Source organism: Diospyros lotus, chromosome 14, assembly GCF_014633365.1.
Source record: "Diospyros lotus cultivar Yz01 chromosome 14, ASM1463336v1, whole genome shotgun sequence".
Classification (NCBI taxonomy): Eukaryota; Viridiplantae; Streptophyta; class Magnoliopsida; order Ericales; family Ebenaceae; genus Diospyros; species Diospyros lotus.
This window is the reverse complement of record NC_068351.1, coordinates 18,106,926-18,179,014: the sequence shown is the minus strand read 5'-3', so window position 1 is coordinate 18,179,014 and position 72,089 is coordinate 18,106,926. Positions and strand designations below refer to the sequence as shown.

General features: G+C 37.4%; 1 protein-coding gene and 1 long non-coding RNA gene across 4 annotated transcripts; one reads left to right on the top strand and one right to left on the bottom strand.

The window, feature by feature from the left end:
• Nucleotides 1-7,936: 7,936 nt before the first annotated feature.
• On the bottom strand, nucleotides 7,937-16,433 carry LOC127790514 (uncharacterized). 2 transcript variants are annotated; one of them, XR_008020790.1, is made up of 3 exons: nucleotides 15,807-16,433; nucleotides 8,321-8,414; nucleotides 7,937-7,951 (listed from the first exon to the last, which is right to left on the bottom strand). It is a non-coding gene; the product is annotated as an uncharacterized LOC127790514 (long non-coding RNA). The 2 variants fall into 2 exon arrangements; XR_008020789.1 differs by lacking the exon at nucleotides 15,807-16,433 and adding an exon at nucleotides 8,702-9,126.
• A 9,319-nt stretch (nucleotides 16,434-25,752) lies between these two features.
• LOC127789989 (heat shock 70 kDa protein 15-like) lies at nucleotides 25,753-66,385 on the top strand. 2 transcript variants are annotated; one of them, XM_052319175.1, is made up of 10 exons: nucleotides 25,753-25,899; nucleotides 26,777-28,040; nucleotides 53,307-53,531; nucleotides 53,634-53,732; nucleotides 53,827-54,039; nucleotides 64,718-64,912; nucleotides 64,989-65,138; nucleotides 65,214-65,363; nucleotides 65,476-65,609; nucleotides 65,736-66,385. In XM_052319175.1, exons 2-10 carry the CDS (start codon nucleotides 26,871-26,873, stop codon nucleotides 65,968-65,970), a joined length of 2,571 nt encoding a protein of 856 aa, XP_052175135.1. In that variant the 5' UTR covers nucleotides 25,753-25,899; nucleotides 26,777-26,870; the 3' UTR covers nucleotides 65,971-66,385. The 2 variants fall into 2 exon arrangements, with proteins under 2 accessions (XP_052175135.1, XP_052175137.1); XM_052319177.1 differs by having other exon boundaries at nucleotides 25,869-25,997.
• Nucleotides 66,386-72,089: the final 5,704 nt, after the last annotated feature.

The following is a 72,089-nucleotide window of genomic DNA, read 5'->3' as shown; positions in this document are numbered from 1 at the left end:
TACTTTTAAATGTTCTAACTTGCATGAAATATTTTCATCCTACTGAGAGAGACATAAATAGAAAGATACCCTAACTAATTTTTTGTCTTGAGCATGTGAAATATTGAATGATATGGTGTATTTTAGGCACCACATGAAATGATAAATGATTATGATCTGTGCTCTAAGTAGGGTATCATTTGCATTATTATTAGAGGATTATCTAGTAGATTCCCTAGTGACTCACAGTAGGAAAAGATCATGGTACTGTGAGGCTTGGCATGCCGAGGCCATGAGAGACACGGATAGTATGTTTCAGCACAACTATCACGTAGACTATGATGGTATTATAGTGTGGTGATGATGTATGTGTCGGTATATGTACTTGTGTGCAAGTGTGTATAGGCGTCAGGCTAGTTTTTACTGGTGTGTCCTCAGATTCAGTACATGCATTGCATAGAAAAAGTATAGGAGATTTAAGTGGTTAGAAGAATAAGTTATGGGGGTTGTCTCTGTTAGAACGGGAGATGCTATGGCACACACCAAGAGGGGGGTGAATTGGTATAATTAAAAGCTTGGTAGAAACTTGAAAACTTTTTGACCCAATTGAGGTTTTAGTGACTTAAAACATAGAACATATGAGATGATAAATGTAAAGCAAGAAGAATAAAAGACACAAAGGATTTATAGTGGTTCGGCTTAAACCAAGCCTAATCCACTACCTTAGCTCCCACTAAGGATTTTAAACCAATTCACTAAAACCTCCTACTTACACAAGTAGGCCCTTTAGCTACACGAGCTAGGAAATACAACCTCCCAATTTAATGGGCCCTCTAGCTACTGCTAGGAAAAATACAACCTCCCAATTTAATAGGCCCTCTAGCTATTGCTAGGAAAAAATATAAACAATCGAATAGAGAATCTAAGAGTACAACTCTTAGTTATAATGATCTCTCAAAAATGATACAAGGCTTGAAGTAAATAATTACAAGTGAAAATCGAAGCCTTGAAGAGAGAAAATTAAAGCACAGACGATTTTAAATACAAATGAGAATAACAGTAAGCTCAAATAATTTCATTCCCGTCCATTAGCCTTCTCTTGATCATCTATGACATGTATATATAAGTGTCCCACAAAGTTGAAGAGAAATATAGTCGTTTGGAGCCGTTGGGATTTGAAAAAATAGCCGTTGGAGCTTTCTGCAAAAAGAAATAGTCGACAGAAGAAATGCATAGTTGACTATTTTTACAAGTAAAGCAAGAAATAGTCGACAGACAAAACGAATAGTCGACTATTTTATAACACAAATTTTCAATAGTCGACAGACACATTCCAATAGTCGACAGATGCAAAAATGTGAAGAAAATTTTGAAACTTATGAACAAAAATAGTCGACAGACCAAAAGGCATAGTCGACTATCCTTACTCGATAGTCGACAGATGGCAAAAATAGTCGACAGATGCCTTGAATAGTCGACAGAACAACCAAAATAGTCGACTATTTTGAGGCATAGTCAACAGAATGAAAAAATAGTCGACTATCCTTTTGAAAAGATTGAAAATTAATCAAATCTTGATTTGATTCTTTTAAATCCTCATTTTGATTATTTTGAAAGCAAATTGAGATCATCAAAAGTATATTTTGAAACAAATCACTCTCAACAAGCAAGTTTTTCAAATCACTCTCAACCATACTCAATATTTCTTCTATAAGTTTTCATATCTTGCTTCAAAACTTATATACTAAAAATTCATTTTCTCATTCATATAATCCACATAGTAGAAATTGATTTTCATATAGTCATTTATCAAAACCATTCATTACCAAGAGATATTAGATATCAAAATACTAGGAGATAGTTTTCTAAAATGAACACTTTCTAAAATGAACACACTTTCAAAAACATGTTCTAGTTGGTCTTTTGCCTTAGAATTATTTTGACCAACGATTTCAAGGAGATTCTTTTTAGATCTTAAAACTTGTTTATGCTAATCTCCAAATAATATAAAAGATCATAGATCAAAGCACTTTGAAATTGATTTTTGTTTCCAAACCATATGCTTTGATTGAGAAAAAAAAACATTTGAAATTTTTCATCATCAAAACTAAACACAAGAGTAAAATATCAATCTCCCCCTTTTTGATGATGATAAAACTTAAAATCAATTTCAACATATATCTCTCCCACTTTTTGTCATAAATCAAAAAGGTAAGTCTTTTGAAAAAAAAAAAAATGGACTCTTCCTGGAATCAAAAGATAATCTCTCTCCCCCTTCTAAACTCTCCCCCAACGATTGTTTGAAAAAATTCATATTTAAATAAAAATATTTCAAACGATTTCACAAATCTTAAAATAAATAATCTCCCCCTTAAACCAAAATCTTTTCAATAGAATTGAATCATAATCAAGTAAAGATAGTTTTAAAAACTAGAGATAGCTCCCCCTTAAGATGACATTATTAATATCAAACATAATTTTTGAGCACGTCATAAACTTTTTCATGAGATGCAAAAAAAAAAAATTTACCATTTTGGGAACTCATGATCATATCAGAGCCAATCTATATCTTTCAAAGTAATCACTCATATTTAAACAATCAAAGCACTAGATCAAATGCATAGCCATTCATCATATAAGAGGCATATACATTAAATGATCAATATAGGAGTGAAATAGATCATTTCAAGCAAATAGAAAGACTCTTTTTGAAAAAGACTCCCCTTTAAACTTATACGGGAGGTTTTAAGATATAGAGACATTTTTCATATAAAAATAGAATAGCAATTTGTCTCAATTCAAATGATTTTCGCAAGAGTAAAATATGACAATGATCATAAATTTGAGGAATGAACCACATGCACTCATATATATATATTCAAAGAATAAGTGGTCATCCAAAAACATAAATCTAAACGAGTTATGGCAGATTTCATGCAAGAGACATTAAAGATGGGCCTTAAAAACATACATTTGTCTTTTGATAATCTTAGCCATACTTGTAATCACATAGGATCATTACATATAGATAATTTCAAGAAGCAACATGATCCTTTAGCAAATAAAGCATGATTTCATACTCAAGTATTCATTTGTCACACAAAGATAATCAAGCTATTTCATACAATAAAAATAGCATTATAAATGATTCAAGACATGAATACTATATGCCGTTAATAAACTTTTTAAAACATCTAAGAGCTTGATGGCATAGTCCTTTGATTTAACCAATGATAGATATGAGAGACATGAAGGATCTAAACTTCTTTATACAAAAGCACTTGAACTCAACGATTAACTGGGATTTATCTAGATTTTGATTATCAATGATACCAATTGATATTTTCTTTTTGAGCAAGATCCCTTATGAATAGATGATTAATTTTCATATGCTGAGTCATGAAATCTAGAATTTTTGATAAGGCTATAGCATTTGTATTTGCACATTTGATTTGGAATATTGTGGGGATTTATGCCATAGTCTTTTTGTTCCATCCATAAGATTTGAGCAACTACATATTCACCTTTAGTGAAAGAGAATAAAATGGAAATTCACTTTCTTCTAAACAAAGACACTAGGAATTTTCTTAAAACTTGATATGGATCACTAGTGTTCTTTTTAGCTATTTTGCCTCCAAGATGGAATTCATTAGGATTGGATTGAAGTCTAGCTCATAGGTAAACATTAAACATGATGTTCATCCTAGTAGCTATCAAATGTAGCAATGGTCCAATCATATATCTATATAGCTCATTTTCCACCATTTGGCTTTTCTATAAATGTCTAGGCTTGATGAACTGCTCTTTTGAGAGGCTGGAAATATTAAATTTCTTAAGAAGATGTATTTTGCTTAGACATGAGGATTATATTCATCTCAAGTTCCCTTTGCATTAGATTGGCAAATTTATTCCATAGGAATTTATTTGAAGATGCTGCATAAATCATTTGTAAATTCATAAAATGTCCTTATTATGAGGCTTAGAAACAATGTTATATCTATTTGAGCTCTTTTAAGGTTTTCTTCTAGAACAAACTTACTAGGACTTCCATACCATGACTTAGGGGCTTGTTTTAAACAATATACTTCCTTTGAAAATTTGAACATATGATCCTTTCATTGAGAATTCTCAAAACCAAGAGAATTTATCTACATATACTTCCTCATTTTTAACCATTCAAAAATGCACTTTCAATATTCATTTGAAATAGCTTAAACTTCTTATGACATGCACATGCCAATAATATTCTCAATGCTTCTAACTTAGCTACGAGGGCATAAGACTCATTTTTGAATATTTATCCAGCAGATCTTCTAGTATGATATCAGACCCTCTTTTGACTCCTGATGTGATATAAGATGCTCTGTGGAGACATACACGTACTGTTGAGTCTGATCTTTTGTCTTTTATTTTTGTGGCACATAATTGTGCCAAGGGCCCAAGATATGGGACTGTATTCGTATTTATGACAACAGTGTGATGGACATTCTTATTTTTGTACAGCTACTGTATATGGAATATTGAAATGTTAGTATAGAAGGTGAAATGGTATTTTACTCCATGATCTATATTTTGTCAATAGTATTAATGTTTTTATCAAATCGAGCTAGAGAAGAGGCTTACTAGTCTACTGTGGAGCCGCTGGGCCTAGGGATTAGTGCCAATCATGACTTATCAAATTTCGGGTCATGACAGAGTCACAAGACTTAGCAAGTGTATATATAAAAACAACAGGGCTGATAGATGACTGGCCCATAAATATACTCACACAAGATAGGGATTGTATATCAAGTCATGCCATGTACCACGATGCCAAATCATAACGTAAATGCACCAATGCACACAAATAGACCTTGGGGCCCACATAAGACAAGTCACACACGGGCACCCAAGTCCCGCACACAAACCTGTTGTAACCCAATATAGGCTACCATAGACTTCCGAGGTATACACCAGATCATTCCCTGAAGTCTAAAAGTACACCCGTGGAGTATACACCAGATCATTCCGCACCGGGCCCAGACAACTTCCACATCCAAAGACTCTCGAGGTATAGACTAGATCATTCCCCAGAGTGCCATATCCTTAACATGCAATGCAACAAATAAAGAAATGCACCGCTTGTGCAGCATAAACGTGATGTCAAGGCCCCCATAAGCCAAGCATCAGGACATGCTATGCCCAAATAAGAACTCACACATACGAGTGCTCCATGCATCTATACACATCTTCAATACACAAGTCGGAACTCACAAGCCAACCGTGCCATGCCAATGCTCACGCCTCCATTGAATACAAAGCATGATCCCAGATGTATGCAACCTATAACTCAAAGTCCTAATGCATCACCATGCAATGTGTAATAGCAAATAAATTGAAATACAACACCACCCCAAATAGAAACCATATGGACCCTATCACTCAAGGGTATAACATCATTCCACAAAGAAACGTAGGAAGATCAAGCCCTACTCGGCCATTACAAACAAGACACGTCAAGAAATGCCAAATAAGACCCTTCCAACCATCTAGCAAATCACAACTAGAATCATCACCACTAAGCCCTCAATGACCCTTATCATATCCCAAAGAAAGATATTTATTCCATAAAATCGGTGCAAGGCAAATCGCCAACATTAGAAAATTTTCAATATCTAGATAGAGTTTAATAGGGCTGCTATGGACTCAACTCATGCCCAAATTACTCAATTAGCTTATTAAAACCTAATCTGTAACATCTAGATTAGGACACCAAAGATGGATTTCAATTTGGCTATCACTACAAGTAGTTATGCCCCAAGCACCAACGATTGTTGGATTGGAAAATAAAAATTTAGATTTCTAGTTGCTAGTCCATAGGGCTTCAACTCATCCAATTGTTGTCAAAATATCCCAAATTATATATCAAATCGAAGCTTATCGAGTCTAGTTTACAACACTTCAAACGGTTCATCAATCGGATTCTACACAAAAAGTTATGGCCGAAATACTATAGGGTGCGCAGTGTAGAGTTGACTTATAGATAGTTGACTAATGGAAGCTCATTAGTCGACTGGACTGAGCTTAACTTCTGAAACCCAATAAATAGTCGACTTTTGACTACCAATAGTCGACTAATGAACCCAAAAACGCACAGAACCATCCGAACACACCCCAAAATCATCTCAAGACCTTTCCAAACCCTCCAATACTTCATCCTAACTCTAAATACATCAAATCTTTACATGTTATGAAGTAAAACAACCTCAATCCCACAATCCAATTGAAACCAACAAAAATAAACCAAAGAGGAGGTAGATTTACATTACTTTTTACATAGGCACCAACATGACTTTTTCTCCAAAAAATGTAAGATTTCCAAACTCTAACCTGATGTTCTACCCTTGTGTTTAGTTTTGATGATGAAAAATAATACCCTGTTTTATCCCTAAGTCATGAGTCAAGTCTATGGTTTTCAACAAAAATCAATTTCAAGTGCTTTGTTAAAATGAAAACCAAAAAGATTTATGATTTTCTATATTAGTTGGAGATTTGTAAAGTCAAGTATTTAGTCTTAAAAGAATCTCTTAAAATGATTTTCAAATTAGCTTTGAAGTCGTTGGTCAACATAGAGCTAAAATTGTTCTAAGGCAAAAGATCAACTTGAACATAAATGTGTTTGATGAAAATTCAAATCGTAAGTATGAAAAATCATTTATGTTAATCTCATACTTCAAAATAAGCTTTCATATTTTGAAACGCGCATAAAAGGTTTTGGCTTGAAACTTAATCGTATGAAAAATCCTTTAGTTCATGCATCATGTCTTGAAACTCATTTTGATAACGTTTTAATATTTTTTTTTAAGTCTGGGAGACTAGCACCTTATAAGGAGACATATATGAAAATGTTTTCTTTTTAGAAAACTAACTCCCGGTAATTCAATAGCTAATATTCATTAGTGATAAAATGATTTTTAACGAATTTTTCAAGAAATAGAAAGTGTATATCTTGGAGGTGGTAAAATCGCAAAATCCTAAGTTTCTACTAAAATCCAAATTCTACTTTTTTATTCTTATGGATTTTGATTTTTTTGATATTTTTATTGAATCCAAATGAGGGGTACTTTCTTATTTACATTTATGTATTAAAGTAAATGGAAGGTAAAATATAAATTAAACAAAATGGAAGGTAAATATGTGGTGATGTTTTGTATTAATCAAGTGTGTTTCTACATGTTATCTGTTAAGTTTCCAGATTTTCCAAGAAGATAGTCGACTATGTTGTTTAGTGCTGTCGACTATATATGGCATATGTCGACTATGTTTCACTCTGTCGACTATTGTGTAAGGATAGTCGACTATGCTATTTCATCTGTCGACTATGTTTGTTCATGATATTCAAAATTTTCTTTGTAATTTTTGATCTGTCGACTATGTAAAAGGATCTGTCGACTATGACAAGTTTTGGTTGAGCAAATAGTCGACTATGTTTTTCTGTCTGTTGACTATGGCTAGTTTTATTTGATAAAATAGTCGACTAACCTATTTTCTTTGCCGACTATGTGTTTCACAGAAAACTTCCAACGGCTAGTTTTTCAATCCCAACGGTCACAAACGGCTACATTTCTCTTCAATCTCTTGGGAAGCTTATAAATACAAGTCATGGATGATCAAGAGAAGGCTAATTGTAACGCCCCAACCCCAAGATAGTATATAAGGTACTATAATATTTACACGGGCGTTAAGGAAATCCCATATACTACAGTAAGGATCGTAACCTGAAATGTTGGGACTTCCATAAAATAAACATTCACACACACAATTTATCAAGATAGCAGGGAAAGTAGACTTCATTCTCCACGAGACAAAATATTGTCAAAGTTAAGAGTACAAATCTTGTAACATACTACAACATCATAAGAGACGCCTAAACAAGATAACTACACTCGCGCCGCCTCTGGGCCTTCTCCCTTTGAGCCCGAGCCTGACAGATCTGGAACATTTGAATATTCCAGGGGTATGAACACCCGGGTTAGATCGTTAAATCTAAGTGAGGGTTAAAATAACTTCATGCGTGCAAATGCAAAATGCAGAGATGCATGCTCCAGGTGGATGTGACGCCAGGGTGTTGCAATCACCCCTGCCAACCTTATCATGTAACACAGCCTAACAACACGGCCAAGTGAAGACTCCCTTCACCCATGATATTCACAACTAGTCACAAGCCACACGTAGTGATGCATGAACAAATGGAAAGAAACATGCGTATCAAACGAAATAACATGATATGCACATGTAATCACCGCCATCATGCTCAATAATATGCACAACATGTAAGAAATACAGTTTAGAAACCACTCACCGAAGCTTCCCACTTCTTGGTTGCACAAATTCACGGCCAAACGTCGCTCCAAGTGGACTGTTCTATAAAAACCGAGACCTTTTTGTATCCAAACCTAAAATAAGTTTATATATATAAGTATCTACTAAAATTAGGAGTTTTCATGAGAAATTTCAAGCCAAGAAGACCTATAACGCGCCCACACGCGCTCCCACAATGTCGGCCACGCGCCTGGACGCGCAGCTCTGTTGGGCGCGTGCGGCTCACGCGCCAGACGGACTTTCGACCCTGAAAATTAAAACGGGCATAACTCTCTCATTTTAACTCCGATTCGAGTGCCGTTTGAACCTACGGACTCCTCTTTCAACCCTCTACGTGGTTACAGAAAGAAGATGAGCTTACCTTGCAGTTTTGGTTACTGTTTTGCACGGATTTCAAGGGGCTCGTGCCTTCCAACGGCTTGCTTTCGGCTCCTACTCGGGCAGGGTTTCCTTCCCTTCTTTACAGCAGAGTTTCCCCTCCTTTATAAGCAACTTACCCCCTTAATTTGGTGGCCAAAAACCCAACCCAAGGCATTCTTATATAGTGCCCTTAAATCCATAGGATTGTGACACTTGGCTTTCTAAGATGGTGACACTTGGCACTTGAGATTTACACCCTAATTATTGCTTTCTTCCCATGGTGACAAGTGGCTCTTGAGATATGAGCCTTATCATGACATTTTTAACCCTTTAACGAATGAATTTTCGCCACATGTTATGGAGATTTGAGCCGTAATGATTGCTTTCATCCTACGGCGCCACGTGTCCTCGAGATATGAGCTTTCATTATTACTTTCTTCCTACTACGACATGTGTCCCTCAAGATGTGAGCCTCCATCATTGCTTCCATCCTACGGTGCCACGTGTCCCTCGAGATTGGTGTTTAATTATTACTTTTAATTTTCCATCCAAATTACGTCACGTGTCCATGTAATCATTTCTACCCATGTGTCTCCATCCATATGGTGACATGTGTCCATTAATTGAATTTAATTCGGGTTTGAAATCCACAGCCACTTTTGATATCGTTTTGGAATCCAAAGTTAGGTTTAAATGAACTTTGAAGTCCATTGCCCTTAAGTCCCCTAAAGATCCTTGAATCTCACAAATTCCCAAGTCTTTGAGAACCTAAAGAAAATCGGGAAATCGTTTAATTTATTAAATAGAAATAGCTTACAAGTTTTAGGGTATTACATTCACCCCTCCTTAAAAGAAAATTTCGTCCTCGAAATTTATTCCATATTCTCTAATACATCAAAAAGATAAGGGTATTTCTGGCGCATCTCTTGTTCTCTTTCCCATGTGATGTCTTCAAGGTTGTGATGTCTCCATAACACTTTTACCAGCGGTATTGCTTTATTCCTCAGCACTTGCTCCTTTCGATCAAGAATTTCCACAGGTTCCTCTATAAATGACAAATTGTCTTGCAGCTCGACTACTTCTGCAGATGTCTGTTGAGATGGATCTGGCTCGAATTTCCTCAATTGAGATACATGAAAAACGTTGTGAATGTTAGATAGTGCTGGGGGTAAGGCCAATCTATATGCGACTGGTCCAACCCGTTCTAAAACTTCATATGGCCCGATGTACCGCGGGCTCAATTTTCCTTGCTTCTTTCCTCTGGAGATCATACGGAAAGGCGAAACCTTTAAGTATACATTATCCCCCATCTTGAACTCCAAATCTCTCCTTCGGTTATCCGCATAGGATTTTTGTCTACTTTGGGCAATCTTCATTCGTTCTTGAATCATTTTGATCTTTTCACTGGTCCTTTGTACCAATTCGGGACCCAAAAGTTGTCTCTCACCCACTTCCGTCCAGCAAAGCGGTGTCCTGCACTTCCTCCCATAGAGGGCTTCATAAGGCGCCATCCCGATGCTACTGTGATAGCTATTATTATATGCAAATTCAACCAATGGTAAGTGCTCTTCCCAACTCCTCGAAAAGTCAATTACACAAGCCCGTAGCATGTCTTCCAATGTTTGAATTGTTCTTTCCGACTGTCCGTCAGTTTGGGGATGATAAGCAGTGCTCAAACGTAACTGTGTTCCCAAACTTTGCTGCAAACTTTCCCAAAATCGAGAAGTAAATCTCGGGTCTCTATCGGAGACTATGCTGACCGGCGTCCCATGCAATCGAATTATCTCCTTAATGTAGAGTTGAGCCAATTTGCTTACTGAATGCCCAACCTTCATGGGTAAGAAGTGCGCAGATTTAGTTAGCCTGTCTACTATTACCCATATGGCATCATTTCCAGTGGGTGTTTTTGGCAATCCTATTACGAAATCCATGGTCACATGCTCCCATTTCCATTCGGGGATTTCTAGCGGTTGAAGTTTTCCAGCAGGTTTCTGATGCTCAGCTTTTATTCGTTGACAGGTATCACATTGAGCTACGTATCGAGCAACACTTTTCTTCATTCCTGGCCACCAGTACAAATCCCTCAAGTCTTTATACATCTTGGTAGCTCCGGGATGAATAGTATATTTAGCCCGATGTGCTTCTTCCAGAATTGCTTGCCTCAAATCCTTATCTCTGGGCACGTAGACTCGATTTTGGAATCGAAGCACTCCATTCGAGAAATCAAAATCAGGATTCTTAACTCGCCCTTGGTCATCCACCCAAGACTTTATCCTCGAATCCTCAGAAGTAGCTTGCCGAATCTGTTCTAGAAGATGAGAGTGAATTGTTAGGCTAGCGACGTAAACAGACATTTCTTTAGGCATCACATTCACTGTCAACTGGCTAAAAGCCTCCACCAGTTCCCATTCCTGAGACATCAAACTGGCCATCAACATAGGCCCTTTCCTACTTAGTGCATCAGCCACTAAGTTTGCCTTCCCAGGATGGTACTGGATTGTACAGTCGTAATCCTTAAAAAATTCCATCCATCGCCGCTGCCTCATATTCAAGTCTTTCTGAGAGAACAGATACTTCAAGCTTTTATGATCCGTGAAGACCTCAAATTTCTCACCATACAAATAGTGCCGCCAGAGCTTCAAGGCAAACACCACCGCAGCTAATTCTAAATCATGCGTGGGATAATTTCGTTCATGTGGCTTTAACTGTCTAGATCCGTAAGCTATCACTTTCCCATATTGCATAAGGACACATCCCAATCCGTTTTTTGATGCATCAGTATATATCATGAATCCTCCTGACCCATTGGGCATTGACAAGATGGGTGCAGAAATCAACCTCCTTTTCAACTCATTGAAACTTTGCTCACAAGCTTCACTCCATTCGAATTTAACCCCCTTTTGGGTGAGTCGTGTGAGGGGCATAGCTATACGGGAAAATCCTTCCACAAATTTCCTATAGTAACCCGCTAGCCCTAAAAAGCTTTTTATTTCAGTCACCGTCTTAGGCGACCCCCAGCTTTTTATTGACTCGACTTTAGTGGGGTCCACTGCTATTCCATCCTCCGATATGACATGACCCAAGAAAGCTACCTTTCTCATCCAAAATTCGCATTTCGAAAATTTAGCATAAAGCTTATGTTTCTGAAGAGTCTCCAAAACAATCCTTAAATGTTGCTCATGTTCTTCCTCACTCTTTGAGTAAATCAAGATATCATCAATAAATACAATCACAAACTGATCCAGGTAAGATTTAAACACCCTATTCATTAGATCCATAAAAGCAGCAGGTGCATTGGTTAGCCCAAATGGCATTACCAAATACTCGTAGTGTCCATACCGTGATCTGAAAGCAGTTTTTGGAATGTCCTCTGCCCTAATTCTCAGTTGATAATATCCCGACCTCAAATCAATTTTAGAGAACACCCTCGCCCCTTGTAGCTGATCAAAGAGTTCATCAATCCTTGGCAACGGATACTTATTTTTGATGGTAACTTTGTTTAATTGGCGGTAATCTATACACATCCTTAAGCTCCCATCTTTCTTCTTTACAAATAATACTGGGGCTCCCCAAGGTGACACACTTGGCTGAATAAAACCCTTGTCTAAAAGGTCTTGGAGCTGAGTTCTTAGCTCTTTTAGCTCTGCTGGGGCCATCCTATAAGGTGGTATAGATATCGGGTTTACCCCAGGTACAACTTTTATAGCAAATTCAATTTCCCGATGAGGGGGTAATCCTGGTAGGTCCTCTGGAAAAACTTGAGGAAATTCCTTTACCACAGGTATGTCACCTAATTCCCATTTCTTATTCTCAACCCCTTCGACACAAGCTAGATACCCATAAGCACCATTTTCCATCATTCTAATGGCCTTAAGCACAGTTATTCGCTTGATTTCCCCAATACTATCCTGACCTCGAAATTTCACCCAAGTTCCACACTCGTCTTGTAAGCTTACTACCTTTCTACGACAATCCACTTTGGCATTATATTTAGATAGGAAATCCATCCCTAAGATTAGATCAAAATCTTGTATGTCCAGGGATATAAGCTCAATTGCCCACTCACCATTTCCAAATGAAATCTTCCCATCCTTATAACCCAAACGGGTTTCCATCTCTTTATTTAAAGGAGTGGCTATCACCATGGGGTAACTAAGTTCTTCCAACTCCAATTCTAAGCATCGTGTCAATGCATGAGATATGAATGAATGCGTGGATCCAGGATCTACCAGTACTTGTACCGAGGTATTAAGAAAGATCATCGTACCTTGAATTACTGCTGGATTTAAGGTCACATCTTCCTTTGACAGGTTGAATACGCGACCTTGGCGAAATCCTTGGCTCCCTTTATTTGCTCCCTGCTGACCTGGTCCCTTCCCTTGCGGACAATCCTTGGAAACATGGCCGGGTCGTTGACAATTGTAGCACACCCGTCCCTTCGTACATTCACGGATCATGTGGTCATTAGCTCCGCAATTATAGCACTTTGGGGTCTCTATCTTGCATGGCTTCCCTGAATGTGACTTCTGACATTTAGGGCAATTCTCTTTTTTCTTGAAATTTTTCCCTCGAGGTCCTAAGTTAGACCCTCTATCAAACTTCCTGTCTGTTGGGTTTTGGGATTCATTTCTCAAGGAGTTCATCCTCTCATGATTACTCTCCACAGTCTGGGCTTGAAAGACTACTTCTGCATACGTGCGTGGCCCGACAGAACTCAAGGCTTGTTGAATTTCCATTTTCAATCCTCCCAGGAATTTTTGAGCCTTGGCCTCCTCGTCCAAATTATAGATAGGCATATACTTAATGAGACGTGTGAACCTATCTTCATACTGGGCAACTGACATGCCCTCGGTCTGTCGCAGGTTCATGAACTCTCGGCTTTTCTCCATCTTCTTGCACAGAGGGAAGTACTTAGCATTGAAAAGTTCCTTAAATCGTGCCCACGAAACATTTGGCTCACCTTGCCCTTCAGGACTTCGTAAGGCCCTCTGCATCGTCTTCCACCATTGATCTGCCTCGTCTCGAAGTTGGAAAGTGGCACAACTAACCTTATCCTCCTCATCACAGCCAATGAAGTCAAAGATTTTCTCGATTTGTTCCACCCAATACTCGCTTTCGCAAGGATCGGCTCCTGCTTTCCCTCGAAAAATGGGTGGATTTAGTCGCTGAAATCGGTCGCTGATATCTGGACTTCGGGGATTGATATGCCCCGTTGGCTGTGTAGGTCGTGTCCCTTGCATGACGACAACCATGTTCTCAAGAATCCGCTCGACTCGGATCATCCGATCTCCATATTCTTGATTCCTCTCATGCGGTTGGCTACCCTGGGGTGCCTCTGTCCTTTCCTCCCGAACTTCATTTCCTTGCCTACAGTTCCGGGTCCGACGGGTGTTCACCATCTGAAAACATCCACACAAGAAATCATAAGACTAGCATTGTTAACGTGTGGCTTCTAACGATCTATCTACAACAAATGAGTAAACTAAGCATACCACCATGTATCCGGAAAATTCCCAAATGCTATCATCAGTACTTAAGTTGCGCCTACCCAACCTTTGCCCAGTTTCATATGGTGTCCCTAATCCCAAAAGTTTCCCTAGGCACTAACCATTCTGGTCGTTCTAGTGTCTTTCAATTCTACTAATCTTAAGATTTAATGAGTCATACCTAAAGGAAATCCAATACCTTCATCCTCAATTAGATCCTGCAATCCCTTGAAAATCCCCAAAAAATGGCCGCCTGATTTTCCAAAAGCCATTGTTCCTTATTCTTAAAATCTCGGATTTGTGTTTGAACATATTCCTCATTCCCCAAATATTTCAAAATCTAGATCCCCAATAATCGCTTAAACTTCTTCGTCACGTTTATTGGTAGGCCACGAGATTTCATCTAACAACAAATACACTTACATATCCTTATTCATTACTACTATCGTTCGTACATATAAACAAGCTGCCCTGCTGACATGGATCCATTCCTGATATAGGGCAACATCTCCAAAGTTAGTCTCATTAAACCCAAATCAAAATTATAGGGCTCTGATACCAACTGTAACGCCCCAACCCCAAGATAGTATATAAGGTACTATAATATTTACACGGGCGTTAAGGAAATCCCATATACTACAGTAAGGATCGTAACCTGAAATGTTGGGACTTCCATAAAATAAACATTCACACACACAATTTATCAAGATAGCAGGGAAAGTAGACTTCATTCTCCACGAGACAAAATATTGTCAAAGTTAAGAGTACAAATCTTGTAACATACTACAACATCATAAGAGACGCCTAAACAAGATAACTACACTCGCGCCGCCTCTGGGCCTTCTCCCTTTGAGCCCGAGCCTGACAGATCTGGAACATTTGAATATTCCAGGGGTATGAACACCCGGGTTAGATCGTTAAATCTAAGTGAGGGTTAAAATAACTTCATGCGTGCAAATGCAAAATGCAGAGATGCATGCTCCAGGTGGATGTGACGCCAGGGTGTTGCAATCACCCCTGCCAACCTTATCATGTAACACAGCCTAACAACACGGCCAAGTGAAGACTCCCTTCACCCATGATATTCACAACTAGTCACAAGCCACACGTAGTGATGCATGAACAAATGGAAAGAAACATGCGTATCAAACGAAATAACATGATATGCACATGTAATCACCGCCATCATGCTCAATAATATGCACAACATGTAAGAAATACAGTTTAGAAACCACTCACCGAAGCTTCCCACTTCTTGGTTGCACAAATTCACGGCCAAACGTCGCTCCAAGTGGACTGTTCTATAAAAACCGAGACCTTTTTGTATCCAAACCTAAAATAAGTTTATATATATAAGTATCTACTAAAATTAGGAGTTTTCATGAGAAATTTCAAGCCAAGAAGACCTATAACGCGCCCACACGCGCTCCCACAATGTCGGCCACGCGCCTGGACGCGCAGCTCTGTTGGGCGCGTGCGGCTCACGCGCCAGACGGACTTTCGACCCTGAAAATTAAAACGGGCATAACTCTCTCATTTTAACTCCGATTCGAGTGCCGTTTGAACCTACGGACTCCTCTTTCAACCCTCTACGTGGTTACAGAAAGAAGATGAGCTTACCTTGCAGTTTTGGTTACTGTTTTGCACGGATTTCAAGGGGCTCGTGCCTTCCAACGGCTTGCTTTCGGCTCCTACTCGGGCAGGGTTTCCTTCCCTTCTTTACAGCAGAGTTTCCCCTCCTTTATAAGCAACTTACCCCCTTAATTTGGTGGCCAAAAACCCAACCCAAGGCATTCTTATATAGTGCCCTTAAATCCATAGGATTGTGACACTTGGCTTTCTAAGATGGTGACACTTGGCACTTGAGATTTACACCCTAATTATTGCTTTCTTCCCATGGTGACAAGTGGCTCTTGAGATATGAGCCTTATCATGACATTTTTAACCCTTTAACGAATGAATTTTCGCCACATGTTATGGAGATTTGAGCCGTAATGATTGCTTTCATCCTACGGCGCCACGTGTCCTCGAGATATGAGCTTTCATTATTACTTTCTTCCTACTACGACATGTGTCCCTCAAGATGTGAGCCTCCATCATTGCTTCCATCCTACGGTGCCACGTGTCCCTCGAGATTGGTGTTTAATTATTACTTTTAATTTTCCATCCAAATTACGTCACGTGTCCATGTAATCATTTCTACCCATGTGTCTCCATCCATATGGTGACATGTGTCCATTAATTGAATTTAATTCGGGTTTGAAATCCACAGCCACTTTTGATATCGTTTTGGAATCCAAAGTTAGGTTTAAATGAACTTTGAAGTCCATTGCCCTTAAGTCCCCTAAAGATCCTTGAATCTCACAAATTCCCAAGTCTTTGAGAACCTAAAGAAAATCGGGAAATCGTTTAATTTATTAAATAGAAATAGCTTACAAGTTTTAGGGTATTACACTAATGGATGGGAACGAGTTGATCTAAAGAGTTCAAATCATTTTTACTCGAGATTATAATATTTGCGCCTTCACTGTTGTATTTTTTCTCAAAGGTTTTGTTGTTCTATCATTGTAAATTTATTATTAAGCCTTGTTTTCATTGTGAGAGAACTTGTAACTAAGAGTGTTAACTCTTAGCTTATCTCTTTCATTTGTATCGTTGTTATTTTCCTAGCTTGTGTAGCTAGAGGGCCCATTTGAGTGGGAGGTTGTAATTCCTAGTTTCGGACTAGTGGACCTACTCGGGTTGAGTAGGGGGTAGGGGGTTGATAGTGGATGGTTTGAAAAATCCTTAGTGAGGAGCTAAAGTAGTGGATTAGGCTTGGGTTAAGCCGAACCACTATAAATCTTTGTGTTCTCTCTTGCTTATGTTTTTTGATTTGTTTATCATTGCTAGCATTTCATTATCCTCACTTGCATTGAATTTTTATTTTCAATCAAAAGGATTTCAAAGTTTTAAATCAAGTTTTTTAAAATAACCAATTCAGCCCCCCTCTTGGTGTGTGCCATAGCTCCTACCCGTTCTAACAATTGGTATCAGAGCCTAACTCCTTAATTCAAGGTCTAACAACCTAAGGAGGGATCCATGGCTCTAAAGGAAGGTTATCCTATTAATGTGGCACCTTATTTTAATAGCTCATTCTATGATTTTTGGAGAAAAAGAATTTGTGTATTCATGACATCCATTGATTGTTATCTGTGGTATATTGTGAAAAAGGGTTTTGTTTTAAAACCAAAGATGGAATTGGATGATCGTGATAAAATGAATTTTTCTTTAAATATTAGAGCTATGCATATTTTACAGCATGCTCTAAGTGATGATATTTATGTTAAAGTTTCTAAATGCTCCAATGCTAAAGATATTTTAAACACTCTTGATTCATTATATCTTTCTAACAAATGTTGTGAGCAAGTTGATAAAAATTCACAGGTTGAAAATTCATTGAATCATCAACAAATAGAGGAGAAAGGAAGTTCCCGTGTCTCTAGTGAATAAAGCTCAAACATGTGTTTCATGGTAAATGAAGAAGAGGAGGTAACCTCTACTTCTACTCTTGTTATTGATATTGATCATGAGTCTAGTTCTTTGTATGCTTATAATGATATCAGTGAGAATGATTTTTCAAATGAAGAGTTATTGAATGCTTTGAATGATTTATATGAAAATTTCGAAAAGCTATGTTTGAAAAATAAAACTGTTCAAAAGAAATTAGATTTATTGTCAAAAGAATTGGAAGTTTTAAAATCTAAGAATGAATATTTGATTACTTCCAATAAAGAATTTTTAAAGGAAAAAGTCTTGGAAGAGTTTGAATTGAAATGCTCGAACAGTGCATTAAATGAGAGATCCATTTTAAAAGAAGAAATGTCAAATTCTTGTGATCATGACAAAGGTGTTGAAATCTTTCATAGCTCAAGAGCAAAAGTTAAAAGCTCACATTTACACACCTATCATGAAATTAAATGTTTTTACTGTTGTAAATTAGGTCACATTGCATACAATTGCCCTTTAAAAAGGAAATCATATTATGGACCTAAAATGAAATGGATTCCTAAGGAAACTATGCATTCTAGTATTTCTCATTCTAATCCTCAAGAATCCAAGCAAGTTTTGATACCAAAAAACTCTCATGTTAATCGGAATGTGGATAAGGATAAAAAGAAAACTATTTTCATAAAGAGGAAACAAAAATTTGTTGCTTCACATCCTAGCTATTGGTATCATTTTAGAAGCAAAGGCTTTGAAAGAAATAATCCACATAGGTTTAAACAAATTTGGGTTCCTAAGGAAGATCTCTATGCTAACAATGGTGATCCCAAGGTGGTTTGGGCACCAAAGGCTTGTGGATAGTTATTTGTGCAGGTTGCTTGACATCCAAATGATCTTTAGAGAGAATTTTTTGTGGATGAGTCAAGCATGAAGGAAAAGGGGATGAAAAGAGATTCAACCCCAAAAGATGTACTGTCATCCAAGAGTAAGATTTTATTAATTAAAATCTTAGTGGTACATTTCTATCCCTAAATTCTCTATATTTAATAATTTTGATGATTTTGAATTATAAGTGTGCCATTATGAGTTTGCTGAAAATTTCTATTCATAATGTCAAATATATTGGTTTCTCAAAATTAAGGGATATTTATAGTGTTTTGATATAGGCAGTGACTAAGGGGGAGAATAAAATTTGTTTCCCTAAATTTTTGTGCTAGAAAATATTGTCTTAATAAATGGTCTTAAGCACAACCTAATTAGCATATGTTAATCGTGTGACAAAAGATATTAAATATGCTTTAATGCCTAATCATGTGAAGTATCTTATCTCAAAATGAAGGAAATAGGTTGAAATTGTACTTAGAGTTATCTAGTATAGAAAAATCCCCAATATCCTCTATTTCTCAAAACTTGGCTGTCATAAGAGAGTAGGTCATGTGAGCATAAATGTTATTGATTATCTATCCAACGTGATCTTGTTGAAAGATTGCCTAAGCTTAAATATTGAAAAGACCACAGTTGTGGTGAATGAATGAAAGACAAATAAATAAATATATTATTTAAGCCTAACAATAGAGTCACAATCTCTAGGTCTCTAATTTCACTTTATTTAGATATTTTTGGTCCTATGAGAACACTAAACTTAGGTGAAAAATAATATGTGCTAGTTATTATGAATGATTACTCTAGGTTCTCTTGATAATATTTCTTGCATCTAAGAATGAAAACATTTAGCCCATTTGAAATATTTTCAAAAGATAAAAGAATGTGTATTTCAAAAATTAGAAAGTGAACATGGGGATATTTTGAAATGAACAATTCAAGCACTATTGTGAAGAAAAATGATATTGGTCATAATTTTCTAGTGCTAGAACAAAATGAGGTAGTTAAAAAAAAAAAAATAGATCTTTATAATAAATGGCTAAGAATTGTGTTATATGACAAAATTCATTTTTAATCTAAGCCATTAACACCTCATGCTATATGTTGAATACGATTTCTATAAAGCCTATCTTAAAGAAAACCCCTATGAGTTATAAACCAAATATTCTATATTTTCATGTTTTTGGTAGTACGTGTTTTATCCTTAACAGTGGTAAAAACTCTTTAAGAAAGATTTGATGTTTAGAGTGATGAAAGAATTTTCTTAAGATATTCTACTAAAAATAAAGCATATAGCGTATATATCAAAAGAACTCTAACAGTAGAAGAATCTATTCTAATTATAGTTAATTATGTGAGGGTTGAAGTTCCAAAACCCAAGGAAGGTGGTGATAAAGAATTAGGATAAAGATTTGAAAATTTTCTCATTAGATCAAAGGAATCAAATCTGTCAAATGATATTATGCTTAAATGCTTAATGAAGAAAATGTAGCTCATGAAAAGAGAAAATCATCATTTTCAAGAAAGAAAATATGTAGCTTGTCCTTTCTCAAATAGAACCCAAAAATATTAAGGAAGCTCTAATGGATGAAAATTGATTTATGGCTATGTAAGAATGGCTAAATAAATTTGAAAGAAGTGGTGTATGCCAAGACCTAAAGATCACCCAAACATATGAACCAAATGATTGTTTAGAATCAAAATGGATAAAAGAGGAATAGAGCTAGGTTGGTAGCTTAAGGGTATAGTCAAGAAAAAGGAAAAGATCATGATGAAACCTAGGCTCCCGTAGCAAGTCTAGAAACCATAAGAATGTTGTTGGCATTAGCATGCCACAAATCCATGAAAAATGTCACATCAATGAAAAAAATTTCATGTTTGCATATTTGATTGTTTAACATTTTTCATAAAAATTTTCATAGTACAACACATTGAAACATATTTTGACATATTTTCCATATAAAATTGCAAGTACGGGAAGGTGAATTTTTTTTTCCATAGAATTGAAAAATATTTTCGTTTTTCATCTCTTTCCAATCAAACAATTGGAATTGTTTTCCATGAAAAATGTTACATCAATAGAAAATTTTTCGTGTTTGGATGTTTGATTACTTAACATTTTTCATGAAAAATTTTCATGGTACAACTCATTGAAGCATGTGTGTTTGATTGCAATTATTTTCCATGGAAAATGTCAAATCAATGGAAAATTGTCCATGCTTGCATGTTTGATTGCTTAACATTTTTCATGAAAAAATTTCATGATACAACTTATTAAAGCATGTGTGTTTGATTGAAATTGTTTCCATGGAAAATATCACATCAATAGAAAATTTTCCATATTTGGATGTTTGATTGTTTAACATTTTTCATGAAAATTTTCATAGTACAACACATTGAAGCATATTTTGATTTATTTTCCATATAAAATTGCAAGTACGGGAAGGTGGAAATTTTTTTCCATAGAATTGGAAAATATTTTTGTTTTCCATCTCTTTCCAATCAAACAATTGGAATTGTTTTCCATGAAAAATGTTACATCAATAGAAAATTTTTCGTGTTTGAATGTTTGATTGCTTAACATTTTTCAAGAAAAATTTTCATGGTACAACTCAATGAAGAATGTGTGTTTGATTGCAATTATTTTTTATGGAAAATGTCAAATCAATGGAAAATTATCCATGCTTGCATGTTTGATTGCTTAACATTTTTCATGAAAAATTTTAATGGTACAACACATTGAAGCATATTTTAGCCCATTTTCCATATAAAATTGCAAATAGGTATAGGTGTCAAAAGGGCCGGCCCGGCCCGGCCCGGTCCGGCCCGAGTCGGCCCACGGGCTTTTTAAACGGGCCGGGCCGGCCCTTTTACTAAAAGGGCCGGGCCGGGCCCGGGCCCTTTTATAATTGATAGGGCCCGGCCCGGCCCGGCCCACGGCCCCCCTACAAAAGGGCCGGGCCGGGCTGGGCCGGGCCAGCCCGTGGGCTAGAGGGCCGGGCCGGGCCCTTAGCCCACAGGGCCTAGTGGGCCGGGCCCGGTGGGCCCGGCCCTTTTTTTTTAAATAATTTTTTTAAAAATAATACATATAATATATACATATATAAATATCAAAATAATACATATATAAAAATTAATTTGTTTTTTTAAAATATTTTCTATCTTAATTCTTAAGTTTTAAATATTATTTCATTATTTTATATTTCAAAATTCTATATGCCTTATAATTTTTGTTGTGAATTGATATGAAAAATAATGTACATATAAAAAGGAGAATGTTTATTTATAATTTAAATATATAAAAAATTTAACTTAAAAATTTTAAATAAATTAATTGATGGTTATTATTTATATATATTGCGAAATTAAATTTTTTAGCATCCAATATCAATAATTACCTAAGAATAACAAAATTAAAAAAAAAAATGAGTAAGGGCCTTACTGGCCCATAAGGGCCTCATGGGCCCGGCCCAACGGGCCACGGGCCGGGCCCTTAGACGGGCCGGGCCGTGGGCCCAATTTCTTTGGCCCAGCCCGGCCCCCCAATGGGGGCCGGGCTCGGCCCGGCCCATATGAACAGTAACGGGCTGGGCCGGGCGGCCCACGGGCCGCCCGGCCCTTTTGACACCTCTACAAATAGGGGAATGTGAGAATTGTTTTCCATGGAATTGAAAAATATTTTCCTTTTTCATTTTTTTCCAATCAAATAATTGGAATTGTTTTCCATGAAAAATGTTACATCAATGAAAATTTTTCCATACTTGCATGTTTGATTGCTTAACATTTTTCATGAAAAAATTTTGTGATACAACTCATTGAAGCATGTGTGTTTGATTGCAATTGTTTTTCATGGAAAATGTCACATCAATTGAAAATTTTTCATGCTTGCATATTTGATTGCTTAACATTTTTCATGAAAAAGTTTCATAGTACAACACATTGAAACATATTTTAGCTCATTTTCCATATAAAATTGCAAGTACGAGAAGGTGAATTTTTTTTCCCATAGAATTGGAAAATATTTTCCTTTTCCATCTTTTTCCAATCAAACAATTAGAATTGTTTTCCATGAAAAATGTTACATCAATGAAAAAATTTTTGTGCTTGCATGTTTGATTGCTTAACATTTTCCATGAAAAATTTTCATGGTACAACTCATTGAAACATGTATGCTTTATTGCAATTGTTTTCCATGGAAAATGTCACATCAATGAAAAATTTTTCATGTTTGCATATTTGATTGCTTAACATTTTTCATGAAAAATTTTCATAGTACAATACATTGAAGTATATTTTGGCCTATTTTCGTTATAAAATTGCAAATAGGGGAATGTGAGAATTGTTTTCCATGGAATTGGAAAATATTTTTCTTTTCCATTTTTTTTCAATCAAATAATTGGAATTGTTTTCCATAAAAAATGTTACATCAATGAAAAAATTTTCATGCTTGGATGTTTGATTGCTTAACATTTTTCATGGAAAATTTTCATGATACAACTTATTAAAGCATGTGTGTTTGATTGCAATTGTTTCCATGGAAAATATCACATTAATAGAAATTTTTTCATACTTAGATGTTTGATTGTTTAACATTTTTCATGAAAATTTTCATATTACAACACATTGAAGTATATTTTGACATATTTTTCAATTAAAATTACAAGTACAGGGAAGGTGGAAATTTGTTTTCATAGAATTGAAAAATATTTTCGTTTTCCATCTCTTTCCAATCAAACAATTGGAATTGTTTTTCATGAAAAATGTTACATCAATAGAAAATTTTTCGTGCTTGGATGTTTGATTGCTTAACATTTTTCATGAAAAATTTTCATGATACAACTCATTGAAGTATGTGTGTTTGTTTGCAATTATTTCCATGGAAAATGTCACATCAATAGAAAATTTTTCATACTTGGATGTTTGATTGTTTAACATTTTTTATGAAAAAAATTCATAATACAACACATTGAAGTATATTTTGATCCATTTTCCATATAAAATTGCAAGTATGGGATGGTGGAATTTTTTTTCCATAGAATTGGAAAATATTTTCCATATCTTTCCAATCAAACAATTGGAATTGTTTTCCATGAAAAATGTTACGTCAATGGAAAAATTTCCGTGCTTGCATGTTTGATTGTTTAACATTTTTTATGAAAAATTTTCATGGTACAACTCATTGAAACATGTGTGTTTGGTTACAATTGTTTTCCATGGAAAATGTCACATCAATTGAAAATTTTCCAAGCTTGCATGTTTGATTGTTTAACATTTTTCATAGTATAATACATTGAAACATATTTTGGCCTATTTTCCATATAAAATTGCAAGTAGGGGATGGTTGGAATTATTTTCCATGGAATTGACAAATATTTTCCGTTTCCATCTTTTTTCAATCAAACAATTAGAATTGTTTTCCATGAAAAATGTTACATCAATGAAAAAATTTCCATGCTTGCATATTTGATTGCTTAACATTTTTCATGAAAAATTTTCATGATACAACTCATTGAAGCATGTTTTGGCCCATTTTCATCAAAAATTGCAATTAGGGAATGTGGAAATTGTTTTCCATGGAATTGAAAAATATTTTCCTTTTCCATCTTTTTCCAATCAAACATACATTTATTGAGAGTAATGAGTTATAACAAAACACACTATTGAGAGTAAAGTAATGAGTTTAATTCGCTTTAATTTCTGTCCTTACGTAACATTTTTCTACACTTTCTCTTTGATAGTTAGGAAAATGTTTAAGTTTTCTCAAACTACTAGCAAAAATCGAGATACAGCGAAACACGTTATTTACTTAAACAAGTTTGAAGAAATTAAGCTCTGTTATCTTTATTGTTTTTAGTTTTTTAAAATAGTGAAAATATGTTTATTTTATATTTTCAAAAACTTATTTTTGAAAATAAGAAAAAAGTTGTAAAGAAAACTTAAAATAACAAAAAGTTATTTTGTCTGTTTTTATTACTAATATGTTCAAATTTTTCAAAACACAGACTTAAAAATGTGTTTTTAAATCTTAAAATAAACATTTAAAATATAAAATAAAAAATAAATGTAAAAGTTAAAACTAAAAAATGAAATATGAAGGAAATAATTGGTAAAAGTTTAGGTGAGTTGTGGAGCAATAAGTGTAGGAAGATGATAAATGAAAGGTGGAATTGTGATAAATTGAATTTGTTACCACAAGTTGTATCTCGTCGTCGTTCCCAATAACCAATTTGACTAATGAGAAAGGACTATGCTATAGGTACTTTATGGGTTACACCATAAATTACACAATGTATTATAAATGATAAAAATACCCTCGCACCTCACCGCCGTGCCTCATTACGCCTCACCGCCTTGGGTGAGGGGTATTTTAATTATGTGCCTCACCACTTCACGTCGCCTCACTGCCTCACTTTATCATCTTAGGTGAAGGGTATTTTGGACATTTTAGCTACATTATGTAGCCCGTGGTGTAGTCCATAGAGTACTAATAGTATTTTTCTATTTTTAATGGAGGTAGATATATTTTTTTTTTTGCCTAAATATTTACAAAGTTAATTTTGTCTCAAGTATGGAGTTTAAAGTTAATTTGATCTCAAAGGAAGACCGAGAGTATTCCTATTAAAACAAAATACATCACAAAGTTGTCCAAGTTGATCCAACTATCTACACACTTAGCTAATTTCCTAAAAAATATACTCCAAACAAGATGTATGGCAATCATCAACCACTTACGAAAATGAGACTATTATTAATGAGAAATAGGGGGAGTGTGCTTAGGGATTTTGACGTTATCGAGTGTTCCTTCTTTTCCATTCATATAAAAATGAGATGGACGAGACTTCAACCCTTAAAATAAATAAATAAGAGATAAACAAACATCCTTACTAAAAGTCGTTGGAAGGTAAAAAATAAAAAAAGAATTTGTAGATATTTTAAAAAAAATATCTATGTGATTATTTAAAGACATGTCATAAACTTGATTAGATGACAACAAAATACTAATTTGGATATCAAATTTTTTTATTAACTCCGTGTCTCAAGTACAAAAATATTGATGATCTGCACCAAGGACCGTGCTCATGGGCCGTATCTGTACTTAGCAATTAGCATAAGAACCTAATTGAACCCGACCCGATCATAAGCCCATTTTAATTAATTAATACAATTCTTAGATTTAATTCCAGTTCCAGGGTCCACAAACGACCGTGCAAATACAAGTCTCCGAAGATCTTTTTAGTACACGGTGACTCTTCACAGCCGCCGCATGTTTGTTATGCAGTCTCAGAAATATAAGGCGATGCGGCTCTTACAGAATTCTTCAGAGTTCCACGGAGAGACGCCACAGGTACGATTCACCACTCTCACAAACGCTAATGATTCCTTAGGGCGCTTGGTTTAGATCTGTGGATCTCTTTCTTTCATCACTCTTCTGATGATTCCGAGGTTTGTCCGTGTATATATTCCCTGGCACTATCTTCAGATCACGGGGACTTGTTGAGTCGTTGATGATATTTTCATCTGTTTCGCTGGTTTCATCGGTGTTGGCAATGTAACTGTCAAAGTTCTGCTTTTTGTGACGCATGCCGTCCGATTTTTTAAGCATCGATCTGTTTTTCTTTTCTGATTGTTGTGGAATTATTATGTTTGCTCAATTAAATTGTACTGATTTTGTTGCGAAAGAAGTATCTTTACTTAATGATGGTAATGAAATGCCCTTATGGTTAGAAAAAGCTTTCTTAGTTAATGTTTTGTATGCATGGAGAATGAGATAGCAGCTGTTATGATTGCCTGGTTTTTGGGAATATATAAGGAGGAAAATGTGTCTTTTTTTTTTTTTTTTTGCTGAGTTCAGTGTACTTTTTGAGTGTGGTTTTGATTGGTGGAGGTTCAGATGTGATTAGTTTTCCTGTTGGTCAACCTCATTTACCATTAAATCATAGTTTGTTATGTCTCTTTAATATCGATTCTTTTCATGTTAGTCTTGTTGTTTTCCTCGCATCCAGCTCATTTCTGTATAATGTGCTATAGTTGTTGGATGTTGATTTGGTTTTATAAATTTCAGGACGGTATCTGTTTGTCGGATATAAGTGATCGAGCGCACTGTATCTCTCTTATTAATTGTTGTTAGACCTTGGTGCTTATTAATTGATCGTAACATTGTAGACTTCTGGTTTTCCTCTTTTGCATCCAGTTCATTTTGACATGCTGTTAATGTACTACAGGCAGTTGATGTGGATTTAATTTAGTAATTTGGAGGACGGAATCTATTTGTTGGAAACAAGTGATTGAACATACTGAAGCAAAACTGTCTTCAAAATGAGCGTGGTTGGATTTGATTTTGGCAATGAGAGCTGTGTTGTTGCTGTTGCAAGGCAAAGAGGGATTGATATTGTACTCAACGATGAATCAAAGCGAGAGACTCCTGCTGTTGTATGCTTCGGCAACAAACGGCGGTTCCTTGGAACAGCAGGTGCTGCATCAAGTATGATGAATCCAAAAAATACAATCTCTCAGATAAAGAGACTTATTGGGCGGCGGTTTTCAGATCCTGAGCTGCAACAAGATCTGAAGGTGTTGCCATTTACCATTACTGAAGGCCCTGATGGATACCCACTGATCCATGCACGATATCTGGGAGAAATCCGAACATTTACGCCAATCCAAGTATTGGGAATGGTTTTCTCAAATCTGAAGAGTATAGCGGAGAAAGATTTGAGTGCAGCTGTTGTTGATTGCTGTATTGGTATACCTATTTATTTTACTGATCTTCAAAGAAGAGCTGTTATGAATGCTGCCACCATTGCAGGTTTGCACCCTCTCCGGTTGATTCACGAAACCACTGCAACGGCTTTGGAGTATGGAATTTACAAGACGGACTTACCTGAGAATGACCAACTAAATGTTGCATTTGTTGACATTGGCCATGCCAGTATGCAAGTTTGCATTGCTGGCTTCAAGAAAGGCCAGCTGAAGATATTGGCACATTCATTTGATCAATCCTTAGGTGGCAGAGATTTTGATGAAGTTCTATTCCAGCATTTTGCAGCGAAGTTCAAGGGAGAATATAAGATTGATGTATTCCAGAATGCTAGGGCATGCCTCCGGCTTCGTGCTGCTTGTGAGAAACTGAAGAAAGTTCTTAGTGCAAACCTAGAGGCACCTTTGAATATAGAGTGTTTGATGGAAGAAAAGGATGTTAGGGGTTTCATTAAGAGAGAAGAGTTTGAACAAATTAGCTCTCCAATCTTGCAACGTGTGAGGAAGCCATTGGAGAAGGCTCTTTCAGAAGCTGGTCTAATGGTGGAGAATATGCATGCGGTTGAGGTTGTTGGTTCAGGCTCTCGCATCCCTTCCGTAATCAAGATATTGACTGAATTCTTTGGCAAAGAGCCTAGACGGACAATGAATGCAAGTGAGTGTGTTGCTAAAGGCTGTGCTTTGGAGTGTGCAATCCTCAGCCCCACATTTAAAGTGCGGGACTTCCAGGTAAAGATGCTATGCCTTTTGTGTTTATGAACTAACCTAAAAGCAATGGTGATTTTTAAAAAACACAACTATTATAACATCATGATGCCATTCGATTTGTAATAATAATACCATACAAAATATTCGAAATACCATTCATCGAACACAAAAGTGCCTTTAAATCTATAACAAGAATGATGTAAATATCATTGAACAAAACTATTTTTAAAGGAGTTGTAAATTATATTAGGTTCAATTATGTTGTTTATTCTTTAGCCAAAAGATTATTGTATTTGTAGATTTTACCCTGAAAAGAGTTCGAGAAGATCTATTAGAAACCCATCATGATCTTAGATGTGCTGGTCACATGTCCAACCATGGTCAGATATACTAGATGCATCCAAGAAAAGAAGCAATAACAAAAATTCCTACACGTGTCTATGTTTGTCCAACAAGTATCAATGTTCAATAGATCTGTGACATGAGTATGACACCATAATGAAGTGTCTGTGTTTCCTGGGAGGCATCTGATGATATGTTGTGTTGTTGATGCATTGAAAACTTTATTTTCTTAAACATTGTGTTTGGAATTGATTAGTAAATTGCTTGAATCTATGTTTCAACCTCTAGACTCTAGAGTGTTTCTTTCTCTAAGTTCCTCTACCTGAAAAAGGAACTAAGGACTCTGGACTATTCCTTTCTTTTAGTGTCTACCTAAAAGAAGTTGAGAACTCTGGTGTTTTTCTTTCTGTTAGTTGCTCTATTTGAAAAGGAGTTGAGGGATGCATGATCATTGGGACCACATTCCTTAATCTCTGCCTTCTCAGAAAAGAAAAAAATAAAAATTAGAAAGACTGATTGCCTGCATTCCCTAGTTGATTTTGACCTTTCTTGTATTGTTGAGAACGATGGTGAAATTATGATTATGCTTAGATTTAGATAATCAGTAAAACATTTCCTTGCTTTGCATTCTTTTATTAGCAAGTGTTTACTCCTTCTTTGTTATGTTGTTGTCTCAGAGTATAGGATAAAATCAGCCATAGTGGATCAGTGAAGGCAGTGCTCATAAGTGACTATTGAAGATTTAGATAGGAAAGTATATCCCATGTGAAATTAGTGAAAGTTATGGGGTTAAACTGTAATTATCTAAAGTCTTCATTGGGATGTCCGCCTTATTCTATAAATAGAGGGAAAGGGGTAGCCAAGTGTTGAGAGAATTGGCAAATAAAATATTGTTTGAGTTATCAAAAGAGCTCCTAATCATAACAGATTGGTATCAGAGCCAAGAACTCATTCAAGAATTGTCTAGAACCCTAGAAATTAGAACCTGCCATGGCTTCCGCAGCCTCTGCTGCCTGGTACGATATTGAGAAGTTCGATGGAACTAATGACTTTGGGCTTTGGAGAATTAAAATGAAAGCTTTGTTGGGTAATCTAGGGTTAGATGAAGCCTTAGAAACTGAAAAGAAATTGCCTGAAAACATCACTGATGAACAGAAAAAAGAAATCAGTGATCGTAGGAAAGAAATAAACAAGAAAGCTTTTAATACCCTAATCTTGAGTTTAGGAGACAAAGTCCTAAGGGAAGTGTCTAAAATGGAATCAACAGAGGCATTATGGTTAAAGTTAGAAAGTCTTTATATGACAAAATCACTTTCAAGTAGGCTGTACTTGAAGGCTAAGTTTTTTACATTCAAAATGCAAGAAGGGCAGAAACTTCACAGTCATATTGATGATTTTAATAAACTATGTCTTGATTTGGAAAATATAGATATAAAATATGATGAAGAAGACAAGGCTCTTGTGTCATTGCCTTCCTTGCCTAAGTCATATGAAACCTTTGTGGATATCCTTAAACATGGTAGGGATACATTGACCTTAGAGGATGTAATAGGAGCATTGAACTCTAAGGAGTTGTAATAGAAAGTAGAGGGAAATAGTGCTGCTGGTGATGCACTCTCGGTTGAACAAAACCAGATAGGAATGATCATAGACAAAGGGGTAGGTCTAGGTCAAAATCAAGAAATGGCATAAGAATAACCAAGTGCTATTACTTCCATGAGGAAGGGCATATCAAGAAGAATTGCCCTAAGAGAAAGAAAGAATTCCGAGAGAAAAACAATCCTGAAATGATGTGGACATTGATCAAGACCCGGCTCAAACCAACGCCGAGCCGATCACGCCGGAACAGTAGCACCAGAATAGTATTTTAATAGTTAATATGTTTTAGGATTCTATTTGATTTAGAATTCTATTTCATGTTTCTACTTGATTTAGGATTCTATTTCATGTTTGATTAGAATTTATTTATATTAGGATTCTAATTGGATTTTGTTTACAAATATTAGATGGATTTGGATTAGCCAAACACTATAATTATGCCTAGGATCTAGAGTTTGTAATCAAGTTTTTCTCAATCAAATTTCAGCAATCTATTTGGGTTTTCTTAGCAAAACAGTCTCTTTTTTGCGTCTTCTTGAAAGCCAAGATTCGGCCATTGAAATTTGTTCTTTCACGGGTTTATTTGGTGTGTTTTTTTCACACACGTGCTACACGCTGCGTTAGGTGATATCAGAGCGGTTAATCAACCAATCAGATGGCTAATCTTGAAGGTAACGGTAGCAACTAGCCTTGTGACGATGATCAGGGGTTGTCTGCGATTTGGAGAGCAATCGAAGAACAACGGGAAGTAACTTGTACCATCCAGCAACGATTTGAGCAAATCAACAACCAATTGGGCACCTTACTACGAGTTGATAATGACAAGAACCTGAATAATGGGGTGAATCAAGCTGGAGCGGGAAGACCACCCATTAATCATGTCCTTGTTAATCCTAGAAGACTAATGATTGAAGATAATGATGAAGAGGATGATTTTGGTCGAGCAATAGCTAACCGTGGTGGTAGAAGGGTTAGGAGGAATGCGCATCAGCACAACCATTGCGGCAACGATGAGTATGAACTAAAAGTTGATATTCCTACCTTTAGTGGAGATCTTGATATTGAGGGGTCCTTAGATTGGATCACTAAGGTTGACCGTTTTTTCGAATACATGGAGATCTCAGATGAACGACAGGTAAAGTTAGTGGCTTACAAATTGAAGGGCGGTGCATCTGTTTGGTGAGAGCTATTGAGAGAGATGAGATTGAGGGAAGGCCGACAACCAGTTTAGACATGGAGAAGAATGAAGCAATTGTTAAGAGGTAGGTTTTTATCCCTTGACTATGAACAATATATGTTTGAAGCTTATCAAAGATGTGCACAGGGAATGAAGAGTGTGAATGAATATACCTCTGAGTTTCTGCGATTGGTGGAGAGAAACCAATTGTCAGAAACTGACAATCAACAAGCAGCTCGTTACTTGAATGGATTAAAGCCTGCAATTCGTGATAAAATTGGGGTTCAGATGGTTTTGAGTGTGCAAGAAGCAAGGAACTTAGCTTTAAAGGTTGAGTTAATGTTGAGTGAGAGAGCTCGTAATGACAACTATCGTCAGTATAGTGGGAATGAAAATAAATAAGCAGCTTTTGATAAAGGCAAGTCGGTTCAGGGAGCGCAACCCTCCAATCTACCTCATACAGTCAACCCTAATAAGGCTACAACGAGGGGAAACATTCGAGGTACTATTTCTAATCTTCCAAAATCCCCTAATCCTTATGCAAAGCCTATTTTTTTAAAATGTTTCAAGTGTAATGAGGTTGGGCATCGATCTAGTGATTGCCAAGGAGGAAAACAGTTAACATTGTAGAAAGGGAGGAGGAAGATGTTGCTAAAGAGGAAGTATATGGCGGGCCTGATGGGGAGGATGACGAAGAAGATTATGGACATGGGGAATATACCTATGTAGTGAGGAAGTTAATGCTATCTCAAAAGAATGAATATACTACTCAACGGCATAAGCTTTTTCTCACGAGGTGTACAGTGAAAAGAAAAATCTTTGAGTTGATTATTGATAGTGGAAGTCAGGAGAACAGGAGAACATCATAGGAAGAGATGTGGTGACAAAGATGTAGTTAACTCCAGAAAAACATCCAAGCCCTTACATGATTGGATGGATCAAAGAAGTTGGTGGCATACATGTGGATGAACGCTGCAGGGTGCCTTTCTCTATTGGTAAGTACTCCGACGAAGTCTATTGTGATATTGTTGATATGGATGCTTGCCATATTTTATTTGGGAGGCCTTGACAATTTGATGTGGATGCTAAGCACTTGGGTAAGAAGAACACATATCAGCTTGAGAAATAAGGTGTGCATTATACCTTGTTATCCATAGTGGAAAAGAATCAAACCAAAGCTTCTAAAGTGGAGGGGCGGAATTTTCTTACCATTACACATAAGCACACTGAGTACTTGATTGCTAAAGAATTTGTTCTTTACACGGATCACCAAGCTCTTAAGTACTTGAGTAGCCAAAGGCAATTGAGGAGTGATATGCATGCTAGATGGTCTGCTTTTATTGATAAATTTCCATATAAAATTGTGCATAAGTTGGGACAGCATAATCGAGTGGTGAATGCTTTGAGTAGGCATGTGGATTTGATCAAGACTCTTAGTGTTGAGATTGTTGGGTTTGAGTGCTTGAAAGAATTATATGCGACAGATGATGATTTCAAACACGTGTGGGAACAATGCATGTCTCAGCAATTGTCAGGAGATTTCTATGTGCATGATGGGTTTCTCATGAAGGGAAATCAGTTGTGCATCCCTTGCACATCCCTTCGTGAGAAAATTATTCGGGATTCGTATGGTGGTGGCTTAGCAGGGCATCTTGGTAGAGACAAGATTATTGCACCTGTTATGGGAAGGTATTATTGGTCAAGAGTAAGGAGAGATGTTTCTATTATTGTGGCGAGGTGTTATATATGTCAAACAGCTAAGGGGCAATCTTCTAACGCTGGTCTCTACATGTCATTGCCTGATCCCAATGCTATTTGGGAAGATTTGTCTATGGACTTCGTGTTGGGTCTACCACGAACCCAATGAGGTATGGATTTTGTTTTTGTAGTGGTTGACAGGTTTTCCAAGATGGCGCACTTACTTCCATGCAAGAAGACAGCAGATGCAGTAGTTACAACCAAACTGTTTTTCAAAGAGATTGTTAGACTACATGGAGTCCCTAAAACTATTACTTCGGATGGTGATACAAGGTTCTTGAGTCACTTCTGGATTACGTTGTGGAGAATGTTTGATTCATCTTTAAATTTTAGCAGCACAACACATCCTCAGACTGATGGACATATAAAGGTGGTGAATCGTACCTTAGGAAATCTGATTCGCAATGTTTGCAAAGACAAGCCAAGATAATGGGACCTAGTCATAGCTTAAGCGGAATTTTCCTACAACAGCGCCATGCATAGCTCAACAGGAAGATCACCATTCTCTATCGTATACATGAAAGTTCCTAATCATGCATTGGATTTGATAAAATTGCCAAAGGTACCAGGTTTTAGTATTGCATCTAGTGACTTAGCCGAGCACGTTCAAGTAGTTCAGGAAGATGTCAAGCAAAAGTTGCACAAGGCGAATAAGAAGTATAAGGCAACAGCTGACAAGCATAGGAAGCACAAGGTATTTGCGGTTGGAGATGAAGTCATGATATTCTTGAAGAAGGAACATATTCCAGCAGGGAAATAGAACAAGTTCAAGCCAAAGAAATATGGTCCTTACAAGATTACAAAGAAGATCAATGATAATGCTTCTATTATTGATTTGCCTAATTATATGGGTATTTCCAATAACATTCAATGTTGCTGATTTTTTTTCGTATTTGCCAGATGTTGAGTTATTATACCCGGATCATAATTCGAGGATGAATTTTTCTCAAGTGGAGGTGAATGATGCGGACACTGATCAAGACTCGGCTTAAGCCAAGGTCGAGCCGACCACACCAAAACAGTAGCACCAGAACAATATTTTAATAGTTAATATGTTTTAGGATTCTACTTGATTTAGAATTCTATTTCATGTTTCTACTTAATTTAAGATTCTATTTCATGTTTGATTAGAATTTATTTCTATTAGGATTCTAGTTGGATTTTGTTTACAAATATTAGATGGATTTGGATTAGCCAAACACTATAAATATGCCTAGAATTTAGAGTTTGTAATCAAGTTTTTCTCAATCAAATTTCAACAACCTATTTGGGTTTTCTTAGCAAAACAGTCTTGTTTTTGCGTCTTCTTGAAAGTCAAGTTTCGGCCATTGAAGTTTGTTCTTTTAAGTGTTTATTTGGTGTGTTTTTTTCACACACGCTCTACACGCTGCGTCATGAAAACACCTCATCTTTATGTGAATACAACTATGATAGTGTTGATGCCCTAGTAGTATCTGAAAATGCTGATAGAAAATCATGGACACTAGATTTGGGGTGTTCTTTCTATATGTCTCCACATAGGAAATGGTTTGTCAACTATAGAGATTTGGTAGGTGGTAAGGTGTTATTAGGCAACAACCAAGGGTATAGGATCAAGGGTATTGGAGATGTAAGATTAAAGTTGCATGATGGATCGGTTATAATCCTAAAATCTGTAAGATATGTCCCAAGTTTGAAAAGAAATCTAATTTCCCTAGGTGAGTTAGATAGAATTGGTTTCTCCTATAAAGGAGATAATGGAGTCCTAAAAGTTGCTAAAGGATCACTAATAGTGATGAAAGCAGTCCTCAACAATGGTATTTATGTGATGCAAGCTTGCACTTTGTGTGGAGAAGCTGCACCCACAAAAGAGAAAGACTATGATAAGTATAGGCCATGGCATTTGAGGATGGCTCACAAAGGTGAGAAAGGACAAAATGAGGTATCTAAGAGATGGATATTAGGAGAGGGAAAAGTTGCAGATGTGGGAAAGAGTGAATCATGTGGATTTGGTAAAGCTACCAAAGTTAAATGTTGAATCTAAGATCGGTTTCCTCACAATAAAAGGCACTCTCTCACACCCAAACCCTTACCTGATAGTAATAGAAACACAAAAGAAATGTGAACAGAACAAACAACAAGCAATAACAAAAATATGAACAAGAAGACTTATCTTTGTTCGGGCAAGAATTTGTCCTACATCTAGACTGCTAGAAGCTGTTAACAGAATCCATTAGAGATAAATCAAGAATACAACACTCCCTCCCTGATCTCTCTCTCTCTCGCGCGCACGCGCGCACACCTTTGGACTAAGAATCACTAGTTTCTCTCCGAGAATACAAGGACTGAGCCTTAGCTCTCTCTCAATTCTCTAACCCTCGTGTGTGACTATGATAGAATAAGATGAATGCTGAGAGCTCAAAACAAAACCTATCCGCCTCTATTTATAACTGATAGAGGCGGTTACAAACTAGGGACACAAATGACAAATAAGAAGAAATAAAAGGACTTCCAGAACTAATTCTAAAGAAATTAGGTTCGTTATATTTTAACTCATTAAAACATAAAATACAATCATATTTCTAATTCTATTTGACATCCTTTACCGAGACTGATATTAGCTACTGCAAATCTTAACAATTTTCTCCACCAATTTGCAATAGTTAGGGCTTCAATCTTCAGTCCTCCAAGTCTTGCACCTGCTTCACATCTCTTCTGTTTTGTCTACTAGCTTCCTTTTAAGCTTGATTGCTTAGACTTCTTCAAGCTACATTAAGTAGCTACATGCAGTGCTTCATCTTGGCTACTGGAATAGCTTTGGTGAATATGTCCGCTGCATTTTCCTCTCCTGATACCTTTTCCAACCTCTGCAGTTTCCTGTCAAGAATTTCCCTGATAAAATGCAATCGAACATCAATATGTTTTGTGCGTTCATGGTGTGCCTAGTTTTTAGCTAGGTGAATGGCACTTTGCCTATCACATCTTAGGGTTGTATCTATCTCCCTACCTAGCAATTATCCTAGAAGCCCTTTCAACTACATAGCCTCCTTTATTGCCTCTGCTAAGGCAATATATTCTGCCTCAGTAGTAGATAAAGCTACAACATGTTGTAGACTAGCCTTCCAACTCACTGTGGCATCCCAAACCTTGAAGACATAGCCTGTGGTTGACCTTCTTCTATCCTGATCCGCTGCATAGTCTGCATCGGAGTATCCTAGGATCTTAGCTTCTATTTCTTTCCCTACTCCACCATAAACTAGGGGTGTTCGCGGTTCAGTTTGGCCGATTTTGAGCCGGTTTAATGCATCGAATCGCAGGCTCGGTTTGCTACCAAATCAAACTGAGCGGTTTGATTTGGTGTGGAAAATCGAACCGAATCACACTACATTTTGCGGGTCGGTTTGGTTCGGTTTCCACTGTTTCAGCACAAGAATCGACTCACTGAACAAAGTCACTGCAAAATGCATTCTCAATACAACAGATTTAGACTACTTATTTGGATCAAGCCACTGAACAGACACACAAGTAACCAGAACAATATAATGTTAACAGAACAAATCGAAAATCCAGCTAATACAGATATACACGCTATAGCATTTTCTGAAAAATAAGTAAAAATGTAGAAAATACAAGACGTCGCTGAAAGGAAGGATCGATAGTTGCTGAAAGTTTTTCCTCAGAAGCATTTTGTGACTCAAAATAAGTAAACAACAGAAACATTAACTGTGAGAGAGAGAGAGAGAGAGACTCGGCATACCTGCAACAGGCAATCGGAATGGGAGGAAGAAGGTGACGAGTGTCGGGCGAGTGGAATGCTCGGTTTGAGGTGCGTCAACTGCCACCAGAGCCTGGGATGTGGGGGCTACCGGTGGGTTGGCGTTGATCAGTGACGTCCGAGGGAAAGGGGAGAGAAAGACGATGCGGCAGGTGGGTGGCTTAGGGTTTGGTTGGGGGGAAAGGAAGAGAAAGAGGAGAGGTAGCCCGTAGCTGAAGATGAAGAGGGGCGGGTTTTATATTTATAATTTTTATTTCTTTTAATTATATATTATATGTGGGTGGTTCGGTTTTTAACCGAATCGCCGGTTTGCCAAACCGCGAACCGCGCAGTTTGGCAGTTTTCTAAACCAAATTGAACTGCCAATTCAAAAAATCGGCCAGTTCGGTCCGGTTTGGTTTGGTTCGGCCGAAAACCGCGGTTCAACAGTTTTTTTGAACACTCCTACCATAAACTAAACCAGTACCTAATGATCCTCTTAGGTATTTAAACATCCACTTGACTGCACCCCAATGAGCCTTCCCTGGGTTTGCCATAAATCGACTAACTACACTCATGGCATGGGCAAGATCTGGCCGAGTTCAGACCATGCTATACATCAAGCTCCCTACTGCACTAGAGTATGGAACATTCCTCATTTCTTCCTTATCACCCTCATTTATAGGAGATTGACTTGCTGATGGTTTAAAATGCTGAGCAAACGGAGTGCTGACAGCCTTTGTTTCAGCCATACCAAACATTTGAATTAATTTCCTTAAGTAATTCTCTTGAGATAGACCTAGGGTTCTTATCTTTCTATCCCTCTTAATTTCAATTCCCAATATTTTTCTTGCTTCTCCTAGATCTTTCATTTCAAATGCCGACTTTAAGTTCAATTTTAACTATTGAATTTTTTTCCTTTGATTGACTTGCAATCAACATATCGTCAACATATAATAGAAGATACAAGAATATGCTGTTCGGTACTTCTTTAAAATATACACAGTAATCATATGAACTTCTTACAAACCCATGTTCAATCATAAAAGTGTCAAATCTTTTATACCATTGGCGTGGAGATTGTTTAAGCCCATATAGGAATTTCCTAAGAAGGCATACTTGCTCTATTTTTCCTTTAGATCTGAACCCCTTTGGTTGCTCCATGAGAATCTTTTCATCTAATTCTCCATGTAAGAAAGCAGTTGTAACATCCATTTGTTCTGAACACTAATCCATATGAGCAGTCATGGCAAGAAGCATTCTTATTGAGGTGTGCCTTACAACAGGGGGAAAAACCTCATTATAATCAACTCCCTCAACTTGAGTAAATCCTCTTGCAACCAGCCTAACTTTATATCTAGGCTTAGAATCACTCCCAGCTCCTTCCTTTATTTTATAGAGCCATTTACAGCCCACTATTCTTTGCTTCTTAGGTCTATCAACTAAGGTCCAAGTTTGATTTTTCCTTAGAGAGTTTATTTCTGATTCCATAGCCTTAATCCACTTACTTGAGTCCTTAGAGGCTATTGCTTCCTCATACGTTTGAGGTTCATCACCCACAACCTCGGATGCACTTGTAAGTGCATAGGAAACCAGGTCTGCAAAGCCATATCTCTTAGGGGGTTTGGATTGTCTTTTCTGTCTATCCCTAGCAACATTATTCCTATGCTGATCAGGCTCATCTTCTGCATTTGATCCCTCTTTTCTTTCTCCATGAGTGTCAAAGTCTTGGTCAGCTATGGGTTTCTCTAAGTCTGCCTGATGATCCAAGTCCTGGCTTTGCGAGCCAGATGTTTCTGCACTAGGGGAATCTTCTTGCCATCCACTTTCTACATTTTCTATTGTAGATGATGGCTCATTTCCACTATTATCATGCAGACCCTTAGCTACAGATTTCTCATCAAAGATGACATCCCTTGTAACTAAAATCCTTTTATTTTTAGGTTCTAGACTCTATAGTTTATACCCTTTTACCTCGGCTAGATATCCTATAAAAATGCATTTTTGCACCCTAGGTTCCAGCTTTCCTTGTTTTACATGGGCATAAGCTATGCACCCAAATACCCTTAGATGTTTTAGACTAGGTTTGTGACCTGTCCATTTCTCATAGGGAGTTTTAAATTCTATGGCAGATGAAGGGGATCTGTTTAGCACATAGGCTGCAGTATTTACTGCTTCTCCCCAAAATGCCTTTGAGAGGTTTGCATGAAATAGCATACACCTAACTCTCTCTAAGAGAGTCTTATTCATCCTCTCAGCAAGGCCATTTAGTCTAGGATTTCCTGGGGTAGTCAAACGCCTTACTATCCTATTCTCTTTACATAGATCTGTGAACTCCTTATTGCAGAATTCAAGACCATTGTCAGTCCTAATGGTCTTTATCTTCCTCCCCTTTTGATTTTCTATCATGGTTTTCCATGTTTTAAATGCCTCAAAAGTATGCTCTTTTGTTTTCAAAACATAAATACATACCATTCTAGAGAAATCATCTATTATGGACAAAAAATACCTAGCTCCACCATAAGTAACAGTCTGGGCAGACTCTCATAAGTTGCTATGGATGTAATCTAGAGGTCCCTTAGATGAGTGTATAGCAGTCTTGTTGAATTTTACCTTAGTGGTCTTTCCATAGATACATGATTCACACTTATCTAATCCTGCCACTTGGTTTCCTTTTAAAATCCCTTGATTTGCTAATTCTTTAAGGCCAAGCTCACTAATGTGAGCCATCCTAAGGTGCCATAATCTGGAGTTTGTGACTACCTTATTATCAGCAACAACTGCTTCCCCATTTGATGCAATGGCTTGCAGAATATATATTCCATTCTGCTGGCTGGCCTTCATACATACTAGGGATCCTCTTGATACTTTAAGAATTTCTCCCTCTCCCTTATAACTATGCCAGTTTTAGTTAATGCTCCTAGAGAGATTAAATTCCTTTTTAGCTTCAGGATGTATCCCCTTGAAGGGTCCAATAGGTATTGTTAGGCATTTTAAGCCTTACATCTCCTACACCTAGGACCTTACACTCATGGTCATTTCCAAGAAGAACCTTGCCCCCATCAGCTTCTTGGTAATCAGCAAACCAGTGTCTATTGGGTGTCATGTGGAAGGAACAACCTGAGTCCAAAATCCACATATCCTTTACCGAGTTCTGACATATAGTTAATGCATCAGAACTGTCATACCCAAACTCACATACTGAAACTCCACCATCCGAGGCATTTTTCTCCTTGAAGTCTTTCTTCCTCTTTGGACAATCTCTCTTAAAATGCCCTTCTTCTTGACAATGATAACACTTAACCGGACCCCTCCCATTCTTTGACTTAGACCTAGATTTATTTTTCCCTTTGAAATCCTTTTTTGTGCCCCTAGATCTTGCAGTCAGAACATCACCACTAGAGGATCTTTCTTCCTGGTTATGCCTCAAGTCTTTTGAATTTAGGGCTCCTATAACATCTTCTAAATACAACTTATCTCTGCCATGTTGCAAAAAATCAACAAAATGCTCATATGACCGAGGCAAAGAATGTAATAAAACTAATGCCCTATCTTCATCATCATATTTAACATTGATGTTTTCCAGGTCTAGGCATAGTTTATTAAATTTGTCTATGTGGTCTTGGAGCTTTTGTTTTTCTTTCATCTTAAATGTAAAGAATTTGGTCTTCAGATATAACCTGCTTGACAAGGTTTTTGTTAAGTAAAGATTGTCCAATCTCTTCCAGATTTCTAAGGCAGTAGACATTTTAGACACTTCCCTTAAAACCTTATCCCCTAGGCTAAGGATTAGAGTATTAAATGCCTTCTCTTCTATGTCTGCTCTCTATTCTATCGAGAGGGTTTTAACACTATCCCTGTTTTTTCTTTATCCCTTGGTTCCTCTCTTAGCGCCTCCTTTAAACCTAGATTTCTGAGGAGGGCTTGTGTCACAAGCCTAATGGCATAAGTATAATAAACCTATACATGCATAGCTATAGCTGTAATAACAAAAAGTAGCATGTGATTGGCGGTTCCGCCTAGGTCACTTGTAGGCAATCGGTTACAATAACAACCAGGAGGGATAGCCTATAAAAGGCAGTGTATATGAGGATGGGATCTATCAATGAATACATTTGGATCTTTCCCTCTCTTCTCTTTCTCTCTAATTGAAATTCTCCCTCCCTTTCTCTTTCTTAAATCCTCGGCTCTTCCAGAATTGCCCAAGTCTTAGACTCGAGACTTGACAATTGGTATCAGAGCTAGCGGTCTCGACAGTGTTTGTGGAAGGAATTACGAAGCAGAAGATGACGGAAGGAACGAGACTCAAACAATTGGAAACGAGAATGGAAGCGCTGGAGTTCGGAATGTCGCAGACACACGAAGCTATCACCCAAAGTAGGGAAGATGTGGCTGCAATGCGAGAAGGAATGCGAGAGGAATTGACGACTTCTCGTGAGGATATGCAACGCTAGCTGGAGAGGCATAGAGATACGATGGATCAGTTCAGTCAAAGGATCAATAGCATGTTTAATATGCTGTCGTCCTTACCACAATTCCGTTTGCCATTGGAATTTCCCCCACGATCTGGAGCTGGACTGAACTCGAATGGATCTAGAATACTTCCGAGACCTCCAGGAGAAGCAGAGTCGGAAGGAGTGCAAGGAATCGAGACGGATCCTCAGGTAAGAGATTTTCATTTACAATCTGGTGCTCACACGCCAATGCCAAGGCTGGAGATACCATTGTTTGATGGAACAAGGCCAAGGTGGTGGATCCGCCGGTGTGAACGTTTCTTCCAATACTATAATGTGGCTGAGCCATAGCGAATTACACTGGCCACAGCCTATCTTAATGATACGGCTGATTCCTGGTTTCAAGGATGGTTAAGGTACAGAGGACTTGGGGTGAGATGGATCGAATTTGCCGAAGAATTGTGTAGGCGAATTGGAGAAAAGAAAATGGCAGATGTGATAGAAGAATTCAATAAACTTCGGTATGAGGGGGCTGTAACAGAGTATTTGGAAAAGTTCAAAGAGCTAGGAGCCTTAATGTGGAATGCTCAGCCGACTCTTACGGAGCAATATTTTGTGTCCAGCTTTATTAGTGGGCTTAAGGATGAGTTGAGATCAATGGTGAAGATGATGATGCCAACTATAGTAAGGCAGGCGGCAGAAAAAGCTAGATTACAAGAATTAACGTTAGAAGCAATCTACAAAAGGAATAGAGCCTTCTCTCGTACGGGTCCACTAATCAGTTTACCTCATAGTGGACACGCTAGGGAGATAGGAGTGATAGGGAATACAGGTCCACCGAGAGGAAGTCAGCAAGCCTTGGCTATTAGAAACCCCACTATGGAGCAGAGGAGGTAGATGAGGTTATGTTTCAAATGTGGAGACCCTTATAGTCCTGGCCACTAGTGTAGAAGGCAACTACTGAACATGGAAGGAGGTGAGGAGAAAATACTAGAGAAAGAGCAAGAAGACCTTGAGGAAGCAGAGGAGGAGACCCCCCAATGTGATCCTGCCGATGAAGGAGGGGAAATTTCGTTTCATGCACTTAAAGGGGAACACGCAGGGCAAATCATTAAGGTTGAAGGCAGAGTGGGCAAGAGAAGGATAATGGTGTTGATTGACAGTGGCAGCACCCACAACTTCCTCAATGAAGCAACTGCCACTGAATTAGGTTGCACTCTCGTGAATACTGCCCCCTTATCCGTAACTGTAGCCAACGACGTTAAAATGTACAGCAACTATAAGAGTATGGGGTTTAAATGGCTGATGCAAGGGGAAGAGTTCTCAACGGATCTGAGAATTTTGGAGCTAGGAGGTTGTGACATCGTCCTTGGGGTGGATTGGATGAGGACAGTTAGCCCTCTGGCTTTTGACTTCAACAAATTGGAAGTCACACTGGATTTGAAGGGAAGGAAGCTGACTCTAAAAGGGTGCCTCGAGACAGGGCAATGCAAGGTGATCACAGGAAAAAGGTTATAGAAGCTGTTAATGAAAGGGAAAGGGCAGATATCCCAGCTGTTCTCCATTCAAGCCATGGAGAAGGATGATCAGGAGGGCCCTCCAGTCACCAACCTCTTTGCAAAGGTAACCTTTCCTACTGTATTATGCCCATTGCTTATGGAATTCAAGGAATTATTTGGGGAACCACACACCCTGCCCCCAAGCTGCCTGTTCAATCATACTATATCTTTGAAACCCAACTCCGATCCAGTAAACACTCGAGCCTACCGTTACCCCCCTTATCAAAAGGCTAAAATTGAAAAACAGGTTAGAAGCATCCTCCAAGCTTCCATTATCCAACCTAGTCAAAGCCCTTTCGCATCTCCCGTACTTCTTGTCAAAAAGAAAGACGGTACCTGGCGCTTTTGCATAGACTATATACAGCTAAATGGACTTACTGTGAAAAACAAATTCTCCATTCCCTTGATTGAAGACCTACTCGATGAATTAAATGGGGCTGTCATCTTTACTAAATTAGACCTGAGGGCAGGGTATCATCAAATTAGGATGAACCCTGCCGACATCCATAAAACAACCTTCAGAACACACCAAGGCCTCTATGAATTTGGGGTGATGCCATTTGGACTCACTAATGCTCCAACCACTTTTCAGGCCCTTATGAACCACCTATTTGCCCCATACTTGTAGAAATTTATCTTAGTATTCTTTGATGGCATTTTCGTTTATAGCCCTAACCTCAAACAACACCTATCCCACTTGAAAACCACATTTGAAATCCTGAAATTTAACCAATTGTTTGTTAAACTCTCCAAGTGTTCCTTTGCAAAGAATGAGGTGGATTATCTAGGGCACATCATTTCTGGCCAAGGAGTCGGTACAAACCCCAGTAAAGTTGCAACAATGTTGGAATGGCCTAAGCCTTCATCTATAAGGGAGCTGAGGGGATTTCTTGGGTTAACAGGGTATTATAAAAGGTTTATACAGAATTATGGAATGATCAGTAAGCCTTTGACTGAGTTACTTAAGAAGGACAATTTCAGATGGAATTCCCAGGCTGAAGATGCTTTCAACACCCTTAAAAAAGCAATGACCCAAGCCCTGGTTCTAGCATTATCGGATTTCTCTAAGGCCTTTGTGGTGGAGACCGATGCATGCGACATTGGGGTAGGAGCAGTGCTGACACAAGAAGGAAGACCCTTAGCCTACATCAGCCAAGCACTGGCTGCTCGGCACCGGGGGCTGAGTGTGTATGAAAAAGAATTGCTCGCCATGATCATAGCCATTGACAAATGGAGACACTATCTGGAAGGGGCCCCCTTCATAATACAGATTGACTATAACAGCCTAAGACACCTTCTACAACAAAAGTTGCATACACACCTACAAAGAAAGGGGATATCAAAATTGTTGGGCATGAATTATGTGATATAGTATAAAAAGGGGAAAGAGAACATTATGGCAGATGCTCTGTCACGAAGATCAGAAGAAGGGGAATGTAAGGCCATTATCGCAGTGGTGCTTGATTGGGTCAAGGAAGTTACTGAAAGCTATGAGAAGTCCGAATGGATTAAATCCCTCCAAACTCAGTTGGCAGTCCGTCATGCCAATGAACAAGGGTATTCTATGTCTAATGGCCTAATCAGGTTTAAGGAAAGATTAGTCGTGGGGGATGACAAGGAACTAAAATCCAAAATCTTACAGGCACTACATAGTTCTCCATTAGGCGGGCACTCAGGGGTTAGAGCTACTTACTACCGGGTTCGACAGATGTTCTTTTGGCTTGGCCTCAAAAAAGAAGTTATGGAGTTTGTGGCAGCTTGCATGGCATGCCAACGCTGCAAACATGAATAAGTGGCTCATCCGGGATTGTTATAGCCACTGGCTATACCAGATCAGGCATGGGAGGAGATATCCATGGATTTTATCGAGGGCCTACCCAGATCCGAAGGCTGAATGTGATCCTAGTGGTGGTTGACAAGCTGACCAAATTTGCTCATTTCATTGGCGTCACACATCCGTTCACAGCCTAGGATATTGCCTGAGTGTTCATTGATATAGTGGCCAAATTGCATGGACTACCTAAATCCATTGTCTTGGATCAAGACAAAATATTCACTAGTCACTTCTGGCAAGAATTGTTCAAGAACCTAGGGGTGAGTCTACATATGTCATCAGCATACCATCCTGAGTCAAATGGGCAGACCGAAAGAGTCAACCAGTGCTTGGAATCTTACTTGTGATGTATGTGTTTTGCACGGCCTAAGAGTTGGGGTAAGTGGCTATCCTTAGCTCAGTGGTGGTACAATACAACTTACCACAGTACTATCAAAAAGACCCCTTTTGAGGCTCTATTCGGATACCAGACACCTACAATGCCTACCATGACTGGTATCAACAGGGCTTGAACTAATGCAGCAGAGTATTTGCAAGACAGGCAAGAGATGATCTCACTACTCAAACAAGAGTTGGCTACTGCTAACAATAGGATGAAGCAGGTTGTGGACCGCAAACGAAGTGATCGAAACTTTGAAGTAGGCGATCAGGTCTTTCTAAAGGTCCGACGCTTCCTACAACCCTCCTTCTTTGCTACCATCCCCACCAAGCTCAATCCTAAGTACTTCGGACCATTTCTCATCTTGGAACGGGTGGGTTAAGTCGCCTACAAGCTACAGTTACCTCCCAACGTGGAATGCCATCCCGTATTTCATGTCTCTCTCTTGAAGAAGTACATCGAGCCTAAGGTTGCTGTTAGCTCAAAATCGCCTCCTGCCGCTGAAGAGGCTGACAGAGCAGTGGAACCACTAGCTATCCTCGATAGACAGGTAGTCCATCAGGGCCCCTTGCCCTTCATCCAAGTGTTGGTCCAGTGGTCCAATCGGCACACTGAGAATACCACTTGGGAATACCTACCATAGTTGTTAAAGGCGTGCCTAGACGCTCGCCTAGGCGCAAGGCGCCTTAAGGAGCCAGTTCAACACCTCGCCTGGGCTAAGGCGAGGCGATTTCAATAAGGTGCGCACCTTGCATGGTGGGGCGCCGAGGCGAAAGGCGCACCTCATGGAACCTAGGTTTTAATTAAAATCTAGGCAAGCCCTATTCCTCCCCTCTTCTCAGTTCCAACATGTATACATTACAACATATTTACATTTCTTTTACTTATATTTTACCTTCCATTTACTTTAATACATAAATGTAAATAAGAAAGTACTCTCCATTTGGATTCAATAAAAATATCTAAAAAATCAAAATCCATAAGAATAAGAAAATAGAATTTTGATTTTAGTATAAACTCAGGATTTAGCGATTTTACCACCCCCAAAATACATACCTACTATTTCTTGAAAAATTCATTAAAAATCATTTTAACAACAATGAATATTAGCTATGAAAATACCAGGAGATAGTTTTTCAAAATGAAAACATTTTCTTATATGTCTCCTTATAATGCACTAATTTTTCAGATTTAAAAAAATAGCATTTTTCAAAATGAAAACATTTTCTTGATTGAAGGGGATGATGAAGATATTGACCTTGATGTTGATGATCTCCTTGATGATGATTGATTAAAACTTCTTTATTGATTGTGGACTTGTAGTGTTTATATGTTTGTTTAGAACTTTACATGATGATTGGTACTTGTTTGAGTTTGAGACTTTAAGTTTGAACTTTGATGATGTTTCTAGTTTAGAATTTGCATGATGAATGAATCAACTTTGATTATGTTAGTTTAGAATTTGAAGATAATGAATCATTAATGATATGCATGTGTTATTATTGATAATTTGATAGTTTTTTATGATTTTACAAGATTTTGAGTTTTTTTTTTCTAAAAGGTGCGTCTCGCCTCGTGCGCCTCACGCCTTTCAGAACTATGATACCTACCCTAGTTGTTGAATCAATTCCCACAAGCTACTCAATTACTCACCTTCCTTCGGGACAAGGAAGATTTTAAGGGGCAGGGATTGTCACAAGCCTAATGGCATTAATGATTCAACAAATTTTTAGGTCCGTTACATTTTAACTCATTAAAACATAAAATACAATCATATTTCTAATTCTATTTGACATCCTTTACCGAGACTGATAATAGGTACTGCAAATCTTAACATTAAATTCTCCAAAGAGGCCTTGAATTCGCCTATAGCCCCATTAGAGGTCATACATTAGGATCTATGGGGCCCTATCCAAACCTTGTCTCATGGTAGAGCTAGGTTGTTAGTGCCTATTAGAGATGAAGTTTCCCTAAGAAATCCCAAGCAATCATGAGCTTGCTAGAAGGTTGTCTCTGGTGTGAATGGTTATGAGTTGTGGAATTTGGTATAAGGTATGCCTAGGTCTATAATAGCTAGGGAACTTACCTACAATGAAAATTCCACCTTGAAAGACATAAAATTAGACGATTCTAATGTCAAGAAAGGTAATCTAGAAGGCTGTGTAATGTAAACAGCAGGTAGAATTTCTTGAAAATATCTTAAATAGCCCTATGAACCATGACTTAGAAGTAGATAATCTGGAAAATGATGTAGACAGCTCCATTGATCAAAATCCAGATTAGAAAAGGGAAAGGGAAGAAGGATCATCTAGTATAGACAGTGAGCAAGGGAATGGAAGGTATAATGTTGTCTACGATAGGTAAAAGAAGGAACATAAGACCACCAGTGAGGTTGGAATTTTGGACTTGGATTCCTATGCACTGTTAAGTGCTGTAGAAGAGGCTGGTAAGGAACCTCTTTCTTATGAAGAGGAAATGCACTCAAAAGACTCCATCAAATGGTAGGGTACCATGATATGAGAAGTGGAGTTGCTTTGGACTTTAGTGGATGAACCCTTAGGATAAAGGGATGGTGAGCTGTGAAGTGACTATTTGAGATTAAGGTAGGTGCTGGAAATAAGAAAAACCTAGGTAAAAGACTAGGCTAGTGGCTATTAAGCTAGGACAGCACATTAAGACTTAATTCTTGTTTAAATGGTGTCACTTACAGCCTTTCTCCATGAAGGTTTAAGAGGAAATATTGTTATAGAGTAGCCCAAGGGATTTGAAGTTAGAGAGAAAGGTAAGCAAGTATGGTTGTTTAGAAGGCCTCCCTATGAATTAAGTCAATCCCCAAGGCATTGGTGTAAGAAATGTGATTCTCTTATGATAGTCCAAGGGATTAAAATGAGTGCATTTGGTAGCTGTGATTATTTCAAAGATATGCCTAATGAGATGTAAATGTATTGAAACAAGTATTTGAAAAATTCAAGAATGCTTGCTTAATTAATTCTGAGAAGTTTAGAGAATATATACAAGTTATGGCCTAATCTTTTTCCTAAAAAGTAGGAAAGGATTTGAGCCATCTACTCCTAAAATCTAGAAAACACTATCTCCTAAAAATTAGGAGATAGAAACAAATACAAAAGATAACATTTATAGATTATTTACAATAATTATCTACTACTAAAAACATCCTAGAATAATCTTTAATAACTACCGAGTCTTGTAAAGCTTCTCCACTCCTTTTCAATGTAGACTTATTCTTTTGCTAAATTCTCGTCCAACACTCTCCATCAAGCTGGAGAATAGATTGAAGTCATTCCCAGCTTGCTAATTAGGAACTCAAAAACTGGTTTTGCTACCATTTTTGTTAGGACATCAGCCACTTGATCACTAGAAGGTATATAAGACAGATTTATCCCTCCTTCTTCAATCTCCCTTTTTATAAAGTTTCTATCAATTTTTACATGCTTCATTCGGTCATGTTGCACTGGATTTTTAACAATGCTAATAGCATATTTGCTATCACTAAATACCTTTGTTTGTTGAGATAGAATTATCCCCAAGTCCTCCATTAGTCTTTCCAGCCAAATCACCTCACATATCCCATGCGCAATAGCCCTGAACTCAGCTTCGGCACTGCTGTGAGCCACAACTGATTGCTTCTTGCTTCTCCATGTAACCACATTTCCAAATACCTTGGTATAATACCCTGAAGTGGATCGGCTATCCTCTCTAGATCCAACCCAATCTGCATCCACATAACCTTCAATTCCCATGTTTTCAGATTTCTTGAACACCAATCCCTTCCTAGGTGTTCCCTTTAAATATCTTAGAACATGTTGAACAACCTTCATATGTTTTTCAGTAGGTGAATGCATATATTGGCTGATAGCACTCACTGAATAGACTATATCTGGCCTAGTTAGGGACAAATATATTAATCTTCCAATTAGCCTTTGATACCTCTCTTTGTCCACTGGGGCATCATCACCATTCTCTTCAAATTTCCAGCCTTTCTCTAGGAGAGTTCCAGCTGGTTTGAAGGCTGTCATTCTTGTATCCTTTAGCAAATCCAAGGTATACTTCCGTTGTGAGATGAATAGGCCTTCTTTGCTTCGGGCTACCTCTATGCCTAAGAAATACCTCATGGTTCCTAGGTCTTTTACTTCAAACTCAGCCTTCAATTGCTTATTTAGATTATCAATTTCTTGCAAATCATCCCCTGTCATAATAATATCATCAACATGAACAATCAAATAGCCCCTTTTCCATTTTCATTGTGCTTAATGAACAAGGTATGATCGGATTGACTTTGTTTGTATCATAGCCGGTTAAGTGTCATGCTAAATTTATGGTACCAAGCCCTCGGTGACTGTTCGATTCCATAGTAGGGACTTCTTAAGCTTGCACATACTTTCACTATCAACTTCTTACTCAAAACTGGGAGGAACCCTCATATAGATCTCCTTATCCAAATCACCATTAAGGAAAGCATTTTTAATGTCAAATTGGAAGAGGGGCCAATCAAAATTTACAACAATAGATAATAATACCCGAATAGAGTTTAGCTTAGCAACCGGTGCAAATGTCTCTTTATAGTCAATGCCGTAGGTTTGAGTAAAGCCTTGTGCAACCAACCTAGCCTTGTATCGTTCAATACTTCCATCAGCCTTGTGTTTTATTGTAAATACCCACTTACAACCAATCAATTTCTTGTTTGGTGGCAGTGGAACCATCTCCCAAGTCTTGTTTCCCACTAAGGTAGCCATCTCTTCCATCACGACCATTCTCCACTTAGGATCATTCATAGCAGTTTGAATATTCTTGGGGATGCCAGTGTCGTCAATCTTAGCCACAAAACTCCTGAACTATGGAGCCAATTTTGCATATGTTAGATGATTAGACATTGGGTATTTAACACATGATCTTACCCCTTTCCTCAATGCTATAGGAACAGCCCAATCCAAACCATCTTCTTCTCTAGCATTGCTGTCGGCATCGAGTGTGGCTGTCCCCTTGTCATTGTCAGTGTTTTCCTCTGTAGGACCAGCCTTAGAAAATGATGGTTGGTCTTGCTTTGGTTCCAACCAGCCTTTAGGTCTTCTTGAGTAGAAGAATAAAGGGTTAGGGTTATTGTTTGCTGTAGGTGGGGGCTGATGTGGGGTTGGATCAGAATCTGAGGCTAAGGTATGGGAAATTTCAAGCTCAGTAGGGTTACAGGCCGGTTCTATCAGTGTGATCATGAGACACTGAGCATTCTCCCCCTCTTGAGAACACACTAGTAGAAAAGGATCAATAGAAAGCAAGGGAGGAGAAGGATCATTAGGGACTGTTTGAGGTGTGGTAGTGGAATAAAATGGATGATCCTCATAGAATGCTACATCAGTGGAAACAAAAAATCTATGATTAGAAGGACAATAGCACTTGTATCCCTTTTTGAGAGGGAGAATACCCCACAAAGATGCATTCTTGAGCCTTAAGGTCCAATTTGATACACAATGCATCCAAAGACCTTTGGAGCAATAGAAAGAAAGGAAGAAATGTTAGGATACATAGTGCTGAGGATGCTAAGGGGTGTTTGGAATTGTAGGATTTTTGAAGAGAGACAATTGATTAAATAGGTGGTAGTGAGGACATCTTCTCCCCAATAGGAATGAGGAACATTTGTGGTAAACATCATAGCTCTAGCCACTTCTAGGAGATGACGATTTTTCCTTTCAGTCACACCATTTTGTTGGGGTGTATATGGACAAGATCTTTGGTAAAAGATATCATGCTCAGCCAAGTAGTTTGTGAAATCATTTGAAAAATACTCTTGGCCATTATCGGTTCGAAGGATTTTTATAGAAGTTTGAAACATATTCTCAATTAGCTTATGAAATCTTTTGAATATGTTACAAGCTTTTGATTTTTCCTTCATTAAATACACCAAACAAGCCCTAGAATGATTATTTATAAATGTAATAAACCATTTCGCACCAGTGATATTAGGGTGTTTAGAGGGTCCCCAAATATCATTATCAATTAAATGGAAGAGTTTAGAGGGTTTATACAATTGAATAGGATGATGTGATCTAGGTTGTTTAGCAAGAGTGCATTGTTCACATGTAAGAACCTGTTCTTTATTGCTGAAAAAATCAAGATACAAGAATTTAAGGTAAGGTAGGCTAGGGTGTCTTAAGCATTTATGCCATAACGAGACTTTGGCATTGGTGCTTACACTTAGGACAACTTTATTTGAAGAGGAATTAGGGAGATCTATTGCAAGACAATAACGATGGTCCATCATTTTAGCATTGCCAATCATCCTCCCCAAGGCTTGATCCTGAAAAACACAATAGGAAGGATTTAAAATTACATTGTAATTCACATCCTTAGTGATCCGGCTAATTAATAGCAAATTATGTTTCAAACTAGGAACATGTAGCATAGAATTGAGCTTCAGTTTTGACATACATACTGTTCCCATACCCAAAATAGGTGAAGTGGTTCCATTGGCCATATATATGTTGAGGGATGAGTCACATAGGGTATAATCAGTCATAGACCTTGCTGAATTTGTCATATGATTTGATGCACCCGTGTCAACTACCGAGTCTTGTAAAGCTTCTCCAGTCCTTTTCAATGTAGACTTCTTCTTCTTCTTTTGCTGAATTCTCATCCAACATGTATCATCTTTGATAATCATCTATAGAGATCCTCAAGTTAAAAGCTGAGATCTCGGTCAGCAGTTGAAGTGTAGGATCTAGGAGAGGCTGGGAAAATATTAGGCATAGAAGTAATGTGAAATAGACAGCATAAGGCAGCCTAGGTTATTCAAAAGACATGCCTTTGTAAGCTGGTAAAGTAGATAAGTAGATAAGAGAGAAGAGCAGTCCTCTAACAAGGAAGCAAGCATAAGAGAAATGAGTAAGGTTCTTACTCAAATGCAGTGGTAAAGCCTAAAGGCCGGAATTGACATGTTATGAGTTCTTAATTCTATTGAGAACGAGGGTGTGTTGTACTCGGGAATAGAAGGGAGTGAACTTGTTGCTGTGACTGTTAAGTGGCCAGCAAATGTATGGTCAATCTGGGTAAGGTTCACTGGGATGCTGTGAAATTGGACTCTTGGGTATGTAAAATTAACAATAGATATGGATTTGGCTTATGGTGGAGCAAGTCTAGAACAAGAACCTTGCATTTAGAGTCTATTGGTTGCTGATTATGCAGCAAAACTCCTAGAAAGAATGTTAAGGTTGAATTGAGATGTGTACAATCTCTTGGCTAAGATTCAGTCCCACCATGGAAACAATCAATCATATTGATGTTAGGAATTTATTCATTAAGGAAATCCTTGAGAAGGAGGAATTAATCCTTAATAAAAGGTTGCAGGTATGGATAATGCAGCTGAAATGTTATCCAAGTTTGTTCTATTGATAACATTTACAGCATTGTTTTAAATATTCTTAATGTTTGTTGTGTTTGAGTGATCAGGTTTAAGTAGCAGTCCAGATGAGAGCAGGTTCAGATCATCTGTTGGAAGGCCAAGGCTTTAATGGATGAAGAATGGATCTATACTCAAGACAATGGTGGAGAATTGTTATGTTGTTGTCTCGAGTATAGGATAAAGTTAGCCATAGTAAATTAGTGAAGGCAGTGCTCATAAGTGACTATTGAAGATTTAGATAGGAAATTATATCCCATGTGAAATTAGTAAAAGTTATGGGGTTAAACTGTAATTATCTAAAGTCTTCATTGGGATGTCCGCCCTATTCTATAAATAGAGGGAAAGGGGTAGCCGAGAGAGGAATTTTCTCATTCTATTGTATCAAGTGGATATTCATTCCGAGAGAAAGGCTAGTGAGATAGCTTTGTAATCTTGGAGAATAAGTGTTGGATGTACTCAGGAATAGGAGAAATTACTCAAGCTGTTGTATTGATCATTCTTGGTAATAAAGAAGGCTGCTCTTGGTGGGTGTTTGAAGGCTGGATGTAGGATTGCAATCACTGCAATCCGAACCAGGATATGTCACTTGTCTCTTCTTGTAGTTTGATCGTTTTATTTCTATTTTCATTCCTTTAAATTCTATTCTTTAAATTTCAGTCTTATTTCTGTTGTTTGGTTTTGATTTCAAGTAAGGAGTGTTGAGAGAATTGGCAAATAAAGTATTATCTGAGTTATCAAAAGAGCTCCTAATCATAACATTCTCCTTGATTATCTCAAAAACCATTACATTTTGGAAACCTACAAAGGAACTCATTCATACTAGCACATCTAGATTTAAGAGCTTATTTCTTGTAGTTTCGTGTACAATTTCTTCCTTGTTCTCTTTTTACATTTGACTTCTCTTCTCACTCTGTCTCTTTAAGTGGACCTGAGAGCCACTTAGAATTGGCTTTCCATTAAATTGGTTCTTTTTTTTGGTTAAATTGTACTGTTGTGGAATGCCATTGTTTGACAACCAACCATTTTTCCTTTTGTTCTAAGGTCAATGAGTGTTTTCCATTCCCCATTGCTTTGTCGTGGAAAGGTGCCAGTCCAGATGCTCAGAATGGAGCAATTAATCAACGAAGTACCATTGTCTTTGGAAAGGGGAACCCGCTGCCAAGCATCAAGGCTTTGACAATTTATGGATCAGAAACCTTCACAATTGATGTTCAATATGCTGATGTCCCTGAACTGCAGGCAGCAGCGAAGATCAGCACGTACACGGTAATTGATCCATGAAATAAACTGTATTTTATGCAGGGCTAACACTTCAAACTGGTTCCTTCAGACTTTATTCTTCACATAAATGTTGATTTTAATGGATAGGTGGTTGGCCCTTTCCAATCCAAAAAGGGTGAACGGGCAAAACTGAAGGTGAAAGCTTGTTTAAATTTGCATGGAATTGTATCAGTTGAATCAGCCACAGTGAGTCCTAGAAACATTTCCATTTGTTATTGTGGATCATGGAGCGTTATTAAACTAAATTGTTCTTAATTTTCTTTGCTATTTCAAAAATCAGCTTTTGGAAGAAGAGGAATTTGAAGTTCCAGTTGGTAAAGAACAAGGAAAAGAAGCTACTGAGATGGACACAGATAAACCTCCAAGTGCTGCGCCACCTCTGGCAGCTGAAAATGATGTAAATATGCATGATACTAAAGCTGATGCTACTGGGGCCGAGAATGGTGCCCCAGAGACTGTTGACAAGCCTGTTGAAATGGAAACAGATGCAAAGGTCAGTACTAAGAACACATCTATTACATGCAGTCAGACACAGATATCACTCTTGCCATTTCTTAAGTTTCAGTTGTTTAAATAGTTCATTGTCTTTATTGGTTTATAGTGTCATTCACCTTTCACTGAGTTTTCATGAACATGTGCGTGATATGCATGATTCTTCAGTGCCAAATGTAATTATAATTCAAACATTTTATTACAATGAGAAATGCTTGGCATTAACTAATGAATAGTTTGGCTGAGAAAGGAAAAAATAACTTTGGTTGTGGTTCTGTTTTTAATGCCACTAACCATGGATTATGAGAGAACTGCCTTAGAAGTGTGAACCCTATACATGAAAAATGAAAACGAACAAACTCGAAGCAAAAAATATATATATATCTATTTGCACATAAAAATCACAAGAAACTGGGTAAATATTCATTAAAGATGGTTCTCCTCAAAATTGTTGATGACTGCTCTTTGCCTCTAGAAGCACCACTGTTATACTCTCTTCACAAGGACCATATCACAGATAAAGAAATAATCAACTGAATGCTAGGATGTTTGCACCCATATGTCTCCAGGCATACCAATTGAACTTGGCATCACCAGCTGAATCTTTTTATAAAGAGAAGCTGAGGCTCTGCATATCCCAGGCTGCCAGGCAATGAGGATGAAGATGATTAGGAGGCTAGACAAGAATCATTGGTCCACAATGACTTGTCTCCTCTACTTATCCACTGTAAGAATGGTCTTGAGGGATGCAGTCTAGACAAAGCAAGCTTCCTTTCTCTAGATAGCTATTTATGGGCAGCTAGAGTTATCTTGCTCACAGAGTCCTGTAGAACAATTGGATGGAAAAAGCCTCTACTTGATAGGCCTCAAAAAATGAATGTTCATCTCCTTTACACAATCAAGGGATGGTCACTAAATTCTACAAAAAAATAAAAATAAAAATACCATTGATTGATTCAATTAAGGAAGTTAAGTTCAAACCAAGGCTTCGATCCCATCCTTTTTCCAGATATACAGAAGCTCTCTCAAACAATAGCTCCCTTATCACTTATAATGCTATATAGATCGGGAAACAACTTCCAGAGAAATTTGTGGTACCACTCCAATTATCAAATCTAAATTTGCCTCTAACCTCCCTCCTATCTTGAAAAGAATCTGATGGAGTGCATTGAAACAAATATTTTGGGAGATATTACTGCAGAAAACTGAGTATATGCTTTACAATATATACTAGATAAGATATACAAAAAGGAAAGAAAGAAAATATATAGAAGGGAAAGAAAGACAAAAAGGAACAAAGAAAAACAGGAAATCTCCTATTTCCTAAACAGGAAAGGAAATCTCCAACATATTTAGGAAAGGATTGTGTGCAATGTTGATAATCGACTTGTTATCACAATATAGCGTTATAGGCCTAGTTATTTTCATCCTCAAGTCATCTAGGATTATTTTTAGCCACAACTCAAAAATCCCATCAGCCATAGTCTTGAATTTGGCTTTAGCACTCGCAACCACAGACTACTTCTTGCTCCTCCATGACACAAGATTACTTTCTATGAACATGCAATAACTTATAGTACACCTTCTATCGATAGGTGATATTGCATAGTCTACATCTGTATAAACTTCTAGGATTAGCTCACCACCTTTTTGAAATAACAGTCCTATCCTAGGTGCAGATTTGAGATACTAAAGTACTTTCTAAACCTCTTGCAGATTCTCTTCTCTAGGAGAGTCATGTAAAGCTATTAGTACCCTCTGCCTAGGGGTCTCATCCTCACCAATCACCATCCTTTCCTTGTACCTTAACAATCCATTCTTCAATGTATAGCCTGGTTTGCTATCCAGATCAAGAGCAAGTTGCTCCATCAGCTCCTTGATCCAGTCTCCCATTGTGTAGCTGGACGTTACTTCCTAAAACCAATCAAGAGTAAGGGAGGTAATAGTAGCTGAGGCCCTTTCTTCCAAACATTGAGAGTGAGCATCGACTGCCTTGTTCTCATGGCCTCTCTTGTATTGAATAACATAGTCGAGCCCCATTAGTTTTGACATGTCTTTTCTTTGAAGATGGGTATGAAGTTTCTGCTGTAATAGGAACATTAGACTCTTATGATCCGTCCTTATAATGAACCTCCCTCCTTCAAGTTAATGTCTCCACTTTTCAACTACTATTAAAATAGCCAATAGCTCCTTATCATAGACACCGAGACCCAAATGATTAGGAGCCAATGTCTGGCTGATAAAAGCTAAAGGCTTGCCCCCTTGCATCAAAACTGGCCCCACCCCACAATCACTTGCATCTATCTCTAGTACAAAGGGCTAATTGAAATCTGGGAGGCTCAATGTAGGTACCTCACTCATGGCAGTTTTCAATTTTGCAAAAGCTTCTTCTTTGTCCTCACTCCAATGAAATCCCTCCTCCTTCAACAATTTTGTCAAGGGCTTACTAATGATGCCATAGTCTTTGACAAACCTTCGGTAGTACTCGGTAAGGCCCAAGAACCCTCTTAGGGATTTCACATTGGCAGATCTTGGCCAAGTAGTCATGGCTACTACCTTTTGGGGGTCTATGCTTACTCCTGCCCCTGAAATGATATGGCCAAGATACTCCACTTGGGTTTGTGCAAATGCACATTTGGACTTCTTAATGTACAACGTATTAAATCTGAGGACTTGTAGAGTGGTTCTTAAGTGCTCTAGGTGTTTGTAAAAGGTAAGGCTGTACATAAGAATATCATCAAAGAATACCAAAATAAATTGGCATAAGTAAGGCTCAAATATTGGCCTATTAGCACCAAAAAGCCAAAAAATTTCAAGTTGTGGCGATTTTATCCAATCCTTCTAATTTTGACAATTAAGGCTGAATTTGTAAAATTAGTAGCAATTCTAGCCAAATTGAAATAATGGGCTACCTGGCCGTACAATTTTGTTAAATATAGCTTTGTATAATAGTTTCAACATTTTATTATAAAAAAAAAATGTACCATTCAAATGTAATATATTTGCTGTGTGATTCTAAAAAGAAAGGGATTGTTTTAACATTTATGTGTAATATAGCAAGGGAGTTTATGTTTTTTTTATTTTTTGCACCTTTTTAAGAGAGTATAATATTCTATCTTGTATTTTAAAAAATTCTGGTGAATGTATATGTGTGTATTACTTTAGTTGCCTTCATGAAATAATTATTCATTATTGCTTATAAAATGACTTTATTATCAGTTGATTTTTTTTTTTTGCATAAATTTATGTTTGGACTTTCCAAATAGGACAAATTTTTTTTTTTCGTCCGACTTGGACCACCATCGTAGTCAATGGTAGTGGAGACAGTTGAAAGTATTTAACTGTGCCCAAATCTCTAAAGCCTCTTCCTTCCTACTGCCATTGCACCGAATGTATTTAAACTTTCATCAAATTTTAGGAATTGTTAAAAAATAACATGAGTGAGGGTGATTTGCTGTGGAGCTATCTAAAAAATTGGTCTGAGATGGAAAGGACTGTTTGTTTGGAGCTATTTAAAAAGAAAGTGAGGGTGATTTGTTTAGCTGATCTTCCTGCAACAAAAAAATTAAACTCACTCAAAAAAATGTGTTTAACATTTTATTATAAAAAAAAAAATTGTACAAAGCTGTTATTTCAATTTGGCTAACAAAATTGTTAAGCTGTTATACAAAATTGTATTTAACAAAATTGTACCACGTGGTTAAGGGTTGATAGCTGGGCAATCTGTTGTTTCAATTTGGGTAAAATTGCTACTAACTTTACAAATTCAGCCTTAATTGCCAAAATTAGAAGGATTAGATAAAATCGCCACAAGTCAAAAAGTTTTGGCTTTTTGGTGCTAATAGCCCTCAAATATTTGGTTCATAAGGGCTTGAAAAGTTGCTGGAGCATTAGTCAATTCGAAGGGCATTACCAAGAATTCATAATGCCCTTGATGGGTTCTAAATGCGGTTTTTGTAGATATCATTAGGGTGCATTTGTATCTGATGATATCCTGATCGGAGGTAAAGCTTAGAAATTTTTTTGGCTCCATGCAATTCATCCAACAAGTCTTCAATAATTGGTATGGGGAATTTGTTCTTTATGGTTAGGGAATTGAGTTGGTGGTAATCAATACAGAACCACCGATTTCCATCTTTCTTTTTAACTAAGAGCAAGGGAGAGGCATAGGGGCTTGTACTTGGTTGAATGATAGAAGTGTGTAGCATGTCTTTAATCATGCGTTCAACTTAGCTTTCTATTTTGGGGGGTATCTATAAGAGCGGATGTTAATTGGCTCATCATTAGGTTTCAGGTTGATGGTATGGTTAATCGATCTTGGGGGTGGTAGAGACTTAGGTTTCTCAAACATGTCCCCAAATTCATCTAAGAGTAAATCAAGAGAGTCCAATTAAGTTACCTCTCAAGGAGTTTGTGTAACGCTCCAAAATTTCCCTCAACTTTTATTTGCAATATCGGTAGCAAAATTGTTACAAATACACAATTCAAGAGCCATCTCATACACAATAGAGCTTCAGACAATCAAATCTAACCAGTCACGACATCTGACTCCTTGCTTACAACTCACTCCCAGGGATCTTTTCAATCGGCATTCCCTTATACACGTAGCTGCCTAAGACTGATACATCACAAGCCCATCGTCAACATCAGCTCTCACACCTAGAATGATGTTAAAAACAAGGTTAGCCACAAGGCTCAACAAGTATATTAAAATAAAGTGCATAGTAAGAAATCGAGGCAAGACAAAGTTACATAACCCATTACATGAGAAATGACCATGCTACGGCTTATAGCACCCTAAGTTCATGTTACACTCTACACTAACATGCATCCATGTACATTACGTACAACCGTGCCCTACTAATACCACATTAAGCCCCCATGCCGTGTCTCAAAACACATCGTACATAATGCTATGCTTTGCCACATTTGGCCCCATGCTATGATATAGGCCTTCACAAATGCGCAGATGTTCACATCACATGCGTTAATGTACACTCCACATGCCAAATGTATCTATATAAGGATGCCATGACATAATCATTTACTCACACAACATGCATTATTGTGTACCCCACATGCCAAATTCATATATATGTATACCACAATAGTGTTGTGGACCATCATCCACCCTCATCCTGGCTTCACCCAGGTGAGTCTAACAAGCCGTAGCTCCCTCAGTTATCCACTGAGTATTCCTCATCCTGGCTTCCACCTAGGTGAGTCTAACGAGGCGTAACTCCTTCGGTTATCCATCGAGTATATAAAAAGTGGATATCCCCGTCTTGCAATCACACCGCCGCACAAAATAATAGGTGCGCTAACACCAGTGTCAATATATCATCTACACGTAATAGATATACAATCGCATCATGATGATTTGACTAAACACATTTCCTGTTCACATTGTTTATCATGTTGTATACCCCATGTTATGGCTTACTTCATGTATGACACACGCCTGTGCTCATGGAATGTGAATGGCCCTCAAGATCATGCATGTCAATATGTTAACAATATCACATACACTAATCAATACCCATAACCCTTATTAACCGTATGTCGCCCTCATTGGCGTGGCAGCACACGCTTGCTCTGCCTAGACTTTATCAGCACAACGATGGCAAAGCTCTCGCTCAGAGGTCGAGGGAACAAATACCGTCATGTAAAAACAACTTGCTCAATGCACATGTAAGCACATAAATATTGTCTCATGCATGAACACATGATCTCACACACATTATGCCACCACCCATACCATTTGACACACTTAGTTGATGCTATACAACATTAAACTCATATTTGTATGATATCGCCACACTTATGGCATTAGGCACCAACCCAATACTTATAGGTCGACATGTTAATATTCCACGTAATTCCGAGTTTAGGTTATGAACCCTTATATGGCGTATGTATTTGTGCCACTTCATCTCCAGGATTAAGGGCGACGCCCGTCACTATTCACGCTATGGATTGGTCTAGATTATTTGGTAATATCAAAGATTACAAGGAGGTTGGTTAGTTGACCACCACTACCATATGAGACGACCATGCAGACACACCGGTAATACCCCAACCACACCAGATCTCCCCGACTCTCTAAAAACCTAGGCCCCAATCTTGGGTCGGCATCATTCCCAAGGAAACAGGGTGATACAAAGTCCCGTGACGATTAGAATTAAATATTGCAAAGAGTCTTTTATTTAACTTAAAACCATCGTCAACAAATCACCAACAACTCACAATTTATATAGTGGGTTCCATGCATGTTCACAAATTTAATATTCGGAATCGAATAAAGGTAAGGGAAGGAATAGATTACCCAAAACAACGGGGTTTTGAATACAAATTAAAGAGCATGCTAAGAGGGTCTAGAACTTGCCTGTAAATAACCGGTTCCAAGCTTTCCTGCACTCCCGCGACAAAGTAATATTTTTTGTAGGCAGATAATGAGATTACGGCTCAAAATAATGAAATCCAACCATGTAAAATTTATAATTTAATTGTACAACATTTAATACTTCTACTCCCTACTTACCCAATACTTGTAACCTCCAATTTCACCGAATTTTCCCTTGATTTTCTTGGATTTCTCCCCAATTTCTCCCTTTCCTTCGCTGCTGTTGCTTGCCCTTTCCTTCACATTCTGCCCGATTTTGCCACCAAAGGGGAGGAGAAATCGGCTTAAAAAGGGTGGCAAATGAGTAGCTGAGGCGCAGCCACATGGCAGCCGCAGAGTGGCTGAAACTACATCTTTTTGGCCCTTGGCCGAATAAATTGGCCTTTTTCCTCCCGCGCGTGCACAACCACCTGATCTAGGTCCCTCCTTATTTATATAACACCCCCCATTAATTTTAAAGAAACCCTCCAGCCCATTTTCTAAAATTACACCTAAACCCCCGAAGTCTCTGGAATCCCCCTTACATCCAAATCAATAATTCCATAAATGTAATAAATTCATAATTGAAATACCACATACTTACAATTCTGTAAATACCCTCAAGTAGAATAATTAACTAGCTTAATTGCCCAATCCACTACTCGACATTCCATATCACAAAATCACAAATTGACATGCCATGTCATTATTTTCCAGTATAAATTCCCTGGTCCTAAAGCACCTCGACGAGCTACCAAGAATCCCTCAATTGAATTCCTTATAATCATAAATCCTCAATAAATTATTTTCAATACTCAAAATTACAGATTATTATTTTCTCAAAATACCAGGATGTTACAGTTTGTGCGGAGTCCATTAAATTCAGCACGAGCTTCCCCTCACCTTTATGTGTTCTCCTCCAATTCAACCACATGTATGGAGAAAAGCTGGGCCACTTGTGTCCATTTGTTCTTGAATAATTTGTGTAGCCTCTTGCTTGAGATTGTCTTACACGTTCTTGCATCCATATTGTCAGTTAGGTTCATCCTCCTTCCTCCCTTCTCGAATGTCACTTCCATCTTATTAAAGTCAAAGTGGATGGGGCTGACTTCTCTCATCCAATCAACCCCTAGAACCATATCACATCCCCCCAACTTCAATAAACGTAGATCAGCCTCAAAATCTTCCCCCTGCATCTATCAACAAAACCCTACACACGCCAACTTGTGAGGCTGAGTCCCTGTGAGGCTGCATTTCAACTTCTTAGCTATTCCTTCATCCAGGAAGCTGTGAGTGCCTCCGCTGTCAATGAGGATCATTAAACTACTCTCTCTTGCTTTCCCTTCCACCTTGATAATCTTATTAGTGGCCACTCCCCTTAAGGCATGTAGGGAAATCTCCACCGTCTTCCCCTTGACTGCATTCCTCCTCTTCTTCCCCAACATCTTCTTCGATTCCATCCAACAACAATAGCTGTCGTTTGCACTGATGGCTAGGAGTGTATTTATCTCTGCATCTGAAGCAGAGACCTGCCAATCTCCTCTGCTTCACCAAATTCCCCAAGAATGGCTGAAGGGGTGCTGGGAGGGCCGCCAACCGCTTGCTGCCTTGTCCCATGGTTCCTCCATTTTTACCCAACCCTCTACTTCCTTGTTGTAAGGGCATCACCTGCCACCCTTTATTCACTCCCTTCAGCTTCTTAACCAACCCCTTTACAGTTAGCTCCTATAATTTGGCACATTTAGAAGCTTGCTGTATCGTCTTCGGTTGGAACATTTTGACAGTGGGGTGAATTTCTTCGTTCAAGCCGCTAATGAAGCTTGACACGAAGTATTCCTTCGTAAGGGTGGGATTTGGGAGCAACATGAGAGCCTTCAACTTTTGAAACCTCTGTTGATAGGCTTGCACCAATTTTCCCTGCCTCAACTTATTGAACTCCTCTGCCACGTCTAGCATTCCCTTTTCACCAAACCGCTCACACAAGCCATCCTCGAATTCCTTGCAAGACCACTCCTCCTTCACTCCACTCCAGCCTTGGTACCACGCGTCTCCCGCGTCATTCAGATAAGCCACTGTAAGTGTCACCTTCTGGTGCTCAACCACGTTGTACAAGCTGAACATCCTCTCGCATCACCTCACCCACCACCTTGGATTATGGTCATCAAATAAGGGAATCTCCATCTTAGGCATAGGCAGATCGATCTGATGCAATCCGATTCCATTGCCTTACCTCCTTACTCCTACATTCTCCTCCATCACATGATGTTCCACCTCCAACTCTGTAGATGCCTCAGATATGAAGTTTCCTCCCTGGCCCTTTAAGATTGGCTTAGACCTCTCCCTCGGAGTAAATTCAGGTGAAATTCTTACTTGAGTTTGGCGCAAAAGCATCAATACAAATTGTTGCATCTGATCCTCCAGCTTCGCGGTCTGTGATCTGCTTTCCTCGCGCCACACATTCACAGCTCCTTCGATCCTACTCTCCACAGAATTCTTCAACACCTCCTTACGGTTTTGCATTTCCACCACCGTTGTCGTCACCTGTTGGAGCTACGATTCCATCTGCTTCATCCTAGTTCTGTCCACCATCACCCACTCTGATCACCCAGAACTTTGCTCTAATATCAAATTGTTAGAATCACATTCTAACAAGGAGAAATTCTCTCACAATTCAATGAGAATTGCACGGGAAGTGATGAATCGAGATAGAAGAAAGAATAAAAAGAGAGAGAGAAATTGGGAGGGAAAGAGAGATCAAGAGACTTGAGAGGGAATAGAATCAATTGAATTTCCAATGAATGCCTCTAAGGGGGCCACGAAGGTTGGTTTATATACCAAGCCTTGGTGCCAACATTTGAATATTACGTTTGAATTTTAATCCATATGCTATAACTACCTTCCCCCTTATTACAATCATACCCCCTATCCTTCTGCCTTAGTAATCTCCTTATTTACAGTCCTGTGACAATCTTTTTCTGTCATAGATCCTTTCTTAGTTGATCTATGCTGCTGTTTTAGTTGGAAGGACTTAGCTACAGTTTGGGTAGAGATTTTCAAGAACATACAAGAATTCTGAAGATGACTCACAATGAACAACCTGTGCTAACACTTCTTTGCTTATCGTTGAAAATAACCACCTGAGCAATAACTGATCAGACTTGAGCCATAAGAGAGAATCCTCATTTGCCTTCTGTCTATCAGGATTGCTAGGATCTGGATCTGGGGACATATTTTGCAGGAGATTTGTCTGATTTCAAGATGAAGGAAACTAGGTCAAAAGCTTGAATTGTAGCCAGAATCTGAGCTTTCAAGAGTAGGTACTTTTCAGTCTCCAATTTGTTAGGATTGAAATTGAGAGCTTTCGGAATTGAGGAGAAATCAATTTGTAATTGAGATAACAGGATTTGAGACTAGGTTTTGAGATGTTTCACTCAAAGAATGCTCAGGATTTATTGCCATTGATGTAAATCGTTGGCTTTGATACCATGTAATAACTAAAGAGAAAATAAACAATTTAGGGGTGTTCATGGTTCGGTTTGGCCGGTTTTAAACCGGTTTAAAACACCAAACCGCAAAGTCGGTTTTGCACCAAATCAAACCGATCGGTTTGATTTGGTGCGGAAAACCGAACCAAACCAAACCGCAGTTTGCGGTTTGGTTCGGTTCGGTTTCCGCGGGTTCAGATTTATCCATTTGGCTCGGTCCGGGTCGGTTTGGTCCGGTTCGGGCCGGTTCGGTTCGAACCGAACCGGTACTAATTTCCCTGTTTTTGCTGCATTCCCTGTTTACACTGATCTAACTTAATTTAATCCATATGGTCAACATGAGTACCTTATAATGCAGTTAAAAATAGAATTTAACAGCTAATTTAATCCCTGTTTACTAGCAACAAATTCCTAATTTACAAACACCACTATTCAATATTCATACCAGGCTATAGGGCGAAGGAAGAGATGCAAAATTCATGATTAGTTTTCCTGTTATCAGATTTCGTATAACAATATCGTTCTTCCAATATTGCAGGCAGCAAGTAGGGGTAAGGATACAAAATCTTAAGCGACACCTGAAATTGGGAGTTTCCAATTGTAACTAAAATAAATCAATAAGCTAGAAAGAAATATTTTCCACTTACAATTGAAGGCAATATGTTAACGTAGTGAAGATTTTGTGTAGCTAGCTTTAGCTTTTCATCTATTGGACCACCATTTACCAGCAGGAATTTCTTTGCATTTTCCCACTGCTTCACATAGTTCACAATATTCTTGGCATTTTATTTAAAATTAATTTTCTTGGATAGGTTGAGGCTCCAAAGAAAAAGGTTAAGAAAACAAATGTTCCTGTGTCTGAGATTGTTTATGGAGGTATGGCTCCTGCAGATGTAAAAAAAGCTGCAGAGAAGGAGTTTGAAATGGCTTTGCAGGATCGAGTTATGGAGGAAACCAAAGACAAGAAGAATGCTGTTGAGGCCTATGTCTATGACATGAGGAACAAAGTACTTAAAGCTTCTCATAAATTAGTTTCACCAATGAACTTAGACTTGAACTCAAAACAGTTTTTGCGTTCTCCAGCTTCAAGACAAATATCATGAATTTGTTACTGATTTGGAGAAGAGGGAAGCATTTATTGCTAAACTCCAGGAGGTTGAAGATTGGTTGTATGAAGATGGTGAGGATGAGACCAAAGGCGTGTATGTCGCCAAGCTTGAGGAGCTCAAGAAGGTTGAATTTGTTGCGCTTGCTGCTAGTTGATTCAATGCTAGATCTTTTATATGACTTGAAATTCAAACTCTGCAGCAAGGTGACCCCATTGAAGAGCATTACAAGAAGCACGCTGGGAGGGGATCAGTGATTGATCAACGTGTTTACTGTATCAACAGTTACGGGGAGGCAGCAATGTCAAATGATCCTAGGTTTGATCATATTGACTTGGCAGACAAGCAGAAGGTATGTGAATCTCTCTCTGGTAGTCACTTTTTTTTTTTTTTTCTTTTGGCTCAGTGATACAGTCACAAATTGATTGTAGTTATTTCCAATGTTGTTTTGCTTGGCTTTGTAGGTTCACAATGAACGCGTGAAAGCCAAAGCTCCGTCGAGAGAGAAAAAGAAGCAGCAAGACTCGCTGCTGAAGCGTGCAACTCCAGTTCTCTTATCAGCTGATGTTAGAAGGAAGGGTGGTGAATCCATTCAGAGGTAAGTCTCATTGTTTGATGTTCTTGGAATGACAGTGATGATTAGTGAAATGGGGAACCTTAAATGTGCTTATGTCTGCTTGCCCACGTCTGTGATGACACTGAGTCGGAGAATTTCTTCTTACAGGTTTTGCAGGTCAATAATGACAAAAGCTAAGCCAGCCAAGCCAGGTACACCCGAAACACCGTCACAAATGCCTTCCCAAGGAAGTGAACCACATTCCAGGGGTGCTGACCAAGACACCACCAATGCCAATTCTAGCCCAAGGGACAATCCTGGAGCTGCCAACAGTGAGGTGCCACCAGCTTCAGCAGAGCCTATGGAAACTGACAAGTCCGAGGCTGCGCCTGGTGCAGTGTAAACTACGACGGGTTTGTTTAGGCAAAAAGTTGCGGATATGCTACTTTTGTGCAGAATAGCCTTCTGGGGGTCCGTGGTTAAAAAAGGCTTTGGTTGCTTGAGATTGTGTATATCTGAAAGGACTTCCTATGATTAGCTGGTTTGTGGGAAATTTAATCGGTGGAGGTAATATCTAAGAATCCAGATGGATGTGTAAGAAAAATTTGCCTTATCCTTTCCTTCTGTTTGAAATATCTCTACTGTCCGAGGGTTTCCAAGTGTGTTAAGCGTTCATCCTCCGTTTCTATTTTGTGGGGATCTATTCTGCATTGCATTTAACTTCCTGTTCGGGGCTACGATTTGTCAACTGAAAGGAAAATAAAACAATTTATGAACATGGAATATCTCCTTTTCAATGAATATTTGATCTTCTGAAATTGTACTCTTCTTTATTAATATCTATTTTGCTTCTTAGCGATGGTTAGTGATGAGGAAGCGCAGTACTAGGAGCATTTGGGTTACAAGGAAGGAAGAAGCAAAGTTACAAAAGTTTTTTGTTGTTTAAAGATCAATCTCCAAATGGGAAATTGTTGGAGATTTGGAGCCTGATTTGGTTTATGCGATCTTTACCGAGTTGGTACGAGGGTTCTATTGCCTGATAGCGCCTTTTGTGGGAGCTTGGGGACCCTAAACTTTAAACACTAAATAACTTTAAATCTTAAATGGACTTATTCAAATTAAGAATTCTATTGTCTTAGGTTTTGTATATAAATATGTGAGTATAATTCTTATAATGACAACTTTCTTAAATAGTGAAAAATACCTAATGTAGTTGTAGGTGTAGACATTTTTTTTATTGAATCACAAAAATTTTATCTTGCAAGTGTGTAATTGTGTTTCAATTTTTTATCACTTGATTCTTTCCCAACTAGAGATGAAGGAAGAAAAGAGGGGGCAAAAGAGATTGTAACTATAATTATGGGAACAATGTATACTTTTATTCAAATGTTTTCAGGTCATTTTGTAATTTTAGAAATGTTTTGGAGCAATTTCTCAATATTGAAGAAAATGTGTTTTCGATTTTGAAATATGCCTTTGTTCTATGATTGTTAGAAACAAAAGTAATTCCATCTCTATTGTCTTAGTGATCGTGTTAGAGATAAAAAAATTGATATTTACTTAGATGGATGATTGAATTTATATTTATATTTGATTGTTTAATTATTATTTTTATATTAAAATTAAAATTTATAATTTTTTTATATTTTTTTAATTATATGTTTTTCAAAAATATTATTTTTTTATTTTTATTTCGTATCGTATTTGTTTTCTATTTCTGTACAAACTAGTATTTGATTACCTAAGTTTTTTTTTTTTTTTTTATGATTGAGAGTGCACCTTTCTCATGCTAAAATATAATAAATCATATTATATACATATATGTACATAATTAATTTTTAAAAATATTTTATTTATATTAAATAACAAAAAGTGTTGAAAAGAAAAAAAATAATTTTAAAAAACACTTATTTTAAATATAACCCCGATCATATTTTTATTATTTCAAAATATTGACAACTATAAATTCTTAAAATTTGTCACCTCTATTTCTCGGGTCCTAACTCTACCGTGGGACACGAATTTGTAAACGATAATTTTATATTAAAAGTTTTAAATAAAAAAAATATAATAATTTTTTATTAAGATAATAAATAGAAAATTTTAAATTTTAGAAGTACTCCCAATGTAGTAGTTTAATTGCAAGTTTTCTAATGAAACATGCAACAACGTATTCCACAAAAATTTTTGTACTCACAAAATTCTTTCTTTGACATCCTTACACTCGGTAATGTTATTTGCTTGAAATGCAAATTATTTAAAATCAAATTTTATACATATATTTTAAAAATAACAAAAAAAAAATTTAATACACCCAATTCACCCTTCTTAGCTGAACACTCCCATATATTCTTATAGAAATCATTGCAGTTGTATGTCACAATTTTGTCTATATTAACAACGAATACTTTATGATCTTTACTTACATCATCGATGAGGGTTTTGTGTTTGCATAAAACACTTTGAAGCAATAATTTTTAAAACTGTTGCTAACTTTGCCTCTTGCAATAGCTCTTAAAGTGTTGTTCCCTAAATGAGATTTGAGTGACCACCTCCCATTATTAAGTTAGCAAGGTTAACCAAAATGTCACAATTTGTTACCAAAAATTGACAGTAAAATCAAATTTATCACCAGACAATAGTCACCTTAAAACAACATTTAGATTGGGTGCTACTAATTATACCAACATTGGTTAGAGCTTTCTTGGTTTTAGGGTTTAATTTCAATAAATTTGGATACAAAATGTTTCACCAAAATAAGACCAATAGTACAATTATCATCATCATTGTTGTGGCCTAGAAAGAAACCCAAGAGATATAAAATTTGCATCAGTGAGTACCATTGTTGTTAAAGAATAGTTAAATTTTTTAAAATACAAAAATTACCCTCTCGTCTATCTATACTATGTCTTGTCTCTTTTTCTCTCTCCACTTATCTTTGGTTTATTCTTCCTCAACAACCATATATGGTGGAAAGGTTGCAATATCAAGATGAGCACAACAACACAAGGTAATAGCGATTGATCTCTTATTCATTATCGACATAACTAATTAAATGAGAGGTTTCAAGCACCTATTTTCTTCAAGGTTGGATCCCTATCAAAAAATAAAATCAAATTTTTTTAAATAATCAATTAAAAACTACTCTACTCGTAATTTTGAGACAAAAATATCAATTAAATTTACATAATCAAGTTGTTTGAGCATTTTTTACTTAATAGACAACATAATTAATCCATTCAATTTGTCCTGTGATATAGTTGAGCAGAGATAAATCTTAATCAACTTCAACTTGAAAACATTTATTCTTGCAGATGCAATTGTAACAAGTATAATCACCAAAACAATTGAATTTGGAATTACTGCATTCTAAAGTACACCCGAACAAATATTTGAAATATTATTTTAAAAATAGAATATTTGAAATACTTGCACATGTTTGGCCCAATAATAGAAAGTATCACATATATAAGAATATATAATAATAAAATATAAATTCTCTATATATTGCTTTACATGTTGCTCTACATATTCCCAAAGTTCTTTAATTTTTTCATTACTGATCTCAACAGAGAATTTACTCTCAATATCTATCTATCATTGGTAAATAATTTTTTTTTTTTTGTCAAACCAATGAATGCATAAAATCCTAATTACCCATAACTCATTACCAGAACTTCTAATTCACTAAGATATATATATATATATATATTCTGTAAAAAATAATAAAAATATAAATAGCTCAAGAAAGGAAATCTCATTGGCTGAATTTCATAAAATCAATTATTTAAATAGATGTTCATGAGAGAGTGAGAAAGAAGGAGAGAGTTTGCGAGAGACAGAGCCGCGTTCTGTAGATTTTTTTCTTTTTGGGAAGGGGAGAGAGAGATTTATATAGAGGCAAAATCGTCATTTTTGACACAAGGACAAAATAGTCAATTTTCTCTCAAATTTATAGACCCCCTAAATTAATATAATTATAGGCCCTGAGATAATGGGCTCTTCAATTACACTGTAGGTCCGAGACTAGGACGAGGGGCTTGAATATGATGGCCATTTATCCACTTAAAAATTATCTTCTTATACTTCAAATCCTTGACAACAACCATTGAGATGAATATTAATTTTTTTCTTCTCTTCTTCTTACAAATTCTCTTCTTATACTTCAAATCCGTTATAATTTTGTTCAAGACCTACAAATTTATTTCAACCATTTAATAGCTTCAGTGTGATTTAATAAAAAATTTCAATAAAATAAAAAAAGAGCATTAATTTTAATGCGACCTAATGATAAACTTGAGATGAATATTAATTAGTTTATATGTTCATTTAATGTTTTCAAGTAATTTTTTAATTGATAAAAGTTTACAAATTCCTTCTAATTTATTTAAGCCTACAAATTTCTTTCAATCATGAAATAGAAAAATGAATGAATGCTTATTTAAAGGATTTCAACTTTTCAAGGTAATTTAATTATTTTAATAATTTTAGTACAATTTAATGTGATTAATATGATTTTAAAATTTTAAGCTAAGCTTTGGCTCCATAGTAATCATGCACTAGCTAGTAGCAGTAGGGAACCAATCCGGACCAATTAATCAACCAAACCAAACATAAACCTCTCATCGGGTGGAGGATTGGTGTATTAGATGGCGTCATTATCATCTTTGACTTTGATTTAATTAGAAGAGTAACAAAAATACAAAAACAAAAGATATATAGCATCATATATTTAATTTAAGATCATCACCAAATTAAGTCGCACTTGGAGTTTATTCCAAAACATTCAGAAACTACGTACTAACAATTTGTCACCATTTTGTCTCACAAATACATACAAAAGATGTATATATGTCTAGATAAGTTCTCAAGCAAAGGTCATGAGCATCCCCACGCCATGCAAAATATATATATATATATAAATATAATACATGAAAGTGCTCCCATCCCATGGGAATGGAAGTTACAGCAAAATACATATTTGCAGAAATATTTAATATTATTACATATCATTCATTCATTCATTTATTCCAAACACACCATACTCTGTTAACGCAAATTATGGGATTGTAATCTTCATCACAATTGATAAAGAATTATTTAGGTAGGAATTTTCCTAATTAAGGAAGTTTATTATTTGCATTGTATATCACATGATTAGCTGCTAGGATTAAGTTATTATATATGTATATAATGATATTCAGATAGTGAATTTCGAAAGGAGAAATCAGAACAGAAAAATTCATTTATTCTTACAACTTTTCATGGTATTAGAGCACTAATTTTCTCATCTTCTCATTCTTTCATAATTTTTTCGCCATGACGGCACCCTCTCAAATCTCTACCACCATTCTTGCAACACCCTCTTCGTCCACCACCAATTCTGTGTCACCTCTTTCCCCCACCATCCCAGTTAGTGTTCTCGATCCATCTGACTCTCTTCTACTCCATGCCTTTGATCACCCAAACATGCTTTGGGGTCCAAAGATCCTGGATGACACGAATTACCCTATGTGGTGACGATCCATGTTGGTGAGCCTCAGTGCTAAAAACAAGTTAGGCTTCATCACAGGAACAATCCCCACTCTAGCTCCTACAGATCCTTGGCATGCCTTGTGGCAATGTTGCAACGGCATGGTTTTGTCCTAGATTCTTAATTCACTCAGTCCTAACTTAGCCAACAGTGTTCTCTATGTTGAGACCCCCGCCGAGGTATGGTTGGATCTTCAGGAGCGATTTTCTCAAGGTGAATTCTCTCACCATTATCAACTGCAACACTCAATCGTGGAGTTGAAGCAAAATCAGGATAGTATTTTTCAATATTATACTAAATTAAAAATGCTCTAGGATGAATTAAAACTATGCATTCTTGTTTTTTCTTATACTTGTGGTGGTCTTAAAAATCTTACAACTGCAGATGAACAAATTAAACATGGTCAATTTCTTATGGGTCTCAATGACTCTTATGCCAATGTTCGTGGACAAATCATGTTAATATAGCTGAGAAAGAAAGCTCTTTACGGTTCGGCCAAGAGACAAAGTGAGAAGAAGAAACAGTAAAAAAGAAGAAAAAGAAAGTTCAGGCAAGCTCTCTCTTTCCTCTTCCTTCCCTTGTTTCCTTTGAGTTTCCTTAATTTAGCTTGCGCTGGTGAGTGGGCTGGTTCTTTGTTATGAATGTGTAGTTATGTATATATATATATATATATATATATATATTAAATATGTATATACATAGCTGAGAGGCATGGTTATACTTTGAGTTATATACATACTGTTGAGATTCTATTCCCATGGTGTGGCCCTTAATTATACTATTTGGCCGAGACCCTAGGCATGGTCAAGACTCTATGTGGATTTAATTATGGTGCATGTAGTTGTATATGTTGGTTATTCAACTATTCAAACATGGGTGAGTGGTTTGAAGATTCCTTTTGGGTTGCTTTTGTGTACTGCAGGGAGCAATCTAGGTGAAGTATTGAGTCTCTGAAATGGCTCGGGAAAGTTTGTTCACTCTCCTTTTCT

Coding starts and splice junctions, on each gene's coding strand:
- LOC127789989 (XM_052319175.1), top strand. CDS start 26,871: ATGAGCGTGGTTGGATTTGATTTTGGCAATGAGAGCTGTGTTGTTGCT. Junction 53,733..53,826: donor TATCAGTTGAATCAGCCACA/GTGAGTCCTAGA, acceptor TTCAAAAATCAG/CTTTTGGAAGAAGAGGAATT. Junction 65,610..65,735: donor GGTGGTGAATCCATTCAGAG/GTAAGTCTCATT, acceptor TTCTTCTTACAG/GTTTTGCAGGTCAATAATGA.